At 46.6% G+C, this 68,713-nt stretch overlaps 1 protein-coding gene across 3 annotated transcripts; it reads right to left on the bottom strand.

Annotated features, from left to right (window-relative positions):
- Window positions 1-11,011: 11,011 nt before the first annotated feature.
- On the bottom strand, window positions 11,012-55,569 carry SLC14A2 (solute carrier family 14 member 2). Of its 3 annotated transcripts, XM_054723916.1 has the most exons (21): window positions 55,396-55,569; window positions 52,248-52,428; window positions 51,068-51,257; window positions 48,519-48,647; window positions 44,400-44,592; window positions 41,384-41,531; window positions 40,227-40,361; window positions 38,558-38,607; window positions 37,872-38,046; window positions 36,588-36,608; window positions 32,981-32,993; window positions 23,109-23,200; window positions 20,832-20,914; window positions 19,790-19,949; window positions 18,527-18,716; window positions 18,086-18,214; window positions 16,982-17,174; window positions 15,133-15,280; window positions 14,348-14,482; window positions 13,222-13,271; window positions 11,012-11,212 (listed from the first exon to the last, which is right to left on the bottom strand). In XM_054723916.1, exons 1-21 carry the CDS (start codon window positions 55,567-55,569, stop codon window positions 11,012-11,014), a joined length of 2,790 nt encoding a protein of 929 aa, XP_054579891.1. The 3 variants fall into 3 exon arrangements, with proteins under 3 accessions (XP_054579891.1, XP_008156305.2, XP_054579892.1); XM_008158083.3 differs by lacking the exons at window positions 32,981-32,993; window positions 36,588-36,608 and having other exon boundaries at window positions 23,109-23,231; XM_054723917.1 differs by lacking the exons at window positions 32,981-32,993; window positions 36,588-36,608; window positions 48,519-48,647 and having other exon boundaries at window positions 23,109-23,231.
- Between the last annotated feature and the right edge of the window lie 13,144 nt (window positions 55,570-68,713).

The following is a 68,713-nucleotide window of genomic DNA, read 5'->3' as shown; positions in this document are numbered from 1 at the left end:
CCTTGGTTCTCCAACTCAGATTCCTTGTTCTTTTTACCCAGGACCCCTGCAATGACCCCCCCCCCATGCCCAAAAGGCAAAACACCCTATGCTCTGAGCTCCCCCTACCCTACCTTTGCTCACCCCTGATTTCCCATCCTACTGTGTATCAGCGTGGGTTCTCAGGACTCTAGGCATGGTGTGAAGCAGCAACAAGACACAGGGAACATAGTGTCAGGGACAAGGCTGCATGTGATCAATGGGCATGCTATGGGCTTCAGCACAGAGGGATTTGTAAATCATGGGCCTACCAGGGAGCCCACCGTGTAGTCTTCCAGGGAGGGGCGGGATGCCTGTCAAGTTTCATCAAGAAATGCCATATTTTAAGGCTCTCTTGAGTTGGTGTCTTGGGTAGGCAGAGGGAACATAAGGTCCTTAACATTTGAGTGGCACCGAGTGAAGGCAGGAAAAGAAGCAATGGCCTTTGAGGAAGAAACTTGAGTGTCAGCTGAGGGAAGCGTGGCATGTCTGTGGGCTGTGCACAGCTCTGTGATGGCACTGGAGGGGTGTGCTAGGAGTGATGGCCCAAAATGCTCCTTCATGTTCGCATAAGGCACCTGAATGGACAGCCCTCTGGTGTTGCTTCCTTGTGATATGATACACTAACCAGACATAGAGCCCCTACTAAATACTCAGCATCAAAAAAGTATAGGTGCCCTAGCTGGTTTGGCTCAGTGGATAGAGCATCAGCCTGAAGGATCCTGGGTTCGATTCTAGTCAAGTTTGATTCTGGGTTATGGGCTTGATCCCCAGTACAGGGCATGCAGGAGGCAGTCGATCAATGACTCTCTCTCATCATTGATGTTTATATCTCTCTCTCCATCTCTCTCTGAAATCAATAAAAAAATATTTAAAAAAAAGTATAGGTAAGAAAAATACTACATGGAAAAAAGGAGATGGCCTTATGAACCTCTATGGCCATTTAAAATAGTAAAATTATCCTTTAAGCTCTAAATATGGACAATACGGAATAGATGCAACTCACAATGTTAAGCGAAAGAAGCCAGTCATGGAAGAGTATAGAAGGTATGATTTATACAAAGTTCAAAAACAGGCTAAATTCAGGATGTTCATCACCATTGGGAGGGGCCACCAGGTGACTTCTGGAGTGCCGATAATGTTCTGTGTCTTGACCTGGGTTCTGATTTCCTGGGTTGTGTGTTCGTGAAAATTCACCAGGCTATACACTTACACGTGCACTTTAGTGTAAGTCTATTGCACTTTAGTAAAAACTATGAAATGACAATATGAAGCAGAGTAAAGATTTCTGCTTTCCTAACAATGCAAATCTCTGCCTTATGGTAGAATAAATAGTATCTAGGAGCTGTTGGAGGAGCTTTACTGCTATTATCTCACTTAACTGTTAAAGAACTACAAGAACAGGTTTGTATAATTCCCATTTTAGGATGAAAGACTTGGGCTTAGAGGCATTTGACATATTCCCCACTCCTCACAACTAGTAAGTGCTTTTCTTAGTAGCTATGCACTGTCATGGGATCCCGTGTCTTTTGAGAATCATGATGTGGGGGACAGATTTGAGACTGGAAGACTAGACATGAGTGGAGAGTCTGCAGTGGAAATGGAGAGCAGAGGGGACCTGCATGGGTTTTTCAGGTACTGTGGCGCCCTCTCGTGGCAATGTGTAAGTATCATAAAACAACCATCAAAACATGCTCAGTGTGCCTGAGTTCTCTGATCATTCCCATAGGATGTGTCAATGTGCAGAAGGGCACAGAAGTGGGCAGTGAAGGTGGGAAGGGAAGGGAAGGGAAGAAGGTAAAGAAGAGCCAGCTTGGTACCTGTCAGCCTCTGCCGCTCATCTCTTTATAGACAACTTGGCTCTCTCCCTTAATCCAGGGATGAGCAGCCATTCTCAAATGGGTGAGCACAAAAACACACAATGGAGTAAAGATAGTCTCTTCAATAAATGGTGCTGGGAAACCTGGTATGCCACATGCAAACGAATGAAACTGGATTACAGTTTTCTCCCATGTACAAAAATTAATTCAAAATGGATCAAAGACCTAAAAATAAGACCCAAAACAGTAAGTTACATGGAAGAAAATATGGGTACCAAACGTATGGACCTTGGTAATAAAGAACATTTTATGAACTTGACCCCAAAGGCAAGGGAAGTAAAGGCAAAAATAAATGAATGGTTCTATATCAAACTAAAAAGCTTCTGCACAGCCCAGCTGGTGTTGCTCAGTGGTTAAGCATTGGCCTATGAACCAGGAGGTCACAGTTCAGTTCCTGGTCAGGGCACACGCCTGGGTTGTGGGCTCAATTCCCAGTGTGGGGCATGCAGGAGGCAGATGATCCATGATTCTCTCTCATCATTGATGTTTCTATCTCTTTCTCCCTTCCTCTCCAAAATCAATAAAAAAATTATTTTTTTAAAAAAGCTTCTGCACAGCTAAAGAAACTGACCACAACACAGAGAGGTAGCCAGCCAGATAGGAGATGATATTTGTAAACAGTAGCTCTGACAAATGTTTAATTTCAAAATATATAAAGAACTCATAAAACTCCACACCAAACAAACAACCTAATCAAAAAGATGGCAAAGGACCTGAAAATACACCTCTCCCAAGAAGACAAATGAACAACCAATAGATATATGAAAACATGTTCAACCTCACTGGCAATTAGGGAAATGCAAATCAAAACTACAATGAGATACCACCTTACGCCTGTTAGAGTGGCCATTATCAATAAGACAAGCAAGAATAAGTGTTGGAGAGGTTGTGGAATAAAGGGAACCCTCATTCATTGCAGGTCTTGATGGAGCTCCCTGTCTATTTGTCCACCTGCTGTCACCGCTTCCTTATCCCTTTCACTTTCTGTCCCCATCCCAGGCAGCCCATCCCATACCTGCTCACAGCACACCTGCAGCTTCTTACCTGTAGCCATGACTCTCCTCCAGGCTAGCACTGCCCATGGGGCCGGGGAGATGGACCCCAGATTGAGAGCGGCTTGGGCAGAGGTGCCGCTGACAGCCTCACTTGCTTTACTCTTCCTTTCTAGGTCAAGGCCGCCCACACAGCCACTTCCGGGACCTTGCCTGTCTGCTCAGCCTACTGGGCCAGATGTTTCCTGTTAGTGGTTACATTTTCCTTTGTATAGTCTTTTTTGGGGTGCAGGACGGGGGCCTAACAACTCTGAGAAAGAGGCACACTTCACCTTTGACGATTCTCTGTGCCTCCCTTGCATTTCCCTCCTGCCTCCAGGTGCCCAGAGCTTCTCACTGCACACGTCAGGCCCACTGCTCCTTATTAAATCCACCTGGGGACTGAGGGTGGTGAGGGCAAAACAGTTGGCTGGAGTGACTCTGATTGGAGGCAGGTTGAGGCCCAAGAACCAGACACAATCATTGTTTTCAACCTGGGCTGCACAATGGAATCACACGGGAGCTTTAAAAATGGTTGTTCTCAGGCCCACTGCTTAACGGGCCTGGGATAGGGCCTGGGCATCAGAATCAGGTGGTTCTAACCCAGCCAGGACTAAGTGCCACTTCGCAATGATCAAGGTCCAATGAAGTCTGAACCTTGATCCAGCATCACCTACGCAATCCAAGAGTTTGTTAGAAGCTCAGATTCTTGGTTCCACCTAGAGCTAGCAAGTCAAAATCTCTGTAGTTGAGGCCCAGAGGTCTGTGTTTTAATTTAATAAGCACTGTCGACGATTCTTACCTGCACACGAGTTGGCAGACCAGTGCATTCCTACGTGCAATGAAGGCAGGAGGGATGACCAGAGGCAGCATCCTATTTCTAAGTCTACTACAGTGGTTTTCCAAGTGTGGTCCCTGGACCAACAGCATCAGCCTCACCTGGGAACTTGTTAGAAATGCAAATCCTCAGGTCCTTCCACAGACCCACTCAATCAGAAACTCTGGGATGGGGCCCAGCAATCTGTTTAACAGGTGATTCAGATGCCGGTTCAAATTTGAGCACTGCTGGTCTACCATTTACCTGACTCATCTGAGACCATTGACATGATTTGGGTCCTGACTGTGTGAGAAAAGGATGGTGGCAAAGGACATTTGGAGAGGCGGGAAGTTACTGTCCATAAAACAGTGAAATGTTTAGAGTTGGATGGTATGTCCACTCTGGAGCCCTTTCCCTGAACATGATTCAGGGAATGTGTGTTGGGAGGAGGCTACAGGCAGGAAGTTTGGGAAGTAAAACCCAGTCAGCTGGACTGCCTGAGATCCTAGGTCTATTATGTGTGTGGTTGGGTCTGTTAAACAAATCTCAAATTTGAGGCAGAATGAGTGAATGGGCTCTGTAGAGGGAGAGAGAATGGAGATGGGAGGGTGTTTCAGTCAATTAGTCAATCAGTTATTTCTTGGGCTACTATGTGCCCACCAGTGGGCTAGTTCTATGAAGGAAAAAGACAAAAATAACAACTCTGTATGTGTGTGTATGTGTGTGTGTGTGCGTGCGTGCGCGCATGTGTGTAGATATACACATATACAGGGTGGGGCAAAAGTAGGTCTTGCAATTGTGAATACAGGAAACACAGGGTTTATTCTTGTATTATTACTTATCAATTACTAGAGGCCCAGTACACAAAATTAGTGCATGGGTAGGGTCCCTAACGGCTGACTGCTGCCAGCTGGGATCTCTCTTCGTTCCACACCACCCCTGGTGGTCAGTGCACATCATATAGAGTGATTAAACTCCTGGTGGGAACTCCTGAGGGGGCACTTTGCATATTATATATATTTGCATATATATATAGACTAGAGGGGGATCAGGCCTAAACTGGCAGTCTGACATCCCTCTTGCAATCCAGGACCGCTGGCTCCTAACTGCTGGCCTGCCTGCCTGCCTGATCACCCCTAACCACTCTGCTTGCCTGCCTCAAGGCCCCTAACCACTCTACCTGCCTGCCTTACAGCCCCTAACCCCTCTGCCTGCCTGCCTGATCGCCCCTAACCACTCTGTCTGCCTGCCTGATCGCCCCTAACCACTCACCTGCCTGCCTGATCGCCCCTAACTGCCTCTGCCTTGACCCCCGCTGCCATGGCTTCATCTGGAATGATGTCCAGAAGGTCATTCGGCTGTCCAATCTAATTAGCATATTACGTTTTTATTATTATAGATTATATTACTTTCCATACAAACAACTGTAAACCTACCTTTGCCTTATCCTGAATATGGGTATCTATGTATGTGTGAATGCATAAATCATGTGTATATGCATATGCATGTATGTATATTCCTATGTGTATATGTATGTATGCATGTGCATGGGGGTGCATGCGTGTTGTGTTTATGTGTGTATATTACAACCACTATCCTCACAGGACTTGTGAGCTCATTGGAGAGAAAAGACACACATATTGGACACAGAACAATCGTGTGGAACTCCAGGGGCCTCTGGCGAGTTTGTTTTGAGGAAATTTTCCTAAAACAACCAGGGCTCTGCTCTGATGACATAAGAGAAGGAAGGAAGGGGGTGGTTCAAATGCTTAAATGAGGGGCAGCCTTAGTGTACCCCCACTTGGATAGCCAGCCAGTCCTTTCCTTAGCATCTTAAAGCTAAAATGGGTCTGATCTGGCCCCTCTGGTCCTGGACACCCACATTTTAAAGAAAACCCATGAGATGATGCCCAGGCTGTGCTGGGTATTTCTGGTCACTAGGACTGCCTGGGAATTGTGGGTAAGAGGGTGGGCTCCTCCATCCCTTCAGTGCCCACGGGCCCCAACGCATGGGCAGGTTACGTTACCTGCGTTCCCATTTAGCCTTCACAGTAACGCTGCTCCTAGGCACCCGGGTATGCTCCTCATTTTGTAGACGAGAAGCTCCGGCTCCGAGAGATCAGCTTCCCCGCTAGAGGTAACAGAGAAGGGCTGGATGCCACCCAGGTCCTCTGGTTTCAAAGCCCGGGCCTTTTCATACCACCCTGTTTCACTCGCAGTTACGTCTGATGACTGCAGCAGGCTAAGTGAATTTGTTACCTTTATCATAGCTCTGTGCTCTTTCTGAACTCAGTCTATATTCTACATATTTTATGTTCAAGACTGTCTTTCCCACCTTTCTGTAATCTCAACAACTAAAAATTTCCCCCTCATTTCTACATTTCACCAGAGATTTTAAAACATTCTAAAAGCACAAATAAATACATATGTTCATTCCCATTATTACTCTAGGGCAGGGGTCCTCAAACTTTTTAAACAGGGGGCCAGTTCACTGTCCCTCAGACCGTTGGAGGGCCGGACTATAGTTAAAAAAAAAACTATGAACAAATTCCTATGCACACTGCACATATCTTATTTTGAAGTAAAAAAACAAAACGGCAAAAACACCCGCATGTGGCCCATGGGCTGTAGTGTTTTTGGACGCCTGCTCTAGGGAATAAAATGTTCATTTGATTTGGAGGTGAGTGCAGAGCCGCTAGGGACCCTACCCGTGCACTTTTTAGTATATAAAACACTTTGAAATGTGGCCAGAATGCTTCCAAATGCTAGTGGAGACAGAACGGGGTGCTAGGGGGCTTTAAAGGTGGTCTCTGCCCTAATTCGGGGGTCACTCTGACACTGACAATCAGAGGCTCCCATGGGGCAGAACACAGCACACACTATGCTCCGCCCATCAAAAACGTTTTGAGAAAGAGTTGAGTTAATCAGGTGGCTTCGACCCTGCGTGGTATCTTCATTGGTCTCTGCAAGACTCCTCTCTTGAATGTGTGAAGGTGTGTCTGTCTTTTCATTTTTATACTCTACTCTCTTTCCTCCTCAGCATGTCAATGTGCCTTTCTTGTTTGTGTGCTTGCAAAAGAGATATGGTTGTTTTGTGTGCATGCATTTTTAATTGATGCAAATGGTGTTGATTATAAACACCATTTTCTTATTTTTACCCCAGCACTAGGTTTTTAAGGTCTATCCTCATTGCTACGTGTATAGTACTGAGGGTCTACCTGAGGGATAGGACTCTTCGGTGTGTCCCACCCACTTTGTCTCTGTGTCACGACAGGTGCTGTGGTGACCAGCCTTCCTGGTGGCCCACCGTGGACACGGGATGCTTTCCCTGAGAACTGCATGTACTCTGGAGGGGGATTTCTAGGTCACAAGGGGTGTTTACACTTACCCTGAGGACCTATTCTCCAAATGGCTGCACTGATCAACTTCTCACTAGCATAATACATGGCCTAGTTTATAAGTGTTCTGTGGGTGCTTAAAAAGAAGGTGTTCTCTATTTGTTCTTTTGGGGGTGGTGAGATGTGAAGTAGGAGGGTTCAGAACCCTAAATGTATATGGTAGCTCACTCTTTTTTATAAAAAAATATATTTTTATTGATTTCAGAAAGGAAGGGAGAGGGAGAGAGAGATAGATACATCAATGATGAGAGAGAATCACCAATCCATTGGCTGCCTTCCGCACGACCCCCACTGGGGATTGAACCTGCAGCCTGGGCATGTGCCCTGACCAGAATCAAACCATGACCTAGTGATTTATAGGTCGATGCTCAACCACTCAGCCATGTCAGCTGGGCTAGGTCACTCTTATTAATTCTATTGTTTAGTTCCCTGGTATCTCTGTTCATTTTTTTGTTCTCTTGATGTATCATTTTCTAAGGTTTTGGTAAAATCTTAGCTACAATGATGGGATTGTTTACTACTCTCTGCAGTTCAGTCAATTGTTGCCTGATGTACTTTGAGGCTGGTTGTTTAGTACATATGTGTTTATAATTATGATGTACTCTTTGCCCTATTACTTGTTTATATCATTCTTTGTACTTTAGCTTTTTTGCCTTAAATTTAACTTTTCAAGCTATTATGGTTGATACCCTAGCTTTCTTTTAGTCCATACTTGTTTAGTATGTCTTATTGCATCTTTGTATTTAGACATTTTGTGTCTTTCTGTGAAAATCAAATTGTTAGCTCTTTTTAAATAAAAGTACAACCCTTGCATTTCTGTCTTCCAGGGGTAAATTTATCTCTGTTAACATATTTTGTCAATTAGTGTCATATTATGACTAAGTTCTGTCTTCTGTTTATATTTTGTACTGACTGTCTTTTTTCAGGTGACTTTCTAGAATGCTCTTCTCCTTTTTTTGCTTTCCATTAGAAAGAAAATTTTCTTCTAGTTCAAAACTTATATTTCTAATTTTGTTCTCATGGTGGTTGCCCTTATTCCTCCTTGTGGGTTTTCTAAACTTATCAACTTTGTACAAACTAAGTCCTCTAACCCGCCCTCCTGCCTCTTTTGTCTCCCTTCCTGCCAGCATGTAATATTCCGGTTCTAGGTTGTTACAAGTATATTTCTTCTATTTACCTCCTTTGGTCTAGGCATTACCAAGGTATTTGATCACCCTACAGTATTCTTGTGTCTCTTGTGGCATTTCCTAGATTTGTTTTTCTTCTATTGGTAGTGTTGTCAGTGTAGGGTTCTGTGGGTAAATCTCTGGAGGTCCTTCTATGCCTGGGGACACTTTTGTTATTCTCTTAAATGCCTTTTGTATGTGCAATGGCAACCGTGTAGGATTGTTAGATTGAATCTTCTGGCTGTGGTCTCTGAAACTCTGGTTAGGAGCCCTGCAATTGTCCTCTTTTCTTCCCACCAAATTGGCTGGTCAGTGTTGTGCTGGTAAGCTGGCTATCTGGGGGAAAGAGCCCAGATCTGTAGTTTGCCAATTACTGTGGTGTAAAGACTCCTACCATGGCTGATTTCAAGCTACCCATGTGATGTCACTGATCATAGCCTTGGGAGAGATGCACTCATGTGCACCATCAGCTCTCAGCAGCTGGCGCCAACTGGCTCCCTCTCTCCTCTGTTGACGCCTAATTGAAGTGCTGGAATAGATTCCTGTGGTCATAGTACATTTTCATAAGTGAATTCTTTTGTCTATTTCCACCCTACTTGTTATCCTTGGCCAATTCAATTTGCTTTATAGGTGAGGCTATTGAAATACTTAGAAGAGCTAAGGGGATTTGTTAGTGGTCAATAATCAGAAAGGCATGCACACGGAGGTTTCCTGCTCTTAATAAAACCAGATTATAACACTTCGGTGGAAAATGCAGGAAAGGGGGTATTTTAATAGTTCTATGTCATCACTTAGAGGTTCTGGGGCAGCTCAGTGAGCTGGGAGCATAAACAGCCTTTTGGAGAAATTCCTGGATGCTTAATCCTCAGGGAGCCACAACTCCATCGTCATTAAAATGCAGCCTGAGACCTTCCTGGCCTCAAGGTGTGACCACAGACTCAGAAGTAGACTCTGGAGTCTGACTCTCTCCTCTTTCTTAGGTGGGAGATTTATTTCCAGCGAGAAGTGTTCCATTTTCCTGGCAAGTCATCACTGGCTAGATAGGATCTGGAAGACAAATAGGCAGCCCAGGGCTGTTGGGCTGGCAGACCATGGCTGGGATCTCAGGGCAAGAAGAGAAGAGAAGAGAAGAGAAGAGAAGAGAAGAGAAGAGAAGAGAAGGGAAGGGAAGGGAAGGGAAGGGAAGGGAAGGGAAGGGAAGGGAAGGGAAGGGAAGGGAAGGGAAGGGAAGGGAAGGGAAGGGAAGGGAAGGGAAGGGAAGGGAGAAATGTGGACATCAGCTTTTTCTATATGATGGATTTTAGTCAAATGTAATATTTTCCTTAAAGCTGCATTTCTAGAGGGTCTGTCCCCTCCCCCTGCCTCTTTTCTACACCCTCATCTAATGTCATCATCTAGTCATGCTAAACTGGAAGTGTGTGCGGTGAGGAGGTCCCACTGGAGGGCTGTGAGAGGCTAATCCACCCTCCTCTGGGGGAGCAGTGGGAAGGCTGAGCACCTGACTTCCTCAAGGGGGCCTGTGCTTTAGGTGCTCAATGCTATGACCAGAGCAATGAAATAACACAAGGGTTCACATTTGTAATTTTGGGGGTGCAAGACTAAAAAACTATGCCCTAAAGAGTAAGCTGGGTTAACAACCTATATTTTAATTCAAGAAGAAAAAATGACCACTGTCGTTTTTGTGACCCCCTTTGCAAGCAAATCAAACCCTCCCCTGAGAATTTTTCACTCATTTTTCATCTCATTTCAGACACATGCTTGACTATGGCAAACCCCTCAAGTGGGCAATGGGTGAACATGTAGGTGAGTACATTTTAAGAAAACTCTGATCCTAATTTGCAAACTTAACAGTTTAATGAGAGTATGTTTATGTCTATTACAAAAAGAAACACATTTGTTTAAAATATGATTTGAATGTTGAAAAAGATCAGTTTTCATCTTATGACATTTCCAGAAACATTTCTGTTTTGTAAAGAAAGGCACATTGGCATTCCTAACCCCAAGTCTGGAGAACCTCTCATGACTCAAGAACAAATCTCCACAGATCTTTGAAATTGTTCTACCTCTTCTCCAGGTAACCCTCCACCTCTTACTTAACTCAAAGTAATTACGTGTTGGTCATGCTGATTTCGTCAGTTTATAGGAGAGAGAGTTGAATCAACACTTCTCAGGTGGAAGGGACCACAGAGTCCCTCCCTGTCATGAAACTAGTAAGAAATTGGGGCTGAGAGAGGGGGTGGACTCACCCAGGGTGGTAGGAGTGCATTAGTGTCAGAGCTGGGGCAGAACCAGCCCTTTTGCCTTCTAGGCTAATGCATATTTCCTGACACTGTGCATCGCTGCATTAGATGACAAGTTGGATGACATGTCACCAACCACTGTCCTCTTCTTGGTGAGTTCTCTTTAGGGATGTGGCTTATTTTGCAGAAAAGGGAAAACTCCCCTCAAAAGAAGCTCTTCTGGAGTGAATTGAGCAAAGTCTAAACTAATCATGTCTTAGATAAGCATCGTGCTTCTTAGAACAGAGAGGTTCCTGAATGGTGACTACACAATATTTCCCTGTGCTTGGGAATACTGGGGTTAGGCTTGCTGGGGGAGAATCACAGACGGACAGCAGGGGAGGTGAAGTGGCCTTCAGCCTGGGGACCTGCACAGCCTGCTGAAGGCTGAATTTACAGTGACGTGTTTTGGAAAGGGCAACTTAGGAGACATCATAGGCCTGGTACTTTGTTATGGTTGATGGTCTTCGGTTTTTCTCCTGGGACAGGTAATAGATGCGGTTGGCCTCTGGGTAGGTGACTTTGCTGAGCGGAAGCTTGTAGATGGCGGGGTTGTTTGTCGTCAGGAGCAGGAAGGTTAGCGCCGAGAGGCAGAAGGGCCAGGTGCAGGGCGGTAATCCAAACTGGGGGGAAGGAGAACACAAGAAAAGCCTTGGTGACATCAGATGCTTGTGCCTGTTTCATCAGCCCTTACCGAACACCCTCAGCCCTGGGTAGAGGAGGCGATGCTTCATGTCATTGATAGGAATAATACTTAATTTATGACCAATATAAATAAAATCATGCAGTGGCGTCAGTCTGCAGTGTAACAGGTGAACAAACATGCTTCGAAATGCAGCCACTGGAACCCTATTATAATATGCCTTTATGTAGGAGACATGTTTTGTTTTGGGTTATCGGGCCAGCCTATATCTCAAGGAGTTATGGCCATTCCTGCCTTCTCCCATAGCCCCTGCTGAAGGAATGGCTTTGGCAGTTCTTTTGTAGTTCAAGGCCTTTTTTCTTTAGTCACAGCTGACTCAAGAGCAGCTTGCCATAGGCAGATGTCCTGGGAATAGAACCCCTCTCCTGAGAATTTGAACTAAGAGGTACAGATACTGTCCAGAGGCTCTGGTCTGGGTGGCCATTTGGGGGCTGCGTGCATCAGCAGAAGCCCATCCCAGAGAGACACAGGGAAATGGAGCAGACGGTAGAGAGTAGGGACGTGACATCTTAGTCCCAAGGGCTGGAGTTGGAGAGCAGCTACCTCTCTTCTCAAGGCTTACCCATGCCAAGCTTCCTTTTGCATGATGTTGACCCATGTTTTATTCCTTAAGATTCCCTTTAGCTTTTAAATACCCCTCTCCACTCTGTTTGAGATAACTTGAATGGATTGTTTGCTAACATAAAGCCCGCAAATTCAGCTAGGAGGGAAATCAAAGCATCCTCCTCCTCACCCCCAGATATAATTTTGTTATAAGGAATAAAGACCTCAGGTAATACTATGGGGGTAACAATGCTATCATATGTGTGTTCAAGATGGCACTGTTGCACTACCTTAGGGTTTCATTCATTCAGCATTCTTGAGCACTAATTATATGCTGGGCACTGTAATAGGTACTAGAGAGAAAGAGGAGAATGTGATTGGGTCCCTGTTCTGAAGGAGCACACAAGCTGAAGGTGGAACAGGACCGAAGTGTTTTTATCATCACAGTGCTAAATGTCACATGTAGCAGATGCATGCACAAACTTTGATGGGGCTCAGAGGAGGGACTTAGCCCATTGGGGGACACAGGATGGTATCAGGGAAGACTAATTCTATGCTTAGAAAATTCTTTTCCATACTAAGTCCAAACTGCCCAAGTTCACTAAGGAGGGATGTAGATAGGTGTGAATAGAACAGCCCCCCGCCCCCCCCCCCCGCATCTTCACCCACAGGACCAACAGGACTTTCCTGGTTGCCCATGTGAGATGTGCCCTTGAACCCTTATTCAAGAGGGGGAGGCATCGGCTGCAGGCTGAGCCCTGAGCACTCTGAGCTGGGGCCTGGGACTCTCCCTGTGTATGAGGGGATCTGGCGCTGGCCATGTGGTACCCCCTGACCTTACATACCACCCTGCATTGGGGCTCAGAGAAGGGGTTCTCAGGCTGCTGCACGTGCCCACAGCCACCAGCTCTAGCTTCTCTCAGGCTTGACCGGGGCTCGGCTCCTGTCTTCCCTGAACCTCCCCTCAGGACCACAACACCGTGCTAGTTACTATGAACAAACAATTGGCCTATTAGCTAGTCAGGCAGATGATTTATAAACATACAAAAATTAAATAATAAATATTTAAAACTAGTTCTAGAGGACGATAGAACCAGAGTTCTATCAGAAGGGAGTTTGCTTTATAAGATAATGCTCCTGAAATTGTCCTTCTATAAGGAGCTCAGCTAGCCCACTGATGATAGGATCAGACTTGCCGACACTTGACATTTAAGCTTGTGAGGCCCAGGTCCTTGGGTCCAGCAGGTACTGAGGTGTGTAGTGTGATTTGAGACAAGAGGAATGAATTAGGGAAGGCCTCCTGCAGGAGGGGTTTTGTATGACTTTGGGGAGATGAGAGAAGACCGGGAAGGGTATGTGGCACATTCTCAGCTCACATGGACTCACCACAGACAACATGTTGGCCAGGGCAGCACCCAGGTAGGCTGCAAACAGCGCTGGAAAAGAACCAAGAAATAGGTAAGTGACGAACAGTGCCTCAGGCTCCATCTACATATTCTACCCATACAGTGCATGCCACAAATGCTGTCTTGCACATGACAAAAATCGAATTCTGTTTCCATTGCCTGGCAGCTTAGAAAAGTGTTAAATTCCATGCAAATGCTGGCACCCCAAGGCAGCAGGTGAACTTCGTTAAAAAGGTCCAGCCTTGAGCTGTTACAGTTCTCTCGGGCCCCACCACCTTGCCTTCCAGCAAAGGAACATTTAGCAGCATAAACCATAAAGGGAAATTTTACTATACAGCCCAGGCGAGTGAATCCCAGAACTCCCTGCGGGCATATCTCATCACGAGTTATGAACATAACATGGGCTTCCAGGGAGGAGCAGCATTCTGTAAACTTGAGGAAGAGCAACTACGCCGACCGCCTCATCGTCTAGGCCCTGCACGGTGAGGGCACAGCAGGCTGGCCACTGGGGGGAGCCCACTGGCCACTGGGGAGGTTCTGTGAAAGTGGGCCCACGTAATTGGGCTTTGCTTTGGACCTTTAATTTCTCAACTAAATGCATTCCAGTAGTTCCTAGGATGTTAACTACAGAGTTACTGAGCGCCCAGTTGGTCATAATCCTGACCACATCCTATACTGTGAGCACTATTTGAAAGTCCTAGGGTCAGTGTTTGGGTGCTTAAGGTTAATCACTGTATCAGATATAAATCGCCCGATTCCAAGTATAAAGATACATTTGCCCAAGCGCTGCTCTGTCGATTAGGTCCAATCACTAGCCAGGAAAGTAGCAATCACAGGAGACAGACATGAACAACAACCAAAACAAGCACCATCTACAGAAATCTCTCCCCACGTGGCTGAACACTGTGTTCATCAGAAGGAAATTTTAATGTATTCATCACTAAACAATCATTCAACAACAATTTTAAATTAAAAACTTTCATAAAGCAAACGGTCATCCCATTTGTCTTTGAAGGATCGGCAGAATTTTCCCAGGGTGGTTTTCCTGGTGGGGATAGGCCCAGCCACCTTTTTTGGTGGGAAGGGGGTTCACCGGCAGTACCTACCGCAGGCGATGGCGAGGAGGTGCGTCTGCCAGGTGATGACGTAGAACATGCCCCCTATGGCGATGCAGGCGAGCGTGCTGTTGAAGCCACACAGGCCGAAGTAGATGGAGTCAAAGGGCGTTGCGATCGTGAGAGCTGCGAGAGAAGGCAGGCACCGTGTGGGCGTGGGCTCTCCTGAGGCTCACCCCCAGCCCCGAACCCACCATGGTCCTCAAAACCCAGCCTACTTATCCTCTGTGGCATTTATAAGAAAAAACTTAGGATTTTATTCAGCGAGAAAAAAAAAAACACACCTAAAGGAAACAAGTGGCCAGAGAGCCACATGAACATCAGTGGTGAAGCTGTTAAGGGTAGAAGAGACCCTTTGAGTAAGAACTCTGAAATCTGAAGTCTGGAGATGGTCCTTCCCTGGCCACAAAGAGGATGATGTCTCCTTCTTCATTGATATCTTAATGTTCTCTAATGGAGAATACACCCTTCTTATCTTCATTAAATAGAAGACGTAAAATATAAACACGCCTGGAAGAAATCCCTCCCAAACTTTAAATTTATACTAAGGTGTAAAGGACTAACACCAAAGCCTTTCTTGAGGGCAGCTTTTGCTCACAGTACCATAGGGCACTGGCACTAAAATAGAAAAAAAAAAGATATAATAAAAGGAGGGAAAGTTTACAGAAATAAGCAGGTGGAAGCATTGAAGACACGTGTCCCCATTTTCTTTGGAGTTGGTCTCAGGTTCCGACATCTTTATGGCTCCTGAATAAGGGAGCAGTGCTGACACTAACCTGCTAACATCCCCATGGTGGATCCAATGGCAGCGTGCAAGCAGATAAGAGGTGACGATATGAACAAGGCTATGAGGAAAATGCCTCCAGTCCAGGGATTATCGCAGCCGTACACTTGGCCGATTCCAACAGGGATGGCTCTCAAAAGCTGTGGGCACCACAGGCAAAGAGACAGCTTTAACCTGGGCTGGAAAAGATCCGGCGCCAAACCCTCCACAACTAACATTTTGCAACAGGTTTCCGAGGTATTTTTATTCAAATAGGTTAACTCTAGAAGGAACACGAGCTTTATTGTTTTAATCTTGCATTCTCAGAACATTAGGGGTTAGGATGTAAAGACTCCTGTTGGGAGTTTTAAATCCTCCCTCTCACATTGACCACCTGTTTCCCCAAAGCTCAAGGCTCTAATGAGATGGTCACAAAACAAAACAAAACAAAACACATATTCATCATGGCCATAATCCATTCAATTGTCCAGGAAGTTATTTCTAAAGAATAATCACCCCAAATTGAATTTTTCTTTCCTGGAACTTTGGGGGTTTTAATGTATTTGCATAATTTTTTAATGTATTTCCTAATTTTTTTTTCATTTCTCCAAAATTCCTACATAGCTTTTCCATTGAAAATGTGGCATGGAGAATGCAAAATATCTTAAATTAACCTTTTATAATATCATCTCCATGTAGCACACCAATTAGAGTAATTTTGCCGTCCAAAGACATCGGTGGGGTAAATATTATCCAAGGGAAGCCATAGGAGTCAATTGCCAATGTGGCACCTTTACTCACCTGTGGCTCATGAAGGTGCACACAAGCACATGCACACGCACACGTGCATGCATGCACACACACACATCAACAAGGACGGGGCTAACGCGAACATTTCTCTTCCTAAATAATGACACTTTTTGTGCACGTGCTGTCTGCTATGCCCTGCTGTCGCAGACTATGGAACGCTAAGAGAAACTAGGCAACATTAGTTCTGAAAGTTTTTCAACAAGGGCAAGTGGCTTTGTGGTTAGATGATGAATTGCCAGTAACGGAGTTTCTGGGTGAGCCCAGTCCGGGTGGTGGGTGGTGGTGGTGGTGGTGGTGGGAGCTGTTCAGTGTAACAGAAACTGGGGGTGGGGGTGGGTGGAGGGAGGGGAAGCTCAGAGAAAACGTGTCCACTTAGATAAGGAGGCTAATGCGCTCCTTTCTCCAGGCTGATTTAACGCTCTTGGTGTAGCCTCTTATTAATGATCTTGGCAGCCTTCCAGAGGCCAGCGTTATACATAGAATACTTGTCGAAGATGTGAAAAGCTCTGTTCTGAGTGCATGTCTTAATGGAAGAACACCTGTGCTTTCAAATGTGAGCGCACCTCGGCCTCAGAGAGCAATTACGTGTGGAGGCTGGGGCAGACCTGCCTGGGCCAGCAGATGGCGGTGTGATGTGGATGTCTAATGATTCAGTGAGACTGGATGAAAAAATGCACAACATGATCGGGATGGAAACTGGGATACAGCCTCAAAGAGACTATACAAACAGGAAGAAGGAAAGAGCCTGGGTCCTGCAGACAGGAGGCCACACTTCTAGTCTTGCCTTTGCCCTTCACTAATTTGCTGTGTGAACTTGACCTTAGGCAGTGTCTCCACCTGGCCTCAGTCTCTTCCTCTGTGGAACCAGTAGAGGCCTTCTGGCTCTTAGTTAGAAAGAGAAAAGCACAGGATGGTGGCTCATGACAAACTGTATGTAGAGTGCCTCGTGCTGTAGAATAGCAGTTATGACACGTGGACCTTTCTGATGTGCAAAATAAGTAAATGCCACTTTAACACTGAGTTTGCTGTCTTCCACCTTCCACGGTACCTACCAAAGGCACTTGGACCTCCGACCAGGTGATGTTGGGCACCGAGGAGGCAGGCTGCAGCAGGGTCGTGGGGAAGAAGAGGTTGTAGGGGCCCGTGGCCGCCAGGTACAGGGTCACCATGATGTTGAAGGGCAGTGTGAACACCGGGAGGTCCCACTTGCTGAAGATGGAGCCCAGGGCACTGGAGAGGATGGGGCTGGCGGCAGAAGCACAGGAGATGCTGTTCAAGAAGCTGCCGGCCCTGACACTGGACCGAGCAGGAGTGGGTGCTCCCCGGGCCTTCCTGGGGAAAAATACCTGCTCTGCGCCCGACTGGCCCTGAGCTGCAATTTCCTGGCCTCTTCCTCCCTGTCCCTGGCACAGCGGCAGGGTGATGCCCAGACTCAGTTTGAGAAGGGGGGGGGCTTTCTGGGGGAAGTCTGGAGGCAGGGAGTCCCAGAACTTCTGTGAAAAGTCACACAGCTCTGTGTCCAGGCAGGAGGAGAGAGGGCAGGTTGGGGGAGTGATGGGGTAGGGAATAGGGAATGGCATCCCTTCAACAAATGCTTGTTGAGCAGCTGAGAGCATGTGCCTCATGGGCAGAGTACCTGTGGTTTTGAGAGGTGGAGGAGGAGCTGGGCCTGGTGCTCTCAGGGACGGCCCTGGGCCAGGCCCAGAGCTCAGCATACGATATAGGCCACTGGCTTTCATCCTACACTGGGAGGTGGTCCCAGTTTGGTCAGGGGTCTCAAGGACAGGGGGAAGCTGGGGAGGGGGTGGGTGGCAGCAGGAGGAATGAGAAGATTTGCAGAAACTGATGGGACCCTGTGGTGTGGCTCTTAACCTATGCTGCCTTCATTTAATTTCCCCGGGCTCTGGTAGGGCAGGACCAGAAACCCTTTAGATCTTAAAAGAAGAGGAGGAAGGGATGGTGGGTAGGAGATGCTGTCTGGAGGCCACCTGGCACAGCGCTGGCACCGTATAGCGTTAGTAATTATTCCCAGTGGACGTTTCTGATGTGCGAGCTAAGGCGATGCCACCTTCAAAGCGAGCGTAGACACCGTCGTGGCGTTGGCATAGAGATTGGCAGCCCCTGGTAGGCACCCACAGCCTCGGAAGCCAACTCACCAAGCCATGGACATGATGATGACCGGGAGCAGGAGCCACCAATAATAGTCGCCTCTGTCCGAGAACACGGCCATCAGCAGCCCCACCAGCACCCCGTTGTAGCCCTGCAGTCCTGCTGCGATGGCTGACCTGGGGGAGAAGGGAGGGCTGATGATGTGGCAGCTCCCCAAGGCCCAGTGTAGGGGTGCTGCCTTCTCCAACTCCCTTCTCACTCAGATTTTCCTCAACTGGGATGGACGGCACACACCTTCGAACAGATGCCCCTCCTCCCACTCCCCTAGACGGCGTGCAGCAGTTACGAAGTCATCAGGGGGTGGTGGTTCCTGGTTACCAGTGTGCTTATCTTGAGGGGTTTCCACAGTGAGGGGACGGGAAGGTGGCAACGGTCCCCGCAGGATTGGCCTCTGGCCTCACGCTGACCCTGGGGCTCCGGGAACGTACTTGTCCTGGCTGAGGATGAGGGCGGTCAGGGTGGACATCACGGTGCCCAGGCAGCCAGAGACGGCCCACCAGGGGTTCTGCACGAACAGGCCCAGGATGATGAGCATGCCGCTGAGGGGGTTGTTCACGAACATCACCTGGGACGTGCCCCGGAGCACCCAGTCCAGGAACTGGAAGACGGGGGATTTGTCTGGAATGGAAGCAGGCAGGGAGTCGGTCAATGCTCGGGAGGATGGCCTGGGCCAGGCCCACAGCGAGCAGAGGGTGTGAGGTGGGTTTGCAGGGAGCCAGCCCCCCGCTGTCACCTGCCATAGAAGAGAGGAAACCAAGAAACCGAGAGGGCATTTGACTGCCCAGAGAATGCTTCAGACCCACTGTGAACAACGGTGGTCTTTTAAGAAATATAAGGACACATATGTAACACCTTAACCAATAAAAAAATTAAAAAAAAGAAAATATTGCTCAAAAAACAAAAAAAAAAATAAAAAATATATTTTTATTGATTTCAGAGAGGAAGGGAGAGGGAGAGAGAGATAGAAATATCAATAATGAGAAGAATCATTGATGGGCTGCCTCCCATATGCCCCACACTGGGGATCAAGCCCACAACCCAGGCATGTGCCCTGACCGGGAATTGAACCGTGACCTCCTGGTTCCTAGGTCGATGCTCAACCAGTGAGTCATGCCGGCCAGGCAACAGTGGTGGTCTTTAGGTTGTTTTTCAAGTAGTGGGTACCTGAGCTTTCTGTGCCCCATGGGAATGGCATGAGCTGGGAGCCAACCAGCGAGGGAACGGGAAGGTGGCAACAGTCCCTGCAAGGAGTGGCTTCTGGCCTCACACTGACCCTTCCTTTCAAGAAGATGGATCTGGAAAGAAAACTCCTGCTGCACAGAGGTCGTCAAACCCATGGCCTGAGCCCTGGGGAGACTGCTAACGAGAACCTCTTGGAACAGTAGACGCAGCTCTCCCGTGAGCCATCCACGGGCAGGGATGCCCTGGACTCCCAGGCCTAACATGCCTGGCTGCACGCAGAGACGGGCTATGTGAGAGGCAACGCTGTGTGTTCAGCAACGAAAGCCCGCACACCTGCAGGCACTGCATTCACATCCCAAGAGACTGTGTCTGTTCTAACAGCGAAACGCCTGCCTTTGAAAGACAAACATAGTTTAGTCTACAGAGAACCACAGCAAAGTGTTTCCTGGGGGATGACTGGAGGGGACCTCTGAAAGGCAGGGTCAGGGGTCACATCACAGAAGCTTTACCTTTGAGCCCTTCTCCGCACTCCTTCATCTCTCCGGTGACGTAACTGAGGGCGCTACTGATCCTTTTCCCGCTGGCAGCCAGGTAACTCTGCATCCGGGAAGTCCTGGAGATGCTCGTGTCCACCTTTATCTCGGCGCTCTCCTCCATGGTGTCCAGGTCCTGCCCGGGGACGAGAGACAGGCAAAGGGCTCCCACATCTGCGCTTCTCCCACCAAGAAGTGGCATTGTGCTCGCTGGGGCCCAGGCTGAGAGTTTCATTTGGCATTCAGTGAGACTGCTGTTTAATCATCTCCGTGTTTCTGTAGCCTAGAATATCTTTTGTTCATTATGTCACCTCAGTTAATATGGGCAACAACCTTGGAATCCAACAAGACAATATCTTTATTCTCATTCTGTGGATGAGGGCTCAGGCACGGAGAGGTCTTATTTGCAGATATCAAGGTCAAACAGTAGAATTGGGATTTAACCACAGATCTTTATATTCTTTAAAAAATAGTTACTTCTACTATGCCACATGCTTTCCAGAAGAAATCTCTCCCCCACCTAGCATGAAAATGCAACCGCTCATAAAGTTAAACATGCAGAGATTCTGTTTTTGAAAATGGGCTCTAGCTTGTTTCTGAAATGCTTAAATGCTGGGTTTAGAGGAAGATGGGGGTGGGTGTGGGTGGGGAGAGATTAACCAAAGAACTTGCATGCCTAATCCATGGACAGACAATAGTGTGGTGAAGGCCTGGGGGAGGGGAGTGGGTACGGGGTGGAGGTGGGGGGGGGGCAATGGGAAAAAAAGGGGACATCCTAAAATACGTTCAACAATAAAGATAAATTTAAAAAAGAATTCAAATAAAAGGAATATGAAACTTTATAAAGTAAACTGTGAAAAATGGACACTTTAATCCCAGGTAATTATGTTTCTGGAAATACGAATTTAAGAAAAGTTTGCCCAAACGAGAGATGCCTTTCCCAGACCTCGGCTCCCTAATCTGCACAGGCCCTGTGACTCTGGGGCGCTGCCCCTCGTTCCCGCCACTCATTACTTACCAGCAACTCGAGCGTGGGCTTCCGGTACTGATAGGGGAAAGGGTCTTTGGTTTGTCTCTCCTGGTGTTCACCTTTCCCAAACACTGCAGTCGGAAGGAAAAACATCATCAGTTAGGACACCTCTACCCTGACACTGAGCAGTAAATTCTGTGGAGGCCTCGCATTGGAATACGTCTTCCCCATTCCACCAGAGGAAGCCCAGAACCGTGGCATATCTTACAGCTGGAAGCCCCATTCTTTTTATTTTATTGGCTATGAACCCATTTGGGGGAAAATGAACGTCCTCATGTAAACATTTCACAGGAATTAGGAGTCGAGCGATTCAACTGGCCTTTAGTTAATAAGCTCTGATTTAGCTCACCCCTTATATTTTTTAGATGACTTGCCCATGACCCCCGAATCCAGGGTTCTTTCTCCTCTACCACATGGAAAACATGTAGGTGTGCAAAGAAAGGAACGCGGATGCTATTGCTCATACAGCATTAAGCCGCCTGAGCCACGCAAGGCCTGTGTGCCTTTGCCTGTGACTCTTCCCCACTGGATGACCTTGGGCTGTATGGGTCTCTTTTTTGGTTGTATGTCTTGGAATTTTAGGTATTTTAGCAGCAGCTGCTGGTTGAAATAAGACAAGTGATATCCATGTCATTACTTGAATTGACTTTGGCATGTCCTTGTAATTCTGGAAAACTCTCGTCAAGTGGCTCTAAACATATTTTTCATTATTATTAGATGATTTACTTTTAAAGATGACCAATGTCGGTAAGGTTTTATGCATATAAAAGAAGTTATGGCCCTTGGAAGTTTCAGGATTGGTGCTCTGGTTCCCTCTCGTGGTCAAGTGTGAGAATGGCAGGCTGGGCTCTGAACGCCTGGCATTTTCACACTGAATAGGCAGGTCCCAGTCAAGATGCATTCATGAGCCTTCAGAGTGCTAACCACTAGAAAGAATGCATCGAAGGCACTGCGTGCCCCCTCTTGAAGGAGTAGGGTCTGCAGATACCACTGAAGTTGCACGATGCAGGAGAAACAAGTTAATGTTTGGAAGCTTAGAAGGGAAGAGTGGGAAGCAAAGAGGATTCCTAGACTTTGAGGCCAGTGTGTGTGATATCCTGATGGACCCACAGCTTCTGTCTGAAGCTCCCCACTGCCTGCTGGCTCTTCAGCAATTGGGACCACGCTCCACCTCCCAGGCTCCTTTGCACTGCTCTCTGCTGGGCCCTCTCCCACCCCAGCCCTGAAACACATCATAGGAGGATGTTTGGAGGGAGATTATTAACTTTTTGAGGCAAGCCATGCTCTCTTCCACACATGCCCAGGGCCCCTGACAAACACAAACTCCTGGGCTAGAGGGCCCTTGGGGTATCTTGATGCCCTCCACTTGCTGTGTGGTGTTTTTCCTAAACACCTCAGGCCCGTGTCTCTGGGTTGGCCCCGTGTCTCTGGGTTGGCTACTTTAGGTGTGAAGGGATGAGGCTCAGAGGACCTGGAGCAAAAAAGGCGCTTCTGGGAAGTGTGTGAGGTTGTAAACAGGACAGTAACCTGGGAATGAGTTTTATCCCGTGCAGTGCCTCTCACCGGCTGGGTACTCAGGGCAAATCCTCTCTCCTGTCTGAGGTTTGCGGGCAGAATTAGATTGTTTTCCTGCCCTGGCTCTTCATGAGGCTGCTCCAACCTTGCAGCAGGTTGGGGAGAACCTCTACTCACCCTCCAACTCCTTCCTGTTTGCCGCAACGTGTCCTCAGCTTCTAAAGCCACATTTCTGGCTCCACCCCTGGCTCAGCTCTGGCTGCCACCTGGCCCCCGTCTTGGTCTTGGCCTGTGGGAGCCCCTCCCTCCCTGCTGCTCTACCTGTTCCCTGGGCCTTGGCATCTCCACCCCTGAAGTGCTGAGACCGGTTCATCCCTGCCTCCTGGACCAGTGGTTGGGGACGTGGCAGCAAACAGAATCTCATGGAGAGCTTTTAAAGGTCCTTCAGCCCACCCAGGTGGCTCCCAGCAGAATTAAATTGGAGTTTTCCAGGATGAGATGCAGGTGACTCCAATGTGCAGCCAAGCTTGAGACCTCCTGGCCTTGATCTAAAGAGCCCACTGCCTGTTTAGTGTCCCACGCAGGGAGAGAGTGGGCACTGGGACCCATGGCTGTGGTCAGAGGTCGGCTGTGATAGGACAGGCCTGACCCTCATGGTTCTCCCCACCCCTCTGTGAGTAGGTCCTGACATCGTCCTCATTTTACAGATGGGTAAATCAAGGCCCTGGAATGAGGGGAGGAAGCGCACACCTTTGCTCCTCCTCCGAATGGATGACCACTCGATGTGGAACACACTCCTGGGCTTAGGGAGCACGGCCTCAGAGCCCTCATCGGCCTTGGGGCTCGTGATGACTGGCTGCTCCCCGCTGCTGCCTAGCCAGGGGCAAAACGAGACAGGTCAGCATCCCACCCTGGCCAGCACCCAGTGAGAGCCAAGCAGAGAGCGTGGGAAAATCACAGGCAGCAGCAGGAAAAGCAAGAGCGGTGTGGGTGTGCTCGGAAGCTGCATGTGGTTGCATCATGTCTGTGAAACATCTAGCTTCCCTACTTCTCCCATGAAAACTTCCACTCCTTTCCCCACAGGAACCAGCCCCCAGCCCCCTACCAGTGTCCCAAGACCATGAGCCAGTCTCTCAGTTCCCAACAAGGAATCCTCCATGACTCACTTAACGGGACCTTGGGCTGACCTGGGGGTGGGCCCTAGCTGACTGCCTATTTCCACCCTTCAGCCAGTGCCCTGGCTGCCATCTGAGATGGGGAGTCTATATGGGGCGCCCCTCAGTGCTGGCTACAAATCAGAATAATGTGGGTGCTTTAAACATGCCTGGTCCTGACCCCAGGCCATTGCTCCTTGGTCCTCACATGCTAAGTGTCAGCTACTCCAGACACACCCTGGGCAGAACAATATCTTGATCCTGCTGCATTACAGACTCAGAACTGCATGGAGCTTCAAGATACTACCTCCTAGATCCCGAGAAATCAACTTGCCCAGGTCACTGGTTCACCGTGGCATTGCCAGGAACTGCACCCAGGTCTCCTGACATCCACTGCTCCATAGAGACTGCAGAAGGCCAGGCTCAGCTTTCATGCCCAGGCTCTGTGGGGCCCATATTACTATGAGTTCCCAGAACTAATGTCCTAGTCATAAAAGACAAAAACTAACGGCATCTCTCTTTCCTTTAAAAACAATTCTTGTCCTTGTTTGGGATGAGTTGGGAGGTGGCCCCAAGTATGGTCTGACATGGTGCTGGTTCTGGGGCTCAGGGGGTGATACTGGACTGCTGGGCTACAGACCACCCGGGAGGGCAGTGGCCCCACAAGATGGACCGGCCAAGAGTTGAGAATGAAAGGTGGGAACAGACGCCACGAAGGAGGTGGGAGATAAAGTAACAAGTTTCCTGAGGCTGTGAAAAAACTTAAGGCCAAGGTGATAGCAACTTACTAGTACTGCTCCTTTTGGGACCACACAGCTGGGCCCAGGGACTGTGGCCACACCATGTCCCACTTGGTTGACTAGAAGGCCAGGGGTTGCTCTCCGGAGCCAGCTATGAGGGTGCCGTGGCACATGGTTTGGGAAGCTCTGTCCTTGATGACCTTAGCAGTTGAGTGGCTCCTCGGCATGCTGCCTAGTGTTAGAATTACTGCCCTCTCCACTCTAACAAGACTTTTAGGTGTCCCAGGGCATGTAGCTTCACATGGGGCCGTTCAGGACCATTTCAGGGGCATGGTTCCTGGCCTCGAGGATTTCTGCCACCCATGTTTGAATAGGCAAGAGTCCAACGGTGCTTTCTGCCCATTGACTCTGAGAAGGAAAGAACAGTGATGAGCCACAATAATCTGTTTGGCAGCACTTTTTCTGGAGTCCTGCCCAGTAGGACTCACACCCCTGCTGACTTCTACGGTACAGAAAGTGCCAGCCGTTCAAGTAGCAGGGGTAAAAGGGACTGAGGGGTAAAAGGAACTGTCAAATACAATGTGGAAGCTCAATGCAATGTCTTTGAGAGGACCAAACAATCTCAAAGCATCTATGACATCTTTCAGAGGAAGAAGAAATGAGTAGTTGATCCTACCGAAGGTCAACCTTTTACTCAAACAGGTCCCATGCCCATCTACTGTCCACAAGCTGTCTTTCTCAGGTGGATCGATGCTGTCCTTATATTACCTACAATGTTCCACATATGGAGCATCTGGAACCTACCATAAGGACCCATTTGTCATCCCTTCCCAGCTCCCTGGGTCTGCTATTCCTCCAGCCTACTGTTTGCGAACACACTCATACATCAAAAGGCGATTTCACTACTATGCCGGCATGACTCTTTTTGAAGTGATACATTATATATGATTTGATTTTTTTCTACATCCAATTCTACATGGTTATACTTTGGCCACAAGTTGGGCATGTTTCCCTATGTGGAAACAGCGTTACAGGGCCAGTGTGTGTGTGTGTGTGTGTGTGTGTGTGTGTGTGAGAGAGAGAGAGAGAGAGAGAGAGAGAGAGAGAGAGAGAGAGAGAGAGAGAGAGAGAGAGAGATGGATGCCTGTGGGTGGTAAATGGGATGATATCTTTTTTCTGTGAAGTTGTGTTTTCTGTGAAGTTGACATTTTCAAAGGTCATTCTATAAGTTAGCAGAGGCCTTGGTTGCTAGAACTGGAAAGGTTTTGAGATGCTCCATTCCAGCCCTCCCATTTTACAGATGGGGAAACTGAAGCCTAGAGAAGCTGAGTGACTTGTTGGAGTCCACACAGCTATTGTCTCACCTTCCAGTCCAAGGCTTATTTCCCTAGGCCTTTCTTCCTCTGAGGGATTTCTTTTTGGTCTATCAGTTCAACCCTGCTTTTGGGGAATTCAAGAAAACCCCACAAGTCTTCCTGCGCCTTCCTACCAAATCTGCACTGGGAAGGGGATTGTGAGGGACATGGACAGAGTACAGGTGGAGGTCAGGTCCACAGGAACACTTGGAGGTAAATTATTTGGAAGTCCCAACATTTTAATTGGCCATTTTTTAAGGAAGTGGGGTATGAGTCACTGTAATCCTGAGATAAGCAAGTCCTCATCCTCAGAGTAAATGCTTTAAGCTCTTTCTCTTCCTCCCCACACAGCTCACTAGATGGTCAATGGACTTGCCTAGCCTTTGTTTGCTTTTGCTTTGTTTTTGGTTCATGTCATGGAGAAGACATTAATAAGCATAAATGAGTTGGTACCACCTTTGACCTCAAGATACCTTATGATGATTTCATAAATGAGGTTAAAGAGTGCAACAGTCAGAGCAGGCTACCTGTGATTGGGTAATACCTGATCTTCCTCCAGAATGAGTGTGAACTCTCTTCCCCCTGTTCCCAACCCAGCCCACCCTCAGAACTGTCAGTTTCCCTGACTTTGATCTCTCTCATTTCAATCCATTCTATGCTTCAACTACTGGACCATGTCATTGTCATTCTCTTACTCAATAATCTACATAGCTCCCTATTGCCAAGAGTATGACACTCACGCACCTCTGCCTGGTGTTCCAGATACTCCACAATATGACTAACTTCATCATCCAGCTCTTCCATTTCCTTCCCCCCACACACCCTGCCTCAGTCCTCTGGCCTTATCATGGGCCCTGTACATTTCCTTCCTCTTCTTGCCTAATTTCTATCGACCCTTCAAGGTCTGGTTTATGCTCTACTTCCTCCATGATGCCATTCTTGACTTACTTGGCCATGTGGGTCATTCCATTCTTTGGATTCCCACTGCATTTGCAGAAGACTCTAGACTACATCCTTTGAAGCTAGGACCACAGTGAAGGTTTATGTTGATAGTTACCATGCACACAAAAGGTTAATAAATCCTTTCCAATCCAATTAACTACTTGGAATTATCAATCCTTGAGCAAGTGACCTGTGAGTCTGGGCACTGATAGAAGGAAACAGAGGCCCACAGAGAAGTGGCCCCCTGAGGCCACATGCCAGTCAGCAGTGGAGCCAGGTTTTGACCTGGTGTTGATGCTTTACTCCTGCACTGCAGGTGTTTTCCAGACATCTGGAGCCTTCCCAAATGATATCAATGGACTTGCAACATTTTTAATTTTAAAAATATGAATTATTTCATATCCCAGAAGGAGAAACAAATAAAAAACACCACCAAAAACAAAACACAAAAAACCAACCTGTGTATCATTACATTTGTAACACCCAATGAAAGCCCAGGGAAAGTTCTGGGCCATTGTACCCTGGCTTCTTCCCTTGGGGCAACATTTCCATCATCCCTCTCTTCACATCCTCTTCTCTACCACCCCTGATTCCCATTATCTATGGCAAACACAGCTATTTGATCATAAGCACTTTCTTTATCTGTTTCAGTCAGCCTCAGAATTCTTCTTAACACAGACAATCAACCAACTAGTCAGCAATGTCACTTGATAGTAAACTTATTTCCCCCTCTAACCTTAAGAAAGATGTGGATGCTGCACAAGTTTGAGAGGAGGGGTATGTCAAGGCTGGGGGTTGACAGCAGGCAGAGGCCTGGCTATGGGCACTTCCAAGCCTCACAGGATAGTCTTCGCTTAGCAAGTTCACCGAGGCTCATATCCTTTGGTGCCAGTTTTGGAGGAGATCACATACCTGACAGGTTGTCCATTCTCTGATTTGAGAGCTTCAATTTCCTGGAATGTCATTTCTTAAGGCACTGCTATCTGTCTTCCAGAAAGATCGACTCTCTGTAGCTACTCAGAGTATGTCTACGGTAACCTAAGATGGCTATGTAAGAGAGAGCCACCAAGAAAACAGGCTGTTAAACTGGGCCATTAAGATATTTGTGGATATAGAGATGGTCTCATTCTATAGGCATGCCTGTGGAAGGTGTCAGGACCTGAGGAGAGCAGCTTAGATGCCTGGACCAGGTGCCATTGCCCTGGAAGCAGCAGGTAACAGCTCCTAGGAGGGAGGTTTTCAAATCCACCCCATTAATACCCCACAGCTCAACTCAACTTGGTGCTTCCCCAGGGACCATCCACGAGTTACAGAGTTGTGGAAAGGATGACAAATAATATGAGGCTCACCCAGTGGGCAGGTGTGGTGGTAAGGGGACTCAAGGGCTAATGGATTCACTTAGTTCCACCAACAGGTGAGCAAGAAGAGCTCAGGGTTGGGAGTTAGGACAGCTGGACCTGTGTCCAGGCTCTTTTATGATCTGGACAGTTCCCCGGACAAGCTGTGGTTTCCTCATCTATAAACTGAGGGGTTTGAATTATTATTATTATTATTATTTTTAAAAGAGCTCTTCCAGTTTGAAGCTTCTGGAGTCTAAATTCACTTTAGCATTCTTAGTAAAGATTCCTGTCTCAAGACTGGCCTCCCCCAGACACCAGAGCCCAACAGAAGAAAGGAACAGAAGAAGACCAGCCTTTCTTCTCTCTCTGCCTCTGAAAAGTCAGATGGTCCTGTTGCCGAGGGGGTCTCCCTGGTCCATTTCTCTCCCCCAGGACCTCTTACCTGGGCTCCTTTTGATGTCCTGTACAGGTTGGAGGAATCTAGACCATTGAGGTTTGGGAAGAAGCTTCTTTCTGATTGGGCGGCGTCTCTGGTCCTCAACTCCAGGCGTTGGACTTCTCCCTAAACCCAAACTTCTTTAATTCCTGGAGCCCTCCAGCCCATCCTCTTGCTGACTTTCTGTAAATTCTCTTTGCATTTCCTAACCCTATGCCTGGCACATGCCTTCCAGTTGAGGAAGGGTACCATGGAGGACGAGGGAGAGAAAAGACAAATGCTCTCTCTGGCCTTCCTAACAAAGGATTACTTCCTAAACTCCCCAGGAAATCCCAGCTCCTGCTACCATGGTTCCCTGACCTGGTTTGATCAGGCAGGTTTCCTTTAAAGGGGCAGAACCGGGAACGCTCTAGCAGTAGCTTTCATGTCCTCCTTCAGGCGTTACCATCAGTTACTCCTCTCATTAGAATTCTCGCTCCAGTATTTGCCTTTAAAGCAATCATCTAAGAGTTGTCTCCTCAGGGGGCCAATTTGCTTTCTAACCTCAATAAACTCTCTGAATTCCCCATACAGGCAGGCCACAGGCTGGGGAACAGTGTGCCATCAGCATCTTGATGGAAATTTCTGTACAGCCCAACACTGGATGCTAACTTTCTGGTTCTGTGGAAAATTTCAGACCTTTCCTCCTTCTGACTTCTGACTGGTGTCCTGGGGAGTCACCATGGGACCCTCTCAGAGCAAGAAGGGAATGACCTAACCCCCACCTCCAGAAAGGACACCGAGCTCTATATATTAGGGAAGCCAGCCCGCCCAAGTCCCATGAGGCTGTGGGATCTAGAAGGCTGGGGTTTGGGGAGGGGGCCCAATCAAAACATGTTTTGTTTGGCTTTGTGGTATGACAGGTCAAGCATTACCCTCCCCTCCCTTTGGCTTGTGTATCCTTCTCCTCTCCCCATTCCCCGACTCTGTGACAGGGTGTGAGGTGGCCTACCCAAGCTCAGAAACAGAACCTCACACTGCAGAAATTAGCTACACCTGAGTAGACAAACTCCCCACTGACGTCAAACCCCCCTAACCACTGTGCCAGGTGTTTTGGAACTGCCAAAGAGGGGTCTTGATCTGATCACGGAGGGCCTTCAAAGAAGGAAAGCAAACAAAGGTGGGGGTGGGGTGGGGGAGAGGAACCTGGCCAGCCCCAAATTCCAGGGACAGGTAGGAGCTGACTGCAGACCTGTTTCCTGCACAGAGGGCTCTCCCTGGGTGTTGCAAGTTCAGGGCCCATGGCTGCCCGCTGACGACACTTTTTCTTATTCCCCAGATTACTGGTCTCTTGGTTCAGCCTTGTATGCCCATCCCTTGCCCTCTTGCTCTGGCATCTCCTGAAATTCTGTGGTTCCCTCACTCCAGCCCCCTAGGCATCTGCACCAGAAGCAACAGGGGGATGCTACCCATGCACAACATGTAACCAGTTTGAAAAGACAGGAAATGTCTATTCCTGAAGAACCATGCAGGGAGTTCACATGCCACTCCATGAGCCAAATGGAAGTGTAGTGAGTATCAGTCACACACACTAGACACAGGGTGGGGCAAGCAACTGCCCTCCTAGAAAGCGGAAGACCAAGATGGAATCTTGTTTCCGACAGGTCCTATCGAAGACTGGTGTACAATGGCCCAGAACTTTCCTTGGCCTTTTATTGGGTGTCACAAATGTAATGATACACAGGTGGGCTTTCGGGTTTTGTTTTGGCAACTTTTGTTCCTCTTTCTGGGATATGAAATAATTCATAATTAAGAAAAATTAACCAACAACTCCCCAAGATATCTGCCTGTACCTCCAGATTATTCCCTTGAGGCTCAGTTAGTCAGAATTCACTTCAGAACTAAGTTTCCAATGCTCATGGCTCCCTTCAACTCTACATTTCCACATCTCAGAGGGAGGAGGCTGCATTGACCACCAGAGGCTAAACTTGGAGAAGTCGAATTCTTTCAGAGGAAGAGGCCAGAGTTTATGAGGAATAAATGCAAGCTGAGCTAAATGTTCTCTAAAGAGCTGCTTCCTTTACTTCATCTTTTCCAGCAGCCTGTGCAGCTGTAGGAGGGGCTGGGGGCTCCTAATTATTGATTCACATACTTTAAGAGGACTTTTCTGGTAATCTCCTCACTTCCCTCTTTGGGACATTGGAAGGACAGAAGGATTCCCTATGGATTTGTCTATCTTCTCAGAATGGCAAGAGGCAGGAAAAGGCAGGCAAGTTAAAAATAATCTCACATAAAAAAATGAAGGCCTTGCCCAGCTGGTGTGGCTCAGTGGTTGAGCGTTGACCTATGAACCAGGAGGTCAGGGTTAGATTCCTGGTCAGGGCACATGCCTAGGTTGCGGGCTCGACCCTAGCATTGATGTGTCTATCTTGCTCTCCCTCTCCCTTCCCCTTAGAAATTACTAAAAATATATTTAAAAAAACACACATGAAGGCCTTTAAAATTGCCAAATGAGACTGAGGTTTATTGAGTAGAAATCATAGTCACCCTGAAACTACCAACCCCTAACTGGTTTTATGTTATAGCTGTCCTCAGGCCCTTGCAGCCTTATGACCCAAGAAAGCAAAGACTCTTACAGGAAGCACAAAAAATGAAAGCACATGGGTTTGATGTAGCCACAGATACAGGCCAGGAAGATTGAATATCTTGATGGGCAGATCTTAGAGGGTTGACCAGAAGAACCACCTGAGAGAGGAGAGTGATAAGGAGGAGAAGGTGAAGGACAAGGCATAGCTGAGTGACATTGGTGCCTCACCTTGCATCCACACAAAAAACCATGGTGAGCATTTTGGTAAACTGACCCCATGGCTAGCCAGTTAAGCCCTGGGACAAGCTGTAAAGGCAACAATGGTATATTTTGGGTACATTCCATCTCTATGTTCTTAACTTTTTGCCACCTCAGTAATATCTCCTCCTCATTCCTCTGTAGGAACCCAGGGCCATGGAATCACTGAAACTTGGAGTTGGTAGAGAAAGTCTACAGTGGTTATCTCGTCTATCCTCACCAAAGCAAGCATCCCCAACAGGCCTCTGGTTCCTGGCCTGCACTGCCAGAGCGAGGAACTCAGGGTTTCACAGGACAACTTCCAGTGTTAAAAAGCACCCCTCTCCACTGATTCAAAGTCTGCCTGCTTATCACTCCCTCCTTGTTCTATGTTCCAAAGTAACTTTGAGTAAGTTGACTTATTCTTCCACATGTGTTACCTCATACTGTAGACCCAGTCATTTCTTCTTTTCTCTAAACCAAATACAGCACCTTCACTAGCATTCCTGATGAGCCAAGGGGTCTTCAGACCTTAGTCACTCAGCAGACCCTTCCTTGCCAAAGACTTTCTTAAAATGTGCTACCCATTTTTTCCTTTGTACTCTCCCCTCCTTTTTCATTCAACCTATTCTCAGAAATCATTCCTTTAACCTAAGATGCAAATGACTGATCATGCTTACTGTGTTACCTTCCCAGAACTGTTTATATTTTAACAGGTTCAATTATAAAGGATGGCTGGGAATGTTTGGGTACAGGTAATGGCAAGATAGAAGACAGGTGGAGGATAGGTACAGAAAATTTCTGGGACCCTTAAAATTCTCCTTGATACTTTTTCTGAGCAGAATACCAACCCAACAGATAAATTCACTCAAAATAATGAAACTGGTGCTGTTAACTTATGTGGCTCAGGCAATCTTTGGTGTGATCTACATCTTCACCTCAGGTGAGACTACTCACCTGGCCAGGCAAATCCTCATAAAATGAATTCCTTGAAGGCAGGAACTGGTCTGAGTCTTTCCTGGTTTGTTGTCAAGTGGGGGCCTGAGTAACATATTAATAGTTCCTCATACACTGTCACTTGGGTGAATGAGTGAATGAGGTCAGGCCACAAGTCAGAGTTTCTAGGGCCTGGTCTCATGCAAGTTGGCAAGTGTTCTTGAGTTACCGATACAGGGGCCCATTAGTCAGAGAATAAGGGGAACGACAAACATTTGGGGCCACGAGTTACCAGAAGCTGTATCTGATTTACAGAGCAAGAGGAGATAGACAACAACAAAAGCATAATAGAAACACACGTGGAGATTCAACTGTGACTCCCATCCCAAAGATACTGTGAAATGAAAAACATGAATTTTGAACTAAAGTAGTCAACTTATCTGTTGAATTGAAGAAAAGACAGGCTACTGTTGGGATCTGAGTCAGTGGTCTAGAAGATCAGGTGGAAGAAATATCTCAAAGCAGAGCAAAAACACAAATGGTAAACATTGTGAAGGAGATGATCAACTTGGAGCAGAGACCAAGGAGAACTGACAAATGGATAATAGGCATTCCAGAAATAGAAAAAGGAAGAGAGGGAGGAAAAGCACTAACCAGAGAAATGTTAGCTGAAGCTTTCTTGAGTTTGCAGCTTGAAAGGCAGTATTGATGGGAAAATACTTAGGCTTAACTTCAGAAAAACCCTGAACTCCAAAGATAAAGAGAAAATCTTACAACCTTCTAGAAAGAAAGAACAGGTTGTTTATAAAATGAAAGGATGATATTGACATTAGATTTCATATTTGTAACACTTGGCAGCCAGAAAATGAAGACACAACACCTCCAGACAACTGAGGGGAAAGGCTATAGCCCAGACACCCCACCCCCAGCTGAAACGCCATTCACTTAGCAGGAGAAAGAAACTGTGGACATGCAAACAGTCAGAGAAAGTGACACCTGTATTCTGTCATGTATTATTTGAAGAAAATAAAAAAGAAGGACTCCTAAACAGGTAATTAATAAATAAGAACCAAGATTACAAAACAGGGGAAGGTGATGGGTAGAGAAAACAGAGATAAAAGGTAACATGCCCAATATAAATAGTAAACTTCAAAGGGACAATGATACAATTCCTTTTTTAAAAAAGATAAATATTGCAAGGGGAAAAATAAAAAATGATCTCAGCAAAATCTAGAGGTGGAAAATATTGGAGAAGTAAGTGTGTTAGGGATGGGGACCTTGGGGAGGAGTGAAAGTAGTATAAAGGTTTTCATTCCACAGGGTGAGCAAGGAGCATTGGCAAAATGGGGTAGCTTGTGTGGGTAAACTATTTGGTGTCTTGCTTTTATGTAACAACAGAGAAATATAGTTTTGCTTATGAGCATTGGGAAAGAAGCAGTGACCACTAGTGGAATGGAAGAAATATAGCAGAGCTTCCAAATGAACAAAGGAAAGAAAGAAAAAGATAGTAACATAATAGAATGTGCAAAAGGAGAAAAGTTAGGAAAACAGAAGCAGTAACAAAAAGTAAATAGTAAAAATAAAGTGGAATAAATAAAAGAAGCATATTGATTGTTACAATAAGTATGAAGGGGTTGAATTATCCTACTAAATTACAGAAACACTTAGATTAGGTTAAATACAAAACATTGCTCTATGTTATTTTTTAAGATATATAGTTAAAAGAAAATGATAATGGTTAAAACAAAGGTATAAGAAAATATCAGAAAGTAGGTGTGGCAACATTAATAAGCTGATATGAGGTTAAAAGCACTAATGAGCATAAAAATGAGCAGTTGTAATAGTAAAAGATAAAAATCTATGAAGAATAAATGATAGTCAAAGGCATCAAACAACATAGCTGCTACATATATGAGGCAAAGGTTTTACAAATACAAAAGAGTTTAGTAAGCTATACAATTATAGTTAAATTTTAATAAACCCATTTCATAATTAAGATCCCATGGACAAAAAATAAATAAGCACATAGAATAATCGAATGATGCAATTAATAAATCAATTTAATATCTCTTTCTTTCAAATAAAAATTTGCATTTTAAATGTCCAAATCAATCAAGTAATTGGCTACAAAGAAAAATTCATAAAATTTTAAAATAGAGATTTTACAGGCCATATTCTCTGTATTTAATATAATAAAACTAGGTATAGAAAGTTTAAAAGTATCAAAAAGATCCTAAGTGCTGGAAATTAAGAAACACATTCTTAAATAATCCTTGGATCAAAGGGAAATCAAAACTAAAATTATAAACTATTTAAAAACTGATAAAAGTAGAATATTTTATTTCAAAACCTACAGTACACAGCTAAAGGTATATTCAGGGGAAAATTAATAACCTTAAATACCTTTGTCATTAAAGGAAAAAGATCTAAAATGAAGAAACTTTACATCAATTTTAAAACACTTGAAAAAAAAGAACATTTAAACAAAACACCAGAAAACAGGGGAAAAAATCAATAAAATAAAGAACAAACCACAACAAGTAGAAATAACAAATTAATTCCAAACTGCTTCCTGGTCAAAGCCAATAAAATGAGTGAATCTCTCACAAACCTGATTAAGGAAAAGAGAGAGCAAAATCACATAAGATTAGAAATTACAAAGGAGATAAAGCCACAGATACACAAGAGATTGAATTATTGTGAAAACATTATGAGTAACTCTATGGTGTCAAAAATTTAAAACTAAAGAAAATAGATTATTTCCCAGCAAATAAACTCTCAAGTTTGACCAAGAAGAAGTAGAAAACTTGACTATGTTAATTATCATAAAAATGATTGGAAAGATGATTCGAGATCAAATGATTTAAAATTACAGCAGGACAATGCTGTTCCATGATGACAATAGAACTCTACCATGTAGCAGAGAAGATGAAAATGGGAGGGGGAGATGGTGAGGCCAGAGGGAGAGGAGATGATAAAGATTTGGGGAGAGGACAGGGGAAAGGGGTGTGCGTGATAGAAAAAGAGATTTTAAGACAGTGTTTCCTTTAAAGTCCCCTTCTCCCCAGTCCCACACTTATATTCCTTCTCTCTCTAATGACTGCTTATTAATGTTCAGCCACAAATACTTATGTTCAGTTTTCCAAAAGCTCCTGCTGGTATTTGGGGTGATAGTAGACAATATCAGTGGCCTGCCCCCTTGCAACCTCATGCTGGTGGTGAGAATCTATAAGTTTAGGGCTCCTGCCTCTACTCATTCAAGGCGTCAGTGAGATGGGGAAGTGCTGGTGAAGGTGGGGCAAGGTCACTCCAGGGAGCTCTCCTGTCCCATGAGACTATTTGGGCTACTTCAGAGGACATCTGGGCATCTGTCCATGGCCTGTAGACAGTGTGACCTGCATGGGGCAGACTTCTCAGAGACCTGGGGATTTTTACTTCTGCTCAAACTAACAGATAATTTTTCTATTTCTACATAAATATCTTGCCATTTTGGTTACAGTGTATTATAGACTTTCTGGGGCCCTGTGGTTTTTCCAGACTTGCTGGGCATATTTTTTTCCATTTTTCTGACTAACTTAGCTTTTATCCATTTGTCTTCAAATGAGTTTGGCATCTTGCAATATAGTTAAACTCTTCATTCTTGGGAGCGGGGGTGGGGGAGGGTTGGGGATTGTTAAAGTGGAAACTTGGGAGGAAAAAATCCCACAAAACCTAGATCCCTGTGATCAAAGTGGTACCTCATAAAGGACAAACTATGAAGTGGGGAGGGAAGAGAAGAGAGGGGAGGAGATAAAGTTACTCAAGTGAGCTGAAAGAATTTTCATATCCAACTAGTTTTCCTCTCCTAGAAATCCAATAAAAGATGGTTCAGTTCTTAGGCGGAGCTTCTCAAGGGCTTAATGGAGAGAAGAGGCGATTTCCTAGGGCAATTAGTGGGGTATCTCTGCTTCTGTTATCTCTTGTTAGAATACCTTGGGGTCTCCCTTCCATTTTGGGTAATTGTGCCCTGGCTGGAAGCCTGGCTGGGAACGGAAGCCCCCGAGCTTCCTATAGAAGCCTCTGAATCACAAGATGAGGGACTACATGGCCTTCACACTCCCTTCCAACCCTGAGCTTCTATAAGCCTCCTTGCTCTTGCTGCTGGAAGCTCCTGGGCTTCTGAAGGGTCAATGGTTTTTTTCTTCCTTGCACGGTGGTGAGCCCGTTGGCAGAGGGGGGAACAGGGTGTCACATGATGGATAGCTATGGCAATTTGGTCAGAGAGAGAAAACCAGCATCAGGAAAGAGAGTTGTTGGTGTGTTTGGTTCTACACAGGTGCAAGGAGAGGCAAAGGAAGCCTTCCTTCAGGGTGAGGAAGTGGAGGACGGTGAGCCTTAGGAGTGGTTCCCAGACATCTGTGTGGAAGGAGGGACGGTTAAACCCGTTGGTACACATCACTGGGTCTGTCATTCTCTGAGGGCCTCAGGGTGCATCTTCCTGAGTCTGGTCATACTAATCTCACTTTCTGTGGCCCATCTCCCACCACTTTTATTCCCTCCACTTCCTAAGAATTTTCACACTATCACCCAGCAGGTACATGTCTGTGGTATAGAACCTGGTGGTGTCCTTTTGGCCTGCTGATTGCCCATCCATGCCTGACCATTGTTATGTTGGCTATGTGTAGCAGGCACTGACATACTACTGTTTGGAGGCCACATCTAGCTTGCTGTCTGTTTGATAAAGTCTTATTTGAACTCAACCACATCCATTCATTTATATGCCATCCCAGGCTACTTTTCACTACAATGATAGAGTTGAATATTTGCAAAAGAGACTATGGCCTCCAGAGCCAAAAATATTTACTATTTGACCCTTTCCAGAAAAAGTTTGTCAACTCCTTATCTATATACAACTAAAGACTAAATGCAAGCTAGTTACTGTATTAATTGGGAAGTCAAATTATAAAATTCATAAATAATAGTTTGTTTATCTAAAGTCAAGGCTAACCATTGAAATATCAGATGTTAAAGAGCCTCCAATACCCATAAGCAAATAAAAAAATGGAATAAACTTTCCCAGCTATTCACAAATGAACTCAGGTATTTTCCTCAACTAAAATTTCTGCCTAAAGTTGCTGGTTTGAGTTACACTGAGAAATGCTTATCCTTCATAAAAAAGTCACATGGAGGATTCTAATTGATTAGTTCCTTCCTATGGAATATCACCTTGCCCTTTACTCTGACCACTAAACGTTTGAGAATCCATATTTAGACACTTCCAGTGCCCTCATTGTCCCTATTTCAATTTTAAAATGTTACCAGTGCAAGGTTTTATGTAAAGCTGTATGTGCCCATCAGCCACTAGCTCTGTGTACTATGGTGCCTTCAATTCTTTGCATGTGTCCCCTGAATTTTCATTCATTCTGTGTCTGCCTAGGAACAACTCATTAAGATCAATTTTACAGCATCTATTATTTAGTTAAACATGCCAACAAGATTATCTCTTAATCACCTTCCCCAAATACTAAATACAAACAAATAATGTTCTTGGTTTAAGTCGATGACTTTGAAAACACATGCCTTGCTTCTAACTCCAGTAAGCTTGTTACCAACTTCCTCTAATGTCACATGATGGATAGCTGTGGCAATTTGGTCAGAGAGAGAAAACCAGCATCAGGAAAGAGAGTTGTTGGTGTGTTTGGTTCTACACAGGTGCAAGGAGAGGCAAAGAAAGCAGGTGCTGTAGCTGATTGACCCAGAATCTAGACCACAGGGAGCAGAACAAGGTTCAGGCAAAGAGCATTTCTGCCTGGAACTTGGCTAGTCACCGCTGGGGGACTTCTCTTCTTCAGTGCTTTTCAAGGTCAGATAATAGATGCGGTTGGCCTCTGGGTAGGTGACCTTGCTGAGGGGCAGCTTGTAGATGGCGGGGTTGTTGGTTGTCAGGAGCATGAAGATGAGGGTGGAGAGGCAGAAGGCCCAGGTGCCTGGTGGTACACCAACCTGGAAGCAAAAGCACTGGTGTCTGAAAATGTTCCTAGATCCTGGGGGAGAAGGATGTGGTAGGGGTTGAGATTGGGACACCTCCCCTAGTGACAGCATTGGTTTCTGGAGTCTTAAGGACAGAGGAGTTCATCTATGAATTTGAGGTGTTGTCACCTTTGGACACAACCAGAATCTTTTAATGATGGAGCTGAAAACTGGCCTAGAAATGATGGCCTCCAACATTCAGCCAAACACAAGTACTATCTGTGCATCCTTGTTCTCCACTGTTGGTTGCATCACACACACACACACACACACACACACACACACACACACACATCATGCACACTTCAGAGGCAACTGTACCCAGGTGCCAGCGCTTCTCAGGACAAACCCTAGATAAACCTTGACAAAGGCATTGTGCAGAGTATTGGCTACTATAACTCACTCAGGATTCTTTCTAAAGACTCCAAACATCTTGAAGCACTGGCTAGGGAAGGGCGCAGTGTTCTGGAGAGTCCGAACTTACCACTGCCATTATGTTGGAGAGGGCTGCTCCCATGTATGCACAGAACAAGGCTGCAGAGGAACAAGGATCATATAGTCAGCTCCCAGGGCCCACCCCTAACCCTCTCCAAGAGCAGGGATCTCAGCCTGTCTCCAGCAGCCTCAGTGTCTACACCACATCTTGACATGTGGCCCATCTCCCACCAGACTGTGCATTCTCTGAGGGCAGAAGGTAAGGCTTATATATCCTTTTATCCCCTCCCATTTCCATGGTGGCCTTGCATAGAGTCAGGGGTCACTAAGCATCTTTTGCTTGTCCACACTGACTTTGAGATGGTAGAGCACAGGCCTGAATGATTACTTGTCTGTGGGGTGAGTGGTCAGACTACATGAGCTCCAGATAAGGCCCCTCTTGTCCAAGATCCTGAGCAACCATGATGCCATTGGACCCTCACCAAGTCCCGTCAGAGTTGGACCTTATTGGGTCTCTGAGCTCATCTCTAGGAGCCAGGCATCTGGGTTTAACCACAGGATGTGGGCCCCCAGGATAGTTAGGGGAGATCTGCCATATCCCTGGTGTCTCTGGACAAGCTCCTTCTTCCCCTACCACTTTGCTCTCTGTTTCTCTGTCCAGAACACCTTCTCCCCTCTCTGCCTGTCCAGATCCCACCCTGAAAGTGTGGAGATGAACCTCAGCCTCCCTCTGAAGCCTCCCCAGAAGGTTCTAGCCACAGGAACCTGCTACTTTTTTGAAGGCCAAAGGCAGTTCCAATCTGACCTTCAAAATACCTGGTGCTTTTGACTTAACAAATATTTATTGAGGTCACTGTCTCCATGCCCATCCTTGTGCTATGCTGAGGGGAATACAAGGGACATGGAAGTCATTTAGCATTTCCACACTGAAGTGGGAGAAAACAAAAGAAAAACTCTCCTGGATGCTATTCTGCTATGTCTCTAGTTTTGCTTATTAAAATCCTGCTGTTTCCAGAGAATGCAAGCAAACCAGGGCAGAAAGGCTGATAGAAAGATGGGACTGGGGTTTGATTCCTGCTTCTGCCATTAATAACTGAGTTCTAGGTTCATTAATCCCTCTGAGTCTCATTTCTTCATCTGTAAAACAGGTTCACAATCTATGCCTGGTAGTGATCTTGGGAGGATTAAGAGGGTTCATATGTTTATATGGCACAGAGTGTGGTGCTGGGTGCAGATATAATGATTGTGCTCAGTTTCTCCTTGGACACAGCATTCTGTCTTTACTCTTACACATTCAAGTTTCCATAGAGCTATATTATATTTTTTCTTAGGTCTTGATGCTCCCAAGTACACCATCTCATTAGATCTTCCCAACAATCTTTTTAGACATCACAATCTTAATAACTGTGCAATGGCTCCTCTTTTGCTAGACCATGTCCTTATGACACTACTGTGTCTTTCATGCCTTGCCTGGGGCCTGGCATTTAGTGGTGCCCTACAAATCATTGTTGAATGAAGAGTTATTGAGAGTAGGGATGCACTATGTGATGGAGGAGGCACCTCAAGTTGCCCAGATGTGAAAGACCCAAGCCACTGATCCTTCTATCACTGCTGCTCACTTCTGATTAGTGGTCACCATGGGTTTCATCACCAAAGGTGGGTTTGGGGGAGGGAGGAATAGTAGAGTGATTTGGTTGTCAGCTTTCCCAAATACTCACCGCAGACAAGAGCCAGCAGGTGGGTCTGCCAGGTGAGGGCGTAGAACATGCCCCCGATGGCGATGCAGGCGAGGACGCAGTTGTAACTCCAGAGGCCCATGTAGATCATCTCGAAGGGCGTGGCCACTGTCAGGGCTGTGGGACAAGGTGTGGTGTTTCTGGCTGGTTCTGGGTCACAGCACAAAGGCATCTTGTGGCTGGTGCTGGGACCCAGGGTGGCCTCATTCCAGCTGTTCCCCCTGACACCCGCTTTAGCTACCCATCCAAGGAGCCTCTACAGATGGTGTCTGGTCTCTGGAAACCAGCAATAGGAAGAGAGCAGTGGTTTCCAAGCTGTTTTTCAAAGATTTTACACAGATGTATGGCTACTTCCAGGGTGGTGGTGGTGGGGGGGGGGGGGCGGGGAGGGCAAGGCCATAGGACTCTAGCCCTCTCTTTGGCCAGAGAAGCTACATTTTTAGCAAGAAAGATTTCAGTTGAAAACATTCTGCTTCAAATGGTTGAGAAAAAGCATGAATGTGCACACATAGACATATGGAGATGGAGAAGTGATACAGCAAACTGGGTGAGATGTGAACAATCGGTGAATCTGGGTAAAGGATTATGGGTGGCTCTTGTGTTACTTTCATTTTTGATAAGTTTGAAATTTTTTTCAGATAGCTTTTTAAAAAAATTTCTGCTTCTAAGACATTTTTGCAAAATATTGGGATGAGTCAATAGGTTCCTATTCCCAATGCCCCGAACTCTAATTTCTGACTCTGTTGTCCACATACACACATATAGGTGTAGGTGTGTGTACATGCATACATGTATTAAATTACATTTTCAAGTGGCAATACAATTTTTGAGAATATTTTTTTCTTTTAGCTTACTCAAAATTTCAAAGTGTTGGCTCACTTATGCCCCTGCCTATCAGCTTCTGCTTCTACCCCTTAGCTCCTACAGGCTCAGTCTGCAAGCCTACTGGTCTTCGTTCCCCTTGTATCTCTCCATGTGTCCTGCTACCGCAATCTGCTCCCTTTGGAGAGTCAAGAAATGGAGAAGTAACCTGATAGTGTTTACAAACTCCAGTGAAGATAGCAAGTCTAGATATTGGTTATGTGTGTGTGAGAATGACGGTGGGAAAATGATCCCTGCAGAGAGGGGTGCTGTCCTACCTGCTAGCATCCCCACGATGGAGCCAATGGCTGCATGCAAGCAGATGAGTGGCGAGCAGATGAACAGAGCCACCAGGAACACGCCACCTGTCCAGGGATTATCGCAGCCGTACACCTGGCCGACCCCAACGGGGATGGCTTGTAGCAGCTGCAAAGTAAATAGAATCCAGGTCATTGGAGTGTGGGCTGGTCATGCAAAGACCAGACTCGGGGCCAGGACTGAGCCATTCTGGGGGTGGGGTGGGTGGGTAATGGGGCTGAACGGGAGTATGGCTGTGCCCTCCAGTGTGTGAGAGAAGATGGGAGGGTGTGACCTGGAACAAATAGCTCCTCACTCCACCACCTTGCAGGCATCTGAGCATTGCTCATGCAAAGCCAAGCAGGGCTCCCCAATCCAGAGGCTGGACAGCGTGTTTCTGAGGTACACATGGCTTCTACTTTTAGGGAACCTCCTCTCTAGACTACCATTGGGGATTTCAGTGAACTATGGGAAATCCTAGAAATTCTCCAGGAATATTAGGACCATTCAAGGCCATTTTGATGGATGATTGGTCCAAAGGTCACTCAGCATATTGGTGGCCAAGCCCAAGCTACAATCTCTGAACTTGACCCCTAATCTCTTTGGTGGCTGCTGCAGTGTGGACATTCAGTGTTAGCCCAGGGACTAGGAGGCCCCGGGGAAGGAGGAGCACTCAGCATTGAAGAAAGTAATGTGAAGAACATCTGGAGAACAGCACAAAGCCCAGCCATCCCTGAGCTGAGCGTCATTGGGTGATGCTGGAATTGAAGATGATTAACTGGCAGTGATGTCAGATGGTCTTTTTCTGCTCAAGCTGAATCACCCACATTCTGGCTGTCCTTTGAGGGCGAAAAGGAAGGGAAGAAGATTGGCAGGATAGGGAGAGCCCTGGCCTGGGACTCGAGGGCTCCAGCTTTCAGGGGGCTCTGTACAAGGTTGTGTGACCATGGGCATGTCACCTCCTCATTTTAGGCTCTGGTGCCATCCTCTCTAATGAAAAGGCTGGCCTAGCAGATGATATTCCAGCTTTAAAATCCTGCAAACTCTTTTTTCCACTACCAGGTCATGTGACCTTTTTGAGGACAGGGCTCCCTTGTGGCAGGGTACTTAATAGGTGCTTAATAACTATGTATTGAACAGCTCAGTGGTTTTTAAACTTCATGTACACAGGAACCACCTAAATATCTTTACAAACAATGTTGATGCCTGGCTCCTCCCAGACTTTCTGATTTAACTGGTATGGAGCATGACCGGGCCTCAGGGGTTTTGGATGTGCAAAGGAGTTTGGGGACCAATGGGTTAGTTATTGACAATTTATTGTAGATGTTGGGAGTTCATTGTCTTTCTTCCATTGGTGAAATTTTGTACTTTTTTTTCCCACAACTTGATTGGATTCTGAAGTTAGTATAATTTTTTTTTTTCTTGAGGAGTCTCTGAGAGCTTTTAGGAGTTGTCCACCCTTGTCTCTGAGGAGGTGGCCTTTTAATAACCAAGCACTGTCTGGGCTAAACCCTACAGACTTGTGCAAGGAATGACAGGGTAGGGGCTCTGTGTTATTTAAAGGAACCTGAAACATTTTGTGCCAGTCCAGGGAACTCAGCTTAAGTGGGGGAACAGGCTGGAGAGCTACTCAATAAATATTCCACTACTTCCTGAAATCTGAGGAATGCTGAGGGGAGTTGGGCTCCCACCTTCCATCTGGGAACACAGATTTTAAGCCCAAGCGGCCAAGAATGAGAGGAATGAGGAAACAAGCTGACTTGGAAAGGAGCCTCTATAGGGACCTGGTGAACTATGGCCCCAGGAGGCCTGCCCTCCCCTCCCCGCTGCTTTTCAGGCCACAGCTGACACCCTGGTGTGAGGGAAAGTCAGGTGTGTGGTGGAAATTTACTGAGCGCCAGGCTCCTCATACTCTAGATAATCCTCATGTAATAACAACATGCCTGTTCAACAAAAAGGAAGTCATTCCCCTCATTGTTTTAAAGAAAAAGAGGGAAATGGCATTGAGTCTTCAAATCAGCTCTGGATGGTATAGAAGAGAAGCCTGTTGTCAGAGTGATGGTTGGGTGGGGAGCTCAGATAGTGTGCTTGGGTTTCAGGGTACGTGGATTTGGGTTCTACCACTTTCTAACTGTTTATTTTGAAGGTGAACAAGAGTCATCTCTTCTCTGTGGCCCTTTCTACTCTGGCCCCCTCAGTGCTGGACTGTACAGTCACATAATACAGGATGGGTGGGGCCTTTCTCTCTGGCAATGTCACATGTCATTGCAACTGTCACTTGGACCATGCTTCATGGATAGGGCACGGATTAGGTCTTCAATAAAGTTTTTTTTTTTTGTGTGTGTGTGTGGTCTGTTAATCCTCACCTGAGGATTTTCCATTGATTTTTAGAGAGAATGGAAGGGGAGAAGAAGAAGAAGAAGAAGAAGAAGAAGAAGAAGAAGAAGAAGAAGAAGAAGAAGAAGAAGAAGAAGAAGAAGAAGAAGAAGAAGAAGAAGAAAAAGAAGAAGAAGAAGAAGAAGAAGAAAAAACAAAGAGAGAGAGAGAGAGAGAAAGAGAGAGAGAGAGAGAGAGAGAGAGAGAGAGAGAGAGAAAGAGAGAGAGAGAGAGAGAGAGAGAGAGAGAGAGAGAGAGAGAGAGAGAGGAGAGAGAGAGAGAGAGAGAGATTGGTTGCTTCCCGTAAGTTTCCTGACCAGGGCTGGGGATTGAGCCTGCAACTGAGGTACATGCCCTTGACCGTAATTGAACCTGGGAACCTTCAGTCTGTGGGCTGACTCTCTGTCTACTGAGCCAAACCAGCTAGGGCTTCAATAAAGGTTTGTTGAAAGACCATATGAAGGTGGCAGTGACCCTTTCCCGTCCTTTTCTCCACCAGACCCGTCATGTGAGGGAGGGGCATGTAGAGAAGCAGAGAGCCTGGGGATACCTGAACCAGTTAGAGAGAAGGTCTGCAGTGGAATCAGGGAGTCCAAATTCATCTGCCACAGGGTAACTTACCAAGGGCACTTCGATCTCCGTCCAGGTGATGTTGGGCACCGAAGACACGGGCTCCACTAGTGTCGTGGGGAAGAAGAGGTTGTAGTGGCCTGTGGCCGCCAGGTATAGGGTCACGGCAATGTTGAAGGGCAGTGTAAAAACTGGGAGGTCCCACTTGCTGAAGATGGAGTTCAAGGCACTAGAAAGAACTGGGCTGAAGATGGAGGAAACAAAGGGTTAATCACTGTAGTCATTCTTAGGGCTACACCATCTCCTCAGCTCTGGCCGAGGTGCCTTTTACTGTCCCCTCTCCCTGATATGGTCCTTCCTGGCTCTCTTGAGACTCAAGCAGTCCATTGACCTGTGTTTGGGAACAGGGTATTCAATTTAAGGCACAACCTTTGAGAAACACAATTTAAAAGTAATATAAACCTGTCTTGAATAGAAAGCTTTATAGCATAATTTAAACATTTCTTTGTTAGTTAAACCAAGAAAGTGAAACAAAATGTAATTCTTACAAAATGTCATGTATTGTCTTTGGCTCATCAGGATGTGCAATGGCTACTGTGCTGAGCTGTGATAATGTTTTAGGGGTCTGGCCTCTGGGAGGAGGCTGCCATGCACATAGATAGCACACAGGATTGGATTCACTTAAAATACTTTGAGCTACTCTGGGAACCACCATGTGAAAATGACACCTTGAGTTTTTTGTGTTTCCTCTCTTCTTGGCCTTTTCCTTGGAAAGAACACAGATTTTGGAGAAAGAAAGAGCTGAGTGCTAACTACAGGCTGAGTGAGCAACATTAGGCAATTCATCTTCTTTAGCTTTAGTTTCCTCTGAAGGGACCAGATACCCTGGACTCCTAACACCCTCCGTCTTCCACACTCAGCGAGCTCAGGACCAAACATGAAATCATAAGATCCGGCTGAGTGGTCTACTTTTAATTGATGACTGTGAAGCCCAAATGGGCATTTAAGACTGCCTGAAAACCCTGTTCACATCCCTAGCCAATTAATTCTCCAGCTTGCTGAGACAAGTATTTCACATCTCCTCTTTTCTCCTCAACTTTCACATCTGCTTTCCTTTAGTTTCAGCTAACCACCTTGCTTTACTTCATTAAGAAAATAGAAATGACAAGATGAGAAATGCTTCATTTCCCCACCGAAAGATCCACATTCAACTGCCCTGTGTCCACATGCTCCTCTCATTGCCTTTTTCATATAATGGACGTGTTCCTGTTCCTTTATCAGGCAAATTCTTTTCCCTGTACCTAGGGAACCAATCTATCTCAAAGATTTCCCTCCTGTGATTTTCTCCTTTTTCTCTGGATTATCCTCATAAGTACACAAACATATTCTAGTATCTTCTACCTTTAAAAGCCCTCCCCCTTTAATCTAATGTCTGCTCAGTTATTGCCTAATTTCTCTTTCCTTTTACAGCAATACACCTCAGAAATATTATCTATCTTTGCTACCCCAATCATTCTCCTCCAATGCTTTCCCAAACCCACTCTAATCAGAGTTCTCCCCATGAAGATGACTCTCATCCAGTTCACCAATGATGTCTATCTTGTCAAATCCATAGTCATCCCCTGCTCCCAGCATTTGATTGCTGGACCCTCTGACTAGATTGAAACATTCTCTGTCTGGGTTGCCATGACACTGTACATCCTCAGTTTTCTTCTTGCTTCTCCAGCAGTTCCTTCACAACTCTCTGTCAGTTGTTCTTCTCTCTTTAGCCAATTTCTAAATATTAGAAGATCCTATGACTGCCTCTCTCTCTCTCTCTCTCTCTCTCTCTCTCTCTCTCTCTCTCTCTCATCTTCTCTTTCTGGGTAATATCTTTAGTTCCATGGACAAAAAATATCTTCTATCTGCCTCTGAGTTCCAAATCTTGACCATATCACTAAGTACCAGATTTGCATATCCAGTGACCTACTCAACACCTCTAACTTGGAAGTTTAAAGTTTCATGTCTAAACAGAACCCTCAATTTGCATCCTGTCTCCAACTACCAACCTGTTTTTCTTAGTCTTCTCCATCAAACCAGGTGCTCAGGAAAGTTATAGGAGTATCTGAGTCATCCCCCACAAACCCCATACCCCACAGCCTCTCAGGAAGTCCTATTGCTTCTACTTTCCTTAAAATATACCCAAGCCCAAACACTTCTCACCACCTCCGGATACCACCCTATTCTAGACTGTCCTCATCCCTTGTGGGTTATTATAGCAAACAACTCACTATGCCTTCAGTATTTACTCTTGTCCAGTTGAAATCTATCCTCCACACTGCAAGAAGAGTTATTTGCTTAAATTTAAACCATATTGCATCACTCCTCTGGTTAACCCTTTGACTGCTTCCCATCACAGTTGTAATGAAAATCCAAAGGCCTATTGATCTACGAGGCATATGGGGTCTGGCCCTCATCTACTTCTGCCTCACCTTCTGCCCCCTCCATTCTGGGTTTCAGCCCTACTGGTCTTATTTCTTGAATACATCACACGTCTCCAGTTGGGGGTCTTTGTCCATGTGCTGCTTCTGCCTGCAGCATCCTTCACCCAGATCTGCAGATGGCAGGCACCTTCTTGTCATTTAGGTCAAACACCCCTCTGCAAAGTGGCATCCTGATATCCACATCTGGAATCATTCTCTGTTTCACTTGCCCCATCTTGTTTTCCTCAAGTACTTATCACACATTGAAATGACCTTTTTAATTCACCAGTTCATGCGTTTATTTCTATCTTTGCCAAGAAAAATGTAAGGTCTAAGAGGATGGAGACCTTCTCTTGTTCACAATGGTCCCTAACACCTAGAATAGTCCATGCATATAGCAGACACCCAGCAAACATTAGTTGTATAAACCTGGAAAATGACACTGCTAATACCTATGCTGTGGATTGGCTTTTACGGACTCCGTGAGATAAGTGAACAACTACAGTAGTAGCACACAGCTCAGCCAAATTGCCACCCAGTGTGATGTGGCTGAGGAACTGTGCCAAGGGGCTTAATCTATGCAGTTATAAACCAAATGTATGCAAATAAGGACAAGTCCTCCTACTCCTTACATGGGGGCCCGTGGGAGACATTAAGGAAATCCCCAACAGAATTGACTGCTTTAGCTGCTTGTCCTGATAGATTAAGAAAGAAGCCCTAAGAAAAAACATAAATTGCCTGGAATGCTCAATGTAGTAATTTATTTGCAAGCACTACTAAAAAGTAATGGAACAGTACTTAAACTACATTAAACTAACTGCTTTTAGTAACTCTAGACTTTGAAACCAAAGAAAGACATTTACTTAGAGATGCTAAAAATCAGTCAGCATGTCTGAGAGGAGGTGTGCCCAGGGCTGGAGGCTACGGGTTCGCTTTGGGCCTCCTGCCTCTGCGTTCAGCAGGTGCCCTCGGACCCTGCAGGCCTGCTGTGGATGCAAGTGAACTAAGGTCCCCATGAGTAAAAAGCCTCGCACACACTGTGCCCAGTGGATAGTTCTTTATACCCTCCTACCTTACTTTACCTTCCTTCTGCAAAATGAGGTGATTTCACAGTAAGATCTCAACTGATGTTTCTCATCAAAGACTCTATGCTCTGAATACAGATGCACTGGTCCAGGAAAGCTCTATGCATCTATCACCAGTGAGTTTTCAGCTTTTGGATCTTGGTTTGGCTGCAGGATAGATGATTATCATAGAGCCTGGGGTTTAGTAGTGCAGGCTCTGGGTTCAGAAGGCTAGCAGTGATCACTTTTTACCAAAAGTGACCTTGGGACAAGCTATGTAATCTCTGTGTGCCTTGGTCTTTCCTTCTGTACATGGGGACAGCAATAGCCCTACACTGCTTAGCACTGTGCATGTAGGAAATGAATGTCAGCCTTTTTCATGAAGCCTGTCATGCAAGGAGGAATATCAGAACAAGACTAAACGTGCGGTGCTTTGTTGCTTTAAAGGATCCCTGTCACTCCAGATTCAAACATGATCCTCTTGGGTGCGACTGAACTCATGGACTTCCACAATGTCTTTCAGGACAGACCAGCCTGACTGTGAAGACGCGGGGCCTCGTGACGGTGCACATCCCTGTCTAGTCTAAGACACAGTCATCTTGGGGCTCTGTGGGTCTGGGAGCAGAAACAATGAGGAGTCTCACCAGGCCATGGCGGTGAAGGTCACAGGAAACAGAAGCCACCAGTAATAGTCAAACTTCTTGGAGAACACAGCCATCAGCAGTCCAACCAGCATCCCATTGTACCCGTGGAGTCCGGAGGCGATCGCAGACCTGGGGGGAAGCAGAGTTACTCTGCGTTTGACCTCATTGTCCCTCTCTCCTGCTGCTCACAGAGGAGTCAGTTTATTCAATGGATTTTGGGCAATCACATAGCTGCCAGCACCTTCCAGACACACACACACACACACACACACACACACACACACACGTACACACACACACACACACACACACACGTGTGTGTGTGTGCGTGCCTTGATTACCTTTGCTGATCTAGAATTAAATTATGCACTTTTGTCTTCTCTGTATCTACACTCTCCTTCTCAGGGGAGTCTCAGATTGCAATGTATAGAGGGAAATCTGAAAGAAACCTGAGGTGTGACATCGGAAAGTTGTGTGTGTGTGTGTGTGTGTGTGTGTGTGTGTGTGTGTGTGTGTGTTTGTTGGGAATGGAGGCCAGGGGCAGCTGTAGATGGGGGGCTGGAAGAGAAGGGGGCATTCAGAATCTCCTCAGGACTAGAGTAACTATCTGAGAAGCAGAAACCCATGTTTTGGGAAAATAATTATTTTTCATTGTGCTTGCATTTTTTCTATATTTTCTCATTTGTGTTTGTTGTTAGAATTTAGTACTTTTTTTGTTTTACATTCTAGCTGCCTCAGGCAAACTGAGCAAAGATGGCTGGCCCATACCTTTGAAGTCCCGTAGCCCCAGCAGGGGCAGTAGGAATAAAATGAGGAAGCCTTGGGGAGATAAAATTGGGGGAACCTTAGGGGTTGTCTCCACAGCTGCCCTTCCCTGTGGAGAGTGCCCCCTCTCCCAGAACTCTTCTCTGCTAAAAGTCTAGTGGCTTCTGGATTTGGTTGTCAGGAGGAAACCCATTACCTTATACCCCTGCTCTGACCATCAAAACTATAAAACTAGGTTCAACCCCAATGCCAAAGGATCTTCATTAGGATCATGTTCCATCACGACATGGAAGCATCAGTGTTGCTGACTTTGGGTTACTATCTGTAAAGTACAGTCTCAGGACCAGTGGGGCTGTGGTGATGGGAGTGGGATACCAGGGGTGGTGGTGGAGGGCAGTGGTGGAGGTTCTGACCTGGATATGTGGCTGTGTCAGTGGCTCATTGTGGACTGTGGTGAAGTGATGGCTCTTTGGAAGAATGTGTATGTAAGGTGCCTGGAGTTTTGCACCTGTGGTGTAGGACATGGTACTGACCTATCTGTAATGAAGCTCAAATCTTCTTTTCTAGGCACTGGAGTGGAATATGAAACATTGGACTGGACTTCTCATCTTGGATATGCTTAGAACATAGCCAGGTAGAGAAGACTCAGAAAGCAATTAGAGAACCATCATATATAATAAAATCCCAGGTGGCGTCATGCCACAAGATGGCCACCACAAGATGGCTGGCAGGGGAGGGCAATTGTGGGAGATCAGGCCGGCAGGGGAGGGGAGTTGGGGGCAAATAGGCCGGCAGGGGTGGGCAGTTGGGGGCAACCAGGCCTGTAGGGGAGGGCAGATGGGGGTGACCAGGCCAGTAGGGGAGGGCAGTTGGGGCCATCAGGCCAGCAGGGGAGCAGTTAGGCATCAATCAGGCTGACAGGGGAGCAGTTAGGGGGTGATCAGGCTGGCAGGCAGAAGTGGTTTGGGGCAATCAGGCAGGCAGGCAAGTGGTTAGGAGCCAGCAGTCCCAGATTGTGAGAGGGATGTCCAACAGCTGGCTTAGGCATGATCCCACAGGGGTCAGGCCTAAACCGGCTGTTGGACCTTCCCTAAAGGGGTCCCAGATTGTAGAGGGTGCAGGACGGGCTGAGGGACACCCCCCGCCATGCACGAATTTTGTGCACTGGGCCTCTAGTCTAATATGTTAATGGGATATGTTCTGTGATTGTTCAGAGAGAAAGGAAGGGTCATAGTACACTGGGGAAATCAGGGTGGCTCCCTGGAGGAGGAGAGATTGAGGGAATGGTAGGATTAGATACCCAGAAGCAACAGTGCTCAATTGGGAACAAGTGTGATGTTGAGTGGTAGGTAGGGTGGGTGCGTTAGAGAGGCTTTGGAAGCCAAGTTGAGGGATTGGATTTTATTCTGATGCATATTTGGCTTAAATTTGCCTTTTCCAAACTCTGCATTACATACTGTCTTGTATTATTAGAAGACATTTCTTGCCTGTTAGTCTTGTCCCCCTCAACTAGATTGCAGGCTCCATGAGGGAAGAACTGCCTTGATGTTCTGCACCTGCCCCAGAGGAAGTGTTTCCAGAAGGCTCTACAGTCAAATGGAGCCTGGCTCTGTCATTTGCTGTGAGCATAGGAGTGGTTTAATTCTGTGAGGATCTCCAATGACCTGTTCAAAGCTGAGACTCAGGAGACCTCGGCCTGGCTGAGAGAATAAAGTAGGCTGACCACAAGTAATCACCTCTCCACTCTGCCTCAATACCCAAGACCAACATGGAAAGGGACCCACCTGTCTTGGCTCAAGGCAAGGGCAGTTAAGGTCGAGACCACTGTCCCCAGACCCCCAGCAATCGTCCACCAGGGGTTCTGGATCAGGAGCCCTATGAAGATGATGAACCCGCTGAGAGGGTTGTTGACGAACATCACCTGACCAGTCCCCCTTAGGACCCAGTCTGTGAACTGCAGGGCCAGCGGCTTATCTGAAAGAGATGGGCAGAACCAGAGTCATCAGCAGGGTCCAGCCTGTGCTTCCCTGCTGGACCACTGGTTGGCATGGCAACCAAGGCAGACAGGGATGCATGAGCCAAGACACTTCCCCTCATTCAGCCTGGCACCCAGCCCATCTCTCAGTGGCCCGGCAATCAGTCCGCATGGGTGCTAGTTTTGCATTACACACCGAGGCACCGTGCTGAGACCAATTTAACGCCGTTCCAGCCATTGGCTTGGTTGGCAAGGAAGCCCCAGGAGCATTCCAAGGGAAATTTATTGATCCAAGGGAAGGGGTGGAGAGGGAAGGAAGCTCTTTTTATATAGTGCTGTATGACTCAGTTGAGGGCTGGTATCTGAGCAGCAGAAACAGTAGTCTGGAGAAAGGAAGCTGGGAAAGAAATGATTTTAGTACAGTTGTGACAATAGTATTGAGTCAGGATCTGGAGGAAGTCAGGTCCAGAAGAGGGAACATACATTTGATCTCATTCTCTGGGTTGGTTTCCAGTACAGCTCATACAGGTGGGGGCAAAGAGGTGAGGCATGTTTGTTGAAGCATTTAGTTTAGAGAAATGATGAGAAGGAAGACATTAAAAAGAAAAAAAACTCTGGAATATTGGTGGGGTGATGCCAATACTTGGCACATAATACACAGCCAGCAAAAGTGAAAGAATGACCAATCAGCTTGTTTGGGAAATGGCTTATATGCTAAGTGGTTGTCCTATAGCTATTCCATTATTCCCTGAAGGAGTGAAGAATTTTCAAACAACTAAAATGAGTGAAATGCATTTAATTCCAAAACTTTGGGAATTCCAAGTTATTAGGGTATGGCATGCCTCCCCGAGTCAACTCAGGGCTGGCGCACCCCATCGGTGGGAGCCCTCACCATGGTTGAGTGAGGGAGCAGCTTCCTCTCTCCAAGCCAGAGGCAGGGCTGTCCCACTGGCCTGGCCCGGCTGCTTCTTCCCTGGGCATTGACTTACCTTTCAGCCAGCTCCTGCACTCCTTCATCTCGCCTGTCAGGTAGCTCACTGCTTGGAAGAGGCTGATGCCTCCCCGGCCTGCCGAGCCCCGGGGGGCTGCCCCACTTTCTCTCCTTTTACTCCTTTCATTGGGTTTTTCAATTTTCACGATGTGGCTCTCTTCGTTGGATGAACGAAGATCCTTTCAGGAGAAGCCATGACAAAATATCAGATCATTTAGCTTTTTTCCAGCAGGAGCATTTGGGGATAAAGAAGGTTGTCAGGTTTTTTCTTTTTGATATAAAGGATCATCAGACAAATATGCACCATCTCATGGTGCCCCGACTGCCCCACATAGACCAGCTCTTCCCAGGATCTCTACACATTCTTCACAGCAGTGTTTCTTAACCCTTTGTGCCAGGGATCCCCTTTGGCAATTTGGCAAGCCTGTGGACTTCCTTCCAGAACATAAATGTTTGGAAATGAATAAAGGAAGTAGCATTACAAAGAAAACCAATGACACTGAAATGCAGTGATCACAATATTAGAAAAGACTGTGATACACATATAGGCGTGGCAGATCCAATACCTACTATGATTTCAGGGCAGAGAGGAGTGAATACCTGGGGCCTCTCCACTCTAACGCAGGATCGCTGCAGGGCCATCCCAGCTCTAGCGCTCACCACAGGAGCAGTGAGGCCTCTACTGTGACTGCATCACAGCCCAGCTTCTTCTCTAATCCTGCTGCCTTACTTCTCTGCAAGTACTGACCCCAGTGGCATACCCCTGTAAGCTTCTTCTTCTTCTTTTTTTTTTTTTAAAAATATATTTTATTGATTTTTTTACAGAGAGGAAGGGAGAGGGACAGAGAGTCAGAAACATGGACGAGAGAGAAACATCCATCAGCTGCCTCCTGCAACACCCCCTACTGGGGATGTGCCTGCAACCAAGGTACATGCCCTTGACTGGAATCGAACCTGGGACCCTTAAGTGCGCAGGCCGATGCTCTATCCACTGAGCCAAACCGGCTAGGGCCCCTGTAAGCTTCCTATATGCAAATCTCCCAGTCAGCTTCCTAGGGGAACCCAATCTGTGACAAAAATCTCACATGTGCTAATACGACTGTTGTTCATTTCCTATATTCCTAATTGAAGTAAATGTGAAAGTTTGTTGGAAGTTAATAAAAATAAAGGTGACTTACTTAACCCCCCTCCCAAGTTCCTACCCCGCAATTCTATTTGTGGAGCCCTTGCTCAGGACTCCTTGCTCTAAAGTTGTGCTGTCCCATATAGTAGCTAACAGGACATGTGGCTACTGAGCACCTGAAATGTGACTAGTCTAAACTGAGATGTGCTCTAAGTGAATTTTAAAGACTTAGTATAAAAAGAATGTGTAAAATATCTCAGTAGATAATTTATATTGATTATATATTGAAATAATATATATATTAATATATATTAGGATTAAGTAAAATATATTATTGAAATTCATTTCACTTGCTTCTTTCTACTTTTTAAAAACGTGTTAATAGAAGTTACACTTACACATGTGGCTTGCGTTATATTTTAATTGTACACCTAAAGTTCTCTCCTCCATTAAGGCAATGAGAGCAATGGAAAAAATGGTGCCCGAAATGGTGGATAACAATTGGGGAGAGTGATGAGCTAGTCAAAAACTTAAACAGATAAACTGGGGAATGAGATGTCCAAAGGGGGTTTTGAAAAGCTTGGGGGCATTTCTGTGACTCTAGAAGGCCTCATGTATGTGTAGGGCTGGCACATGACCAGGACAGTGTGCAAGCTCAAAGGAGAACTGAGAGGTCCCTAAGCTCTCACCTGGCTGAGTTTGAGTCTCTGTAGAAGCAGAAAGTGCAGGCTGAGGTAGAGTTGAAAACTGCCTGGGTGAGTGTTGGAGATATACCCCAAGATGCACATAGATCCCTTAGAATATGTCTGTCGAATCATTGGTTGACCAGTAGGCTAATTGAGCAGAGACATCAGTGGTTAGAAATGATAAAAAATATAGACTATCCAGAATTAGTTCAGAAAAGCATTAGACAGACATTCTAGCAATTGACTTGTCTTTAAATTTTCTGGTTCTTTCTTCTGACTGCTCCAATCTGATATTGAGCTTCTCTAGCAAATTTTCACTTCTATTATACTTTTCAACTTCAGAATTTTTACTTGTTTCTTTTTTTTTAATAATTCCCTCTTTATTGATAGTCTCTATTTGGTGAGATATTATGGTAGTACTTCTCATACTTTCCTTTAGCTCTTTAGACATGTTTTGTTGTTGTTATTCCTTAATTGTATTTAAGGTGATTTAAAGTCTTTTCCTAGTAAGTCTAATGTCTGGGCTTCCTCAAAGACAGTTTCTATTGACTGCTTTATTTCCCCCATTCCATACTTTCTTATTTCTTGGCATGTCTCATTATTGTTTGTTGAAAACTGGATGTTTTAAATAATATAGTGTGGCAACTCTGGAAATCAGATTCTTCTCTCTCCCCAGGGTTTGTTATTGCTGGCTTGTATCCCTCTCCACTGTATTAGTAACTATAGCCAGGCTACCTCTGCGCTACTGTGTTCAAGGAGTGCTAAAAGCTGACATTTGCCTGACCAGTGTAGCTCAGTGGTTGAGCATCGACCTATGAACCAGGAGGTCATGGTTCGATTCCCAGTCAGGGCACATGCCTGGGTTGTGGGCTTGATTCCCAGTAAGGTGTATGCAGAAGGCAGCTGATCAGTGATTCTCTCTCATCATTGATGTTTCTATCTCTCTCTTCCTCTATGAAATCAATAAAAATACATAAAAAAATAAAGACTGGCATTTGAATGAAGGCCTTCTTTTTGGAGACAATAGGTAATTCAAGGGGGCAAGTCTAAAGGGCAAGATTTTGGAGACTGGTTGGAAGACTGGTGTATGAGTGTGTACATTTCTTGTCCTTAAAATCATGTTGAACACAAGCTACATTTTCATCTTAGGCCAAGTAGGACTAATCATGGGAGTGACCATGTATTGACTTGGGATAGAATCTCCCTGAACAATGGCCCCTCTGTGGCATTATATAACACAGGCATTGGGTAGTTGGGAAAATAGCATCTTTCACTACCCTTCCCCAAACCCTACCCCCACCCAACCTGGGAAACATCCTAGGAGAATCATTCCTCACCTTTTCTTCAGGCATTTCCAGGAGGGGCAGGGCTGGGTGTGTATCCTGAGGGCTGGAGGGCCAGGTAGGGCTGGCTAACTCTGACTCATAGAGTTTGTATCTGCTGGAAAGAGGCTCTGCCAGAAGAGGACTGCTGTGAGTTTCAGACATCTCCTTCAGGGGGCGGCCGCTCATTGGTCATGCAACTGGTGGGGAAAAAACAGAACAGGTGGGTCAGGATCGGGCTCACATGGACTTGGCTGAGGCTGGATAGAGGTCTTAGAAAGCATATGGTCTGCCCTGACACACATGGGACCTGCTGTTCCAGAAGTTTGTGCTGCCAGAGCGGCCTAGAGCCATTCCTCCATCCATCTCAAGTTTACCTTTCAAAATCCCCCCATTCTTCCAAGTTCAGAAGAAAGCCCATTCCATTGGGAAGATTTCTCTGACACCCAGAATAGGTGTCTCCTCTTTTTTATTCTGATTTCTGAACTATTTTTCTCTACCTTTTATATTGGTTATTGTACTATCTGTACATATATTTTCCCTTAATACATACACATAGATTTGGCTCTTCCAACCTAGTGGTGATCTAAAAGAAACCTGTTTTCTTAATTGCTAGGGAGCCTACATTGCTTATAGTTGACCTCCAGTCTCCCTTCTCTCCCCTCTGCCTTCAGTGCTCTTTCCATCTCCTTCCCCCTTTTCCTTCTCTAGAAACAGTAAGAAACTCTGGTATAATCTGTTTGAAGCTGTGTGCACCAGGCTGGGCATCCTTCCCCCTCTGTGTGGGACCACTAGGGACAGGGTTTATGCTGTGACAAGCTTTTGGGAACAACATCTGCCAGAGGTTCTCAGTTTCTCAATCTATTCTGGTGTCCCAGGTAGTGCTACACTTCTCCCCTTCCCATTCAGTAATCTTAACCATTCTTCTCTGGCTCCTCTTCAGTTCAGTTATGTCTTCATTTACTTTAATGTTTCTTTGAGAGTTGGCTTTGGACCTGCACATAGCCTCTTCAATATGATTTAGATTTTCTCTATTGTTTCTTTGAGAGTTGGCTTTGGACCTGCACATAGCCTCTTCAATATGATTTAGATTTTCTCTATTGCTTCATGCTGCCTCCTCTGAGTTGCAGGGCAGTGTATCTCAGGACAGTGATTGCAGATCCCTAGGATGGGTGCTAGCATTCCTTACATTTACCATTGCAGACATTCCTAAAGGATTACAGACATTTCCAAAGGGTCTGAAGTCCCCCTTTCTATACCAGCATTAGTACCATTTCCCTTCTTCTACTCCCAATGAAAGGAATTATTGTTCTTCACTGTTGCTTCAGACCACTATCCACCTTGCTTGTGTAGAATCCTCTCTTCTTTGAGGCCTATACTACCCCTCTAACTCTCTCATTCAATGAAGACTTTAGGGTCTCCTAATAGTTATCTCTACTCCAATAATTTTCAGCAACTTCAATGTTCAGGCATTGATATTGACCTCACTGACATTAACTCATCATTTACTTTCTGACTTTGCAGATCCTTGTGTTTCTCATCTCTGGTGACTCACACTAACTCTTCCTTTCAGCCACTGATTTCCATAACCACACATGGCCTTGATATCATCCAAACTCTGAAATCTCAAAATCTTGATTCTCTCCTTTGGCCACTACCTCTTAGACTTCCAGCTTACCTGCTCAAGTGCACCCTCTGATACAGTTCTTTCATCCCAACCACTTACCTCTACCAGTCCCCCGTCTCCTCTTTCTTCCTTAACCAAGTTAAATTTCATGGCCCATCATTTTCCTTTTTTCAACCCCCTTGCTCCTCCTCCTCTCCCTCTCTCATTATTGTGTGGTGAAATCCCAGCCAGGTTAACCCAACCCTCCATCTTTTCCATGCTCTTATCAAGGAATAAACATTGCTAGAGAGAAATTGCATAACTGGGTAGGTGACTTTCACTTTAAATTGATGCTTGCCATCCTCAATTGGGCTCTTGGCATTTTTCTTTCTCTTTAGCCACCCCAGTCTGGTTTCCACTGCTACTGCCCTTGCTGTAAGACCTCCATGCTGGCAAATCCAAACATGCTTCAGTCCTCATCTCACTAGACCCCTCAGTGGTATTCCATGGACTTGACCATCCATCCAGACACACTCTTCTCTCTTTAGCTTTCATACTTGACCCTTTCTCTGGCTGCTCCTTCACACTTTCCTTGGCTAGCTCCTCCTGTAAATATGAGCTTGTTCTGGGCCATTTTCTCTTTAGTTATGCTCCTGCCCAGTTGAACTCAGCTCTTGCCATGGCTTGATCTTGCCACGACTCCAGAATCTAGCATTCCCAGCCCAGTTTTGAGCATTGGATTCATTGACTTAATTGTCTAGTTTACACCTGTGGATGTTCCAGAAGTAGCTTAAAGTTAATATACTGAAACAACTCATAACATTTTCTTCCTAAGTCCTGTCCTCTCCCCTCAAAGGCACTTATCCAAGGACAAGTCCTCTTTCCCTTTCAAACTGCTCCTTCAGAAATCTCAGGAGTCAAACTCAATATTCCCTGCTCCTCCAGCTCCAAATCCAGTATTTCTATCTCTCAATACACCTTCATGTCCAATGTTACTATTTGACTGTCATCACCCCTTGCCACTTCTCTGGTAAGTCCCAATTGGACTCCCCACTTCTCAGATTTCTCCTCCAAGCCATGCTCATCAGGGTAATCAGAGCTGTCTTATTAATACTTAAATCCACATATGTCAGTTCCTTGCTTAAAACCTTTCAATGGCTACAGATGGAAAAAGATGCCTTTTACACGGCATGCAAGACTCTGTATCACCGAGTTTCCGTTAGGTGTTAGCCCATTCTGTGCTTCTCTTGCCCTTTGTCCGTGGGCTCCACACTGGCCTCATTTTAGTGCCTAGAAGGTGTTAAGTAAGTACATTTCCACCTCAAATGCTGATCCATCTGCCTAGAAGGTCTCTATCTTGCTCTTTACCTGGGTAACTCCTACTCGTCTTTCAGGCTTTATCTCAATGAGTACTTGTCAGAGAAGCCTTCCCAGATCCACCCCCGACTGTGTTCTCCTGTCACATGCTGTCAGGGGACCCAGAATATTTTCTTATAGCATTTCTTTGCACCACTCAATGATAGACTTATTTGTATATTTATTTGCATAGTATCTGCTTCTCTACTGGCACTTAAGATGCATGAGGACAGTGACCTTTTCTGTTCTGTTTGATGCTGTAACCCCAGCTCCCAGCACAGTGCCTGACACACAGTAGGTGCTCAATAAATGAATAGTTAAATGAGGGGAGGAAGGACAGAAAGCTACAGGGGATACTAGAGAGGGAACATTTCCTTGGAGAGCTTTACAAATCATGTGGGTCTCATGAGACCTGAATGGCTTAAGTAGGGTATAGGGCCACCCACCAGCCCTGCAATTCCGAGCCAGAACTCTGCCATGTCTAGCACCTGTCCTCATTCCCAGGAAAAACTCATTTAAACAATAGCTGATTTTGAGCGAAGATCTGCCAATATTATTGAGATCCAACCCACTCCCCTTTTTGATGCTGCCACCTGCCTGGAAGGGGGTCTTTTCCTCTATCTGACACTGGAGGTGAGTATCCCGTGTTTCAGATTGCTCTGGGGGGAGCATGCGGGGAAGGTTTGAGAGCAAAAGCTAACAAACCTGACAACCTGTCCCTCTCCAACGCTCTTTCTCCCTCTGGTGGCCACGACGTGATAAAGCATCTGGGCTCCTTTGCAGGATTCCTTCCAAGCCATCCAGATAAAAAGCGAGGAACAACTAACTAGATATCTAGACACATGATTTCCATGACACCACACATCTGGGTGAAATAGAAATATTTTGGAAAGACCTTGTGTTAAATTCAGTGGCTGTGAAATCCACTAAAAAGTCCAGTTGAAGTACTTTTTTTTTTACCAAACGTATTTCATCGAATCTAAGATGTTATCAATTGTAAGATGTATCTTTATTTTGTGTATCCCCAAGGAAGAAGAAAATTCTGCCAATAAAAATTGTAAGATTGCCGAAACCGGTTTGGCTCAGTGGATAGAGCGTCGGCCTGCGGACTCAAGGATCCCAGGTTCGATTCCGGTCAAGGGCATGTACCTTGGTTGCTGGCACATCCCCATTAGGGGGTGTGCAGGAGGCAGCTGATTGATGTTTCTCTCTCATCGATGTTTCTGACTCTCTGTCCCTCTCTCTTCCTCTCTGTAAAAAATCAATAAAAAAAAATATATATAAAAATTGTAAGATGCATTTTGATTCTAGAAATGTTAAAATATAAAAGCAATGTCTATCATCTAATCAAGGAATATATATTTTTAAAGGGATGGGGCTCCAGTACACAGGTGGGAGTTGAGAATGGGTAGCTTAGATATCCTTTTCTAACCACGAGACTGCAAACATTTTTATATGTCTTTTGATGGAAAATGTGTGTACACATTATGAGCCCTTTAAGAAGAGGGCCTATTCTCTTTGAGGATTTCTGTATTTGCAGGGCCGGGGAGCCAGCCTGACACATAACAAGCCTTCGGTATATGTTTAATGAGGGATGGAAAGAATGAATGATTGCACAGGGATGTGCTATCCAGAGTCATCTCTAAAAAGGCACTTCCTTTTCCACCTTGGAGTCTCTCCTTTATGCAAACAATATTCCCAATTACAAATGGAGAAATCAAGGTGCAAGAAAGCAAAGCAGGTGTTGTTTCTCACATGGATGTAAGCCTGCACACTTTCTGAAGCCAGCTCTCCGCCTCGGGATGGCCACAGCAAGCAGAGGCCCAGAAACACTGGCAGCTTGCTCTGGAGTCAAGATTAGACCCAGTTCCCCTCCCTGCGCTCCTCTGTTTCTCCAACTGTCTTGTGGGGTACAGCTGGGAGTCTGGGAGGAGTGACCCTCCAGGGTACAGCTGGGGGCTGAGGGAGGGGTGGCCGCCCCGGGCCCAGGTCCAGGCCCTCGGCCCCGTGTTCCGTTTCATAAGCCTGCACAGCCTCGGCAGGAGCAACGTGATTGCATCTCCTCTGGGGAACACAGCGTTCCTTTGCCATGGGAATGTTTATCCTGTTCAAACGGGGGAATTTTTGGCTTTGGGGTTGGAGTGAGACGCGCAGCAAAAATGACCTTGTAAAGAGAAGGTCGCTGTGTCTGGAAAGAGCCCAGGCTGCAGCTCTGATGCCCAGCTTCACCCTTTCCCTGCCACCAGGGACTGTGTGGGCCTCTGCTTGTCCCTTTTTATAGGACAACGGAGGGTTCTTTGGGCAGTGAAATTGCTGACTTGGTTCTTGGCACATGGGCTGTGTGTATGGTGTTTAGCTTCCCCTCTTGTGCTCCCAGATTGAAGGGGAAGATGGCTGGGGCAACCCAATGAAGTACAAGCTGGCTGGTTCCACACAGAGTGATTTTCAAAAGTTTCAATAAGGCGTTGGCCACTTGTTAGAACTGGACGGCAAAATCCCTGCCCCAGCCACGTCCCGTCTGAAGGCGCAGGCCTCAGAGTCCGTTCCCAGCTCAGCTCGGAGCCAGTCCACTAAACCTGCTTCCAAGAACACATAATTATCTGCCTGGCAGGCTCACACTCCCCTTGGCTGCCTGCACCTTCTTCTCCCTCAGAAATGTGGACAGAAAGGGCTGTTTGGCTCAGCCTCACGTCTCTCCAAAAAGCCAGGCTTCAAATGGTCTCAAAGAGGCTCCAGAAGCAGAGGCTCCCCCACCCTTCTTGTAAGAGCACTCTGGTTGAGTACCTACTGTGTGCCCTTTGGCTACCCCAGGAGCAGAAGTGAGGGGCCCAGGCCCTGCCTGCGGAGTGGTGGGAGAGAAGAGTGGACAGAACGGAGGAGATGCGCAGTGGCCAAGGAGAGGACAGGGCAGCTCCTGACCAGAGCGCAGCCCCCTCACCTCCCAGCCCTGGAGAGATGGTGCCAGGCTTTCATGTTGGGGGTGAGGGGCACACTCAGGCCACGGAAATGCCTGGGAAAGCACAAGGTCTGTGCCAGAAAATCCCAGTGTGGATGCTGCCAGAGTGTGGGCAGGGGCATTCGCAGGCAATAAAAGGTGAAACCAGGGTATCAGAGGTCAGACGGTGTGAGTTCCTGGTTCCTATGTTTGGACCCCAATTCTTCTTCCAGTGTTTAGAAAACAGGGCTGGATCTATTGTACTAACTCAGAACCCTTCTCCTGGCTCTTTCTCTAAAAGACTATCCATTCCTGGTAGCAAGGCAAAAACATGCCCATGGGGACAGGCTGTGGTCTTTCTAGCATGTTCTTGCTGTCCTGGGTGGGAAGGGGCCGTGCCTGGAGGGCTTCCCTGAGTGGCTGCTGTGAGTTAGTGCCGATTCGAAGCTCTTGCCTTCCCTGTGACCTAGTGGGCTTAAGTAGGCCAGCATACGTGTCATCTAACATCGCCTCATGGCCATCATCTTCCAGTCTACCTGTTACCGAGGCCACGGCAGCTCTAGGGAAGGAGAAGCGATCAGCAGGTTCTCCAAAATATCTTTTGAATTAATTCACTTTGCCCAGGACTTTGCCCAATTGATGCCAAGAGTTTCCAAAAATGTCTGCAACCTAAGGACCAAAAGGGACATTCTTTGTCTTTCTCAAATAATGAAGGAATCCATTGTTTAGTGCCCCTGCCTGGGGTCCCGTGACCCCATGGGGCTGGCTGCTCTGCTTGACAAGGAGGCCATGGACCTATGGAGCCGACATCAACTCCCAGGGACTTTCACCAACCAGCCGGTCCCAGTTGTGTCCATCAGAGCCCAGGACATGGTCTCCCGTCTGCACCCAAGAGCACTTTAGAGATTAATCCTAAGCCTGCTTTCTCTCTCCAGAGCAGACTTCTCCATTTTCCTTCTGTTTGGCTCACCAGACAAAACCCCTAGACCCTCTTCCATCTTGCCACAGGATCAGAGGTAGAGATATCAGTCCGCCAGGACCTTGCTGAGTCAGGCTGGGTCCTTGGACCAGGGGCTTTGCGGATCCCAAGCCTGGTGGACAGCTGCGGAAAGGGAGAGATCAACTGAGCAGGGCTGAGTGGCTGTTGGAGGGGGCACAGAAGAGGCTCCTGGGCTGGTGCCTCACACCCCTGGGGGCCAGGGAAGGGACGAAGCCAGGAGAGGCCTGGTGAGTAGACAGATAGGGCAAGGGAACAGAGGAGAGGGGCTGGGCGGCATTTGGGTGAAGGTGAGAGGTGCTGGATTGTGCAAGAGGTTGGCCAAGCGCTGCCTCTTATTAGGGGTGGCTCAGAGCTTTCTTGGCAATGAGTCTGATGTGGGCTGAGAGGAGCCTGACTCACTGGGGCCAGAGGGTCAGGTCGGGTGGGACCGGAATCAGGAGCCAGCACGACCTCCCCTGGGGCATCTGCAGACTGCCGGGTCAGAGCTGGCTGATGGCCAGTGCTGGGGTTGGACCTTCCCGAGTTCCCCGGCAGGGTCAGCTGCAAGTCCAAGCAGGCTTGGCAGGGGAGCTCTGGCCCTCAGTGACCAGCTCAGGGGCCTAGGGCCGTGGTCGGCAAACCGCGGCTCGCGAGCCACATGCGGCTCTTTGGAGGTTCTGGAGGAAGGTCCGGCACCTCTTCCACAAAATACCATGGCCTGGGTGAGTCTACTTTGAAGAAGTGGCATTAGAAGAAGTTTAAGTTAAAAAAATTTGGCTCTCAAAAGAAATTTCAGTCGTTGTACTATTGATATTTGGCTCTGTTGACTAATGAGTTTGCCGACCACTGGCCTAGGGAATGGGATGGGGTTAGAGGCCAACCTCCTTTGGTCTCCTTTTAAGACATTAGATTGTGTTTGCAAGGACATTAGGAGGGGTGTGGCTCTCCCCTCTCAGCTGATGCTTTGAAAGTGGGATGAGCCTTTTGTGCCTATATATTAGCCCCTGCCTCACCCCCTCCCAGCAACAGCAACCCTGGCTTCACCCTCTCTCAGCAGCAGCAACCCTAGGCTGCCGGACCTTCCTCCAGAACCTCTGATTATCACTCTGTTTTCTTCCTCTGGGTCAGCCCCGTCCTGTCCAGCCCTTGGCCTCCCTGACTCCAGGCTGCCCAGTCCCTCTCTCCTCACACTGCTGATGGACGGATGATTCTAAAACACCCTAGGACGTGCCATGGTCAGAAAGCTTCCGAGGTGCCACGTCTGAGTGGCTTGCTGCTGGGACTGGGCACGTTCCCCTTGGACGTGGCCCAGGCCCAGAAAGGGGTGACGCCCAGTGTTCTGGAATTCTAATTGTACCTGATGGGGACCAATTCAGGGTACAGGGCTTATAAAGGAGTAGAATGCAAGCCTTTTTGTTTTTAAAGCAGACATTTCTGGGAAAACATGTTGAGTCTGTGGGCAGCTGCTCCAGGGGTGTCCCCACACTAGCTGGGGGTGACGTGGCCAGTCTCTGCAGGAGGGAGGGCACTTTGGGGAAAAGTTAAGCAGCCCAGAAGGCAGCCTCCTAATGCTTAGACCAGGGCTCTTCCCCAGCAGCGTAGGCCCTGGCTCTTCCCTGAGGGTGTCCCTCCTCTGCGGGGACCAGGGGTTAGTGGTGTTTGATTCTCCCTGTGGCCTGGCTTGACATAGCTTAGGTTTTTGGTCTTTGGGTTTGATGTGTACAAACATGTGCCTCCTTTCAGAAACCAGACCATGGTGCAAGGTGGGGAATTCCCGTGTGCCACCTGGGGTGGCGGGGGCACCATCCCTCCTTGGCAGGGGTGTAGTTCTTCCGCACTTGACCTCTGAAAGAACTTTGTGTGGCATGCCCTTTAGGCTCTTGAGCTACCTTCATTTTTTCAACAAAACCCTGGTAACATTTTTCCTTGCACAGATGTTGATGTTCTAAACCACACTGATTGGAGTGGGGAGGCTGGCTGTCCCTGGGAGGCTGTGGAAATTGGGACACATCCCATCAGGCACTGTCCCTGGAGCCTTCATTCAGGTACAGCCCTGTTAAAGTCCTCTGTAGACAGAGTGGGGCGTTTAAAGAGGATGAGGGGTGGTGTTGCGGGGGGGGGGGGGGGGATAAGGGGAGGTGGTTAATGGGCTGGTGTTAAGTCTCAGGTCTCTCTTAAGCACCACCCCGAGGACCCCACCCCGCGGACACCAGCCTGAGGACACGGGGGCTGGGGCTCCTCAGCAGCCTCCACATGTTGCCTCCTCCATGCTATAGCAGGGCTCCTCCACCTGCTGTCACATGCTCAGAGGTCAACACAGACACTGGCTTTCCCCCAGTCCCTGGTCTTCAAACTGGCCTCACATAACCCCGTTCTGCACATGACAAACCCAGCCACCCCTTCCTGGCCTGGTGGGGGACCCCTTCCTGGCCTGGTGGAGGACCCCTACCTGGCCTGGTGGAGGATGCTGGTGGGCAAGGCTGCTTTCAGAGCCCATCCTCTTTCCCCTCCAGCAGATGTGGGTGCTCTGTCCTTTAAACTCAAGAGTGGAAATCCACGACCTTGACAGCTTATGGTCATTGGTATCTGGGGAGCTTTAAACAATGCTGCAGCCTGGGCTCCTTCTCCAAAGATCCTGACGGAAGTGGTCTGGGGTGCACCCTGGGCACGGAATTGTTAAAAGCATCCCAGGTGAGGCCACCGTGGGGCCCAGGCTGGGAAGCACTGGCCTAGACCTCGGCTTTTATTCCTCTGGGCCCATTTTGTCCCCTTGCAACTCGAGGTGAGGGCTGAGGACCAGCTGCATTTCTCAGTGCAGGATCCCAGCCCCACCCCCAGGCACAGACGTGCATTTGGACAAGACCCCGAGTGGTCCCTCTGCTCACTCAGGCCTAAGAGGCCCGGGGGGTGGGGGGTCTCACTGGGCAGGGCTGTTGCGAGAGGTGGGCAGTGGGCACACAGAGCCAGAGGAAGGGAGGGGCATGCTGGGAGTAGGCCTGGGAACAATCTGTATTCATTTCAAAACTTTTGCTTTGTGGTCAAAGCATTCAGTAAACAAGCAAGACCAGACTAGAGCTAGGAACAGCAAACCCAAAACGCAACAAAAGCTAGGTTTATGGCTTTAATGACATACTTTTACATCCTCTATCTCCAGATGAAAGGAGGTGGCAAACGCCCTAGCCTTTTCCAGCATGTGTCTCAGCCTGTGGAAACGAAATCCCTGCTTCCTACACACCCTGTTCAGGGTCGTAGCAATGCATGCTCCTAAGGAAGCTGGTTGAAGGGTGTGCACAATTGCAGAAAACAATATGTACCATCTATGGAAATAGAGGCTCATTTTAATTGCTGAAATCTGAACTGAATGTTCACTTTTGCCTTGTACGCTCATACAAGACCATAAAGAGGAGACAGAGGGGCCATCGGTAAGGATAGATGCAGGATGCATGTTGCGGCTAATTAAAGCCGGGGAGCTTTGGTGGTGGGCCCTCTGGCAGCCTGGCTATGAACTTCTGTAGGAAGTGCTGGGCAGGAGCGATGCAGGATGGAGAGCACTAGTAAAACCCACTGGCGACCAAACGGTAAGTCTGTGTGATATCAGAGGAGAGAGCAGGGAAGGCCCCACCAGGAGTAGAAAGGGGCATTTTATGGAGTGGTGAGAAGAGAAATCTAGTTGGGATTGGCAGAAAGGAAGTACAAAGTGGAAAGTTAGGGAATCATAGCTAGACACAGGGAAGAAGAAAGAAGAGGAGGAGGAAGAAAAGTAAAAGAAGAGAAGGGAAAAGGGAGAGTCCCAGCAGGAGAAGAGGCAGTGCTGGTGGTGAGGCTGTGCTGAGTCGAAGGGGAGATGGGGCCTGAGAGGCAGAGAGACACTCCTACGAATGCCCCTGTCCTGAAGGGGCCAACGGGGCCTCCAGCTGTCAGACTCCTGGTAGCTTCCCATTCTCCTCCCCACCTCCAGGGATCCTGTGAAGGAGGGACCAACACTCTGCCCTGAGAAGAGGACCTGGGGTGCTTCTTTTTCATTGCCCTGTGGCTCCTGCATATCATCTGCACTTAGAAATAGGTCCTGGACCAGCCACGTGAGAGGGAAGACTGGAGCCAATGTGACGTGGAGACGGGAACGTAACAGTTCCAGCTCTACTCCACCCTTTCCCCTCCTTCAAGCAAAGCCAGATTGACAAAATGAGCTTTCTTCAGGTCCCCAAGAGGCCACTTGGGGTTGCATCAGGCGAGGATTAAGGAATGCATTCACTTTGGAAGTGGCTGAAGGCATTTGCCAAGATGCTTGTCCTCTGACCCCTGCGGCTGGACTGAGGTAATGGGAGAGACAAGTTGGCTCTATTTATACAACCAAGACTCTGAAGAGATGGAATTTGTCTGGACATCCTGGAAAATAAATCAAGCTGTTGCAAAATCTCTGAAGATGTGTTTTCTCGAGAGCATCTGAAAGGAGGGGTGAGTGTCGATGAGCAAACTCCACTGAGAGGGTCCCAGGGGGTGGGACACAAAAGCCTGGATTGCGGAATCTAGCCAGATCCCAGCTCTGCCATTTACCACGGTGCCATATCAGGCACAGATGTGATCACTACCTCTTAAAGCCACATGCAGAGGGCCTAGTTCTTTGTTGGGCATGCAGTAGGTGTCAACATGTGTTAGTTTCTGCCTCCATTCTCCTGTCTTTTCTGGGGTTGTTCATAAGCTCTAAAGGCTCCAACTACCAGGGATTTAATGAGAGCGAATTTTTATGGTGTAAATATTTAAAAATTGTAATCTGCCTAAAACACCAACATCTGCATCTCCATAGCAAATCCTATATTGGGCATTGTTCATTCACTCAAAAGTGTTTGTTGAGTACCTACTATGTGCCAGTCACCAGAGATTCAACAAGGAGCAAGCAAAAGCTTTATGTTCTAATGGAAAACAGGTGAACTATGAGTGCTGAGGGATAGAACTTCCCTGGTCCCCACTGTGGGAAGGGGTTTGTGGAACAGAGGTAGAAATGAGGGGAGTATCTTATGACTGAAGGGCACCACTAGTATTTATTGGGTGAAGGCCAGGGAGGCTAGGAAAGCCTTTAAGACAAGGGGTTGTCCACTCAAAATGCTCAGTGAGAAACCTTTTGAGACCAAGGATGAAAAAAGTCATGAAAACCAAAAAACTTCCCTCTTGATAGAAAGATTTTTAAGATCAACTTATAAGAGATCTTTGACTTGAGTGTTAAGGGGTCCCATGTCCTGTTTCTTTCTGTTTTTCAGATTTTGCAGTGTATCCCTCTTCTCCTGGGGCCTTTCCTTCCACATAGCAATTGTGCTGCTTTTTGGGGGGCTGTGTTCCTAATTTCTTTATGCACAAGACTGATGCTCCGACTGTGAACTTAGGAGTGGGATTTGGTCAGAATTCCAGGAGTGAATCCTTATCAGGAACTTGCCTCTCCAAGAGGTTCAGCCCTGGTTAGGAGTGTACATGGGGCCACAGATTTGGGAGAAGACAAATGGTTTATTTGGGGATCTGAACCCATTGTCTTTGGCTGCAGTAAGTCTACACTCTAACCCAGTGGTCGGTAAACTGCGGCTTGCGAGCCACATGCAGCTCACGAACCACGGTTTGCCGCTCTGTTGACTAATGAGTTAGCCGACCACTGCTCTAACCAGTAGGACAAGAAGCAGGTAAATTTGCACCTCTACATACTGATGGCCCATCTACAACATCTTCAAGGGCTTCTGAGTTTTCAATATTTTGGGGGTTGAGCATTAAAATGAGTTGACCATACATTCCACCAAGTAATATTCTTTTTAAGTCCCTCAACATCATATTCATAAATTTGTGCATATTCATTGTGAAAACTTCAGCGACTAAAGAGTACAGGAGAGAGCAGAAATTTATTGCCATTTCCAAATCAGAAATGGCCTCCATAAACATTGGGTACTATCCTTCCATAAGTGTCTCTGTTCACATTCATAAGCAGCAGGAGAAACAGGATTTTGCCTTATGAGCTCTTCTCTAAATTAAAAGTATTATATTTAATTTTATGTGACTTTAACAACAGAAAAATGAATTAAAGTGAAACTAAAGAAACTGCTACATTTCAGCTAAATGTTTATTCATCATGGAAAGTATTTTTAGTTTTTATAATCCTTTAAGGTTAAGAAAACAGAAAAACTATTTGGAAAAAAAATTAAGAACTTAGTATCTTTCAAAAATTCCAGGTTTCATATTTAGACAGTATTGATTGCCTTCTCACTAAGAAAAATAACAAAATTGTTTTTCTTATACTTATCAATTTTAATAATTACATTACTATTATTATTTTTGCTCTGTTAAGGTTTACATAATTTCATTCTATTATTTCATTGTAATTCACAGTTGTCATATATTTTTATCTCCATTGAGGGAAGGAAGAATACTTATATGTAGAAAATGTATTATATATTTGTATGATGTATATATATTTTTGTAC

The sequence above is a fragment of the Eptesicus fuscus genome, chromosome 12 (genome assembly GCF_027574615.1).
Source record: "Eptesicus fuscus isolate TK198812 chromosome 12, DD_ASM_mEF_20220401, whole genome shotgun sequence".
NCBI classification, from domain to species: domain Eukaryota; kingdom Metazoa; phylum Chordata; class Mammalia; order Chiroptera; family Vespertilionidae; genus Eptesicus; species Eptesicus fuscus.
This window is presented reverse-complemented; position numbering and strand designations above follow the sequence as displayed.

What these genes read in the sequence shown, in the direction of transcription:
- SLC14A2 (XM_054723916.1), bottom strand. Translation starts at nt 55,569, where the DNA reads ATGAGCGGCCGCCCCCTGAAGGAGATGTCTGAAACTCACAGCAGTCCT. An exon ending in CGGAGATCGAAGTGCCCTTG is followed by an intron (nt 41,532 to 44,399) that starts GTAAGTTACCCT and finishes TTTACTTTGCAG; the next exon opens with CTGCTACAAGCCATCCCCGT. An exon ending in CCTGCTGGCTCTTGTCTGCG is followed by an intron (nt 38,608 to 40,226) that starts GTGAGTATTTGG and finishes GTTCCTCTGCAG; the next exon opens with CCTTGTTCTGTGCATACATG.